Genomic DNA, 60948 nt, shown 5'->3' with positions numbered 1-60948 from the left:
TGCAGAAACAGAAAACGCACACACACACACACACACAAAGTTATACAGTTGAGGATTGTACCACAAGGTACCACGCCAGAAGGGTTCTTTTCCCAAGCCTCACAGGTATTGCGTTTTCTTGCAAAGAAAGAAAGAAGAAAACTCAGAACTGTAACCTGTAAAGATAAATCTATCATGCCAAAGTTACTCCAAATGTTGTCCCCTTAAAAAAAATCAGTTGCTCCCCGCCCCATCCAGAATTCATCCATGCTTTTCAAAGCGGGGACGGGACGCAAGGTATTGCCACACACAAACTCCCGGGGGTAGAAGAAGAAATCAATTTTAACACCTTTAAAAGAGCATTTAGAACATTTCCAACAACCACAAAGTGCCTTGAGTGTTTTGTTTCCTTTTCAAACGAAATTAAAATATTTCCTAAACATGAATGATTTTAAAACGGAACACGTAGATTGAACTCCCAGAAACTAAATTAATATGTTTTTTCACGAGCAGCAGAAGAGAATCGGGGAGGAGAAGTCAGTCTTTGGGCACCCGGAAGGCATCTTTCTCTTTCCGGATGGTTCCCATCGTCCGGATGGGGTCTGTCTCCTGGGCGTGCTGCTGAACGGTCGCCTCTCTGGAAGGCAGGGAAGAGAAAACAGACAGATGACACGAGAGTTGCCGAAATTCAAGTCACGAAGCCGACTGCAGTCAGAGCCCTTCCCATCAATACTCCCTCTAAGCTGTGGAGTCTTGTGAGCAAAAATTCTGCTTTGTGAGCTACTGGCCCGAAAGTTTTGAGCTACGGCATCAACTGGGTTGCTCCGGGGCAGTGGTGGGCAGGCTTGCTTAACGTAAGAGCCACAGAGACTAAACATCAGATGTTTGAGGGGAGGAAGGAAGGTAGATGGAGAGATGGGGGAAAGAGATGGAAATAAAGCAACTTTAACTGCATTCTCCAAGCCATCGTCTGGCTTGGCTTGCAGAAGCGATTTAAAGAGACCGATGCCTTCTCCAAGCCAGACGACAGGGTGGTGGGAGCTTCAAGAGCCACCGTTTGGCCACCCCTGCTCTGGAGCCATGTTTCCTGAGCCAAGACAAAAATGTGCGAGCCGGAGGCTAAAAACCTGTGAGCTGGCTCAGCTTAGAGTTTGCTTCCCATAACCGTCAATCAGGAGATGGTTGCGCTGGATTAGGAGTATCCATAGCCACACCCACACCTCCCCCATCAAGCTTAGTGTTTCCTGCAACCAAACGCAGAGAAGACAGATGGAAAATTCCCCGGTGTGGCTTGTTGTCTCACTGCCTTGAAAATGACAAAGTTTTACGGAATAGGAGCGATCAGTCACTGGCTGTCTGTAGTGGAAGTCCGGGGGGGGGGGGGGGGGGGCGGGGTTGAGGGAAGCCAGTACCCACTTGTGGGTTTTCTGGGAGAACCGTGGCAACCAGGAACACTCAGCTAGTCAGACTTTGCCTCTGGTTCGGCAAAGATGTAAAGATGCTTATGGATTCAAGATAAGCACCGAAACGCGGGCTCCGGGCAGCACAGAAGGCGACGATCGAAGGATGTGCCTGAACATGCGCAGAGTGTGTCTTTGCTCCATCATCAAGTCCCCGCGGCTACAATGCAGGCCTTGGACTGAGACGGAACTGAAGGGTTGGCTTTTTGCAAAGCCGCTGTTAAAAGGTGGTTTCCGTTATCTATGCTTCTGCGATACCCGAATCTACATAGAGAGGGAGAGCTCCTAAACTACAAAGCCAGGTTCTGCTTCACACATTTCATCCCATTTTTCCTCCAGGGAGTTCAGAGAAGACAGAGCATCACTGCCGCAGACAGAGTGTTCCATCTATACTCTGTGGCTCATGGCCGCTCATGCGCCTTGGCTCCAGATGTTCCTCCCATCACATTTTATTTTGTCAAAAACCACCCTGCGAGGTAGGCAGCGTTCTGGGAAAGAGAGAGCAGCTAACCCCAAGGCTGAGAGGAGATTCAAATAAGAATTTCCCTGAGGTTTGTCCAGCAACCTGCCCACGCTGGCTAGAAAGGGGCGGGGGCTCTCGGGGGTCTCCCGAGACCCTTCTCTCTTTCAAACAATTGATTGACGCGAAGGCCCACCGTTTTCCCCTCCCCATCCTCTGAGGCTCCCTGCTAGAAGGAAGGAAGGGGCCGGTTACCTCACTCTCATGAAGGGGTTGTAGGTGAACTCCTCCCCGATGGTCGACGGGATGGTGGGCTCCCCGCTATCGTACTTGGCCTGCAGACAAGACAAAAGAGGGCATCAGAGAAGTCCTTCGGTCGCCGAAAGAGGTCTGGAGGTCCTCCGTGGGTATTCCAGAACCCTCTGAATGTATGGAAAGGCACCCGCAGTAGGGTCAACTATGGAAGAACTCCACATTCCACTCCCAGGCTGAAAGCACGGTGTGACGCCTTCTAATTTTATCTCGAAATGGAGTCTTAGGTGTTAAAAAGATATTTCAACTATGGTTACAGCACAGGGTTCTGCTGTGTGATGTGTACACACACAGCCCGCCCTGGAAAACCAATCCTGCCCAAATTTATTTATTCTCTTCACTTCTACCCTTCGTCCCTTCTTAGGGAAGGGATGGTGGCTCAGTGGTAGAGCATCTGCTTGGTAAGGAGGAGGTCCCAGGTTCCATCCCCGGCATCTCCAACTAAAAAGGGTCCAGGCCAAGTAGGCGTGAAAAACCTCAGCTTGAGACCCTGGAGAGCCATGAATGGGGCTGTGGCTCAGTGGTAGAGCATCTGCTTGGTAAGTAGAAGGTCTCAGGTTCAATCCCCGGCATCTCCAACTCAAAAGGGTTCAGGCAAATAGGCGTGAAAAACCTCAGCTGAGACCCTGGAGAGCCGCTGCCAGTCTGAGTAGACAAGACTGACTTTGATGGACCAAAGAGGGCCTGATTCAGTATAAGGCAGCTTCATATGTTCATATGAAAACCTTACATATGTACCCCACCTCTATCCCCAGTAGGGACCCAAGAGGCTCGGCACCATCCTCTCCTTAGTTTTTATCCTCACAACAACCCTACGAGGTAGGTTAGGCCCAGAGACTGGTTCACCCGGCAAGCTTCCAGGGCAAAGTGGGAATTCAAAGCTGGGTGTCCCAGATGCTAGACCGACACTGAGCTGCTACACTGCCCGGGCCCTCAGAAAGAGCCTCTGAATGTCTCTCAGGCCGCTTTTTAACGGAGAAATGCAAGACAGGGACGTTTAAGTGCTGACTTGGGATACAGAGGCACGAACCAGCGCCTGCCAGAAAGGGGGCAGAGATTAGGGGGACAAAGATGACCCTCTCCCCCCACAAAAACCCCTCCCAAGAAAGCAGGACGGCTCCACTTGCCTTTGCCCAGGACAGCTTCTGCTGGATAGAGGGGTTGGTGGGTTCGACATGCCGGGCAAATTTCAAGTTGTTGATGGTATATTCGTGACCACAGTAGACTCTCTAGGAGGAAAGGGGTGGGGGAGGCAGAGAAAGAGAGAGAGAGAACGAACAAAATTACAGACCGCTGAAGTTGCAACTGTCCCAGCTTCATCCCAGGAAAGCCAGAACACCCGAGGTGAAGAGAGGGGCCGTGTGAGGCCCAAGATCTCTCCCCACCCTTAGCTAAACAACCCTTTGTGGTTCTCAGATGACACTTCTTGTCTCTCAGCGTCAACAGAGGAAAGGCCATGGCTCAGTAGCAGAGCCTCCGCTTGGCATGCAGAAGGTCCTAGAGTTCAATCCTGGGCATCTCCAGTAAAAAGGACCAGGCAGAAGGTGAGGGGAAAGACCCGATTCTCCCAGAACATGCTTAACCACTACATCAAACCGTTTCTACCAAGCAGAGGCTCTACCACTGAGCCACAGAGTCTCCTTTACTTTAGAACAGGGGTGGCCAAACTGTAGCTCTCATACACATACTGTGTGGCTCTCAAAGCACCCCCCCCCCTGTTGGCCAGCTTGGAGAATGCATTAAAAGTTAAAGTTGCTTTCTTTCCACCTCTCCCTCCCCCCATCTTCCTTTCTTCCTTCCTTCCTCTTACAGCTCTCAAACATCTGACATTCACGTCTTGCAGCTCTCAAACATCTGACGTTTATTCTATGTGGCTCTTATGTTAAGCAAGTTTGGACAACCCTGATGTAGGGTCTGCCTGCCCACCCTTAAAACAGAGAGCGGGCATGGTACCGTTTCTGGCGGGAGGCGTCCCAAGATGTCAATCAGAGCTCTGTACATTTCCTCGGGGGTCCCTTCGAAGAACTTTCCGCAGCCGGCCACGAAGAGAGTATCCCCTGGGGACGAGGCAGAGACGGAGTCAGCTTCGCACCAGGGAGAGGCTGGGCTCCTCTTGCCTGTGGCTAGACACTGGCCCAGGGTCCGAGGCGCTGCAGGATGGGCCGAATCCCACCCACCTCCTCACCTGTGAACACGGCTGGGGTCTCCGAGCTGTTGGGCTTGGTGACGAAATAGCAGATGTGTCCAGATGTGTGGCATGGAGTGGAGAGGCATTTCACGTTGAGGGAGCCCACCTAGGAGAGAGAGGAAGGCCCCGGTCATCCACAGGTGGTCGGCAGCCCAGCAATTCTCCGCTCCAAACACCCTCTGAGACAGGGAGAAGCAAAGCCCAAAGAAGCAGAAGCTGGCGCCCTGGAAGCCGATGCCTCAAGCACCCACCCTCTGGCCCTGGGCAACTCTCGGGCTGGCAGAGAGGCATGCAAACTTCCACCTGGCCTAGAATTCCTCCGTGGGCAGACTGGGAAGGTGGGCTTGGAGAGGAGGAGGGCTTTTTTTGTAGCAGGAGCTCCTCTGCATATTAGGCCATGCCCCCCTGATGTAGCCAGTCCTCCTGGAGCTGACAGCAAGCCCTGTAGAAAGAGTCCTCTAAGCTCTTGGAGAACTGGCCACATCAGGGGGATGTGGCCTGATATTAGGGCTGCTAAGACCCCAGTCCGGACAGGGGTTTTGGCCCAGTGGGGGAAACCTCCCCCAATGTCGCCAGCGCGATGATGTCACCAAAGAGTGACGTCATTGCGCCGGTGATGGCATGCACTGGCCGCTCTAGCCATTTCTGGGGAAACTCTATGGTTTTCCTGGGAGCTCTAGCAATTTGGGAGGGAAAACTCTATGGTACAAAAGATGCCATAGAGCAGGTGTGGCCAACGGTGGCCAATGGCTGGGGCTGATGGGAGTTGTAGGCAAAAAGATCTGGAGAGCTACCATTGGCCACCCCTGCCATAGAGTTTTCCCCTCCCAAAATGCTAGAGCGTCTGGGGGGAACCATAAAGTTTCCCTGGAAACACCTAGAGCGGTTGGCAGCGACATCTGCTCTAGGCATTTCCTGGGAAACTCCTGGCCGTTCTAGCAATTTGGGAGGGGAACACTCTATGGCACCTATTGTACCATAGAGTTTTCCTTCCCAAATTGCTAAAGCGCCCAGGAAAACCATAGAGTTTCCCAGAAAATGCCTAGAGCATTGGGCATAAACGCAAAAAAGCCCCTTCTGGCACTCCAGAAACTGGTCAAAACTTTTAGCGACTGAATCACACTCACTGAGGAATTGCAAGCTTCGATGGAAAGGCAGATTCACATGCGTCCAGACACACAACAGCTAATTTAAACCTCCGAAAGAGCCCCTCCAAAGATCGCTCAGGTTTGGACTCTGATGAATCTCCGAGGCAGAATTTCTCAGCTCTTCTATATGACCTGACTGTTCTCACTTACGGCACAGGGCAAAAATTTAGGATGCAAAACTGTCAGAGAAGCTAAGGAGGGGAGAGAGGGGATAGGTTTCCCTTTTAGAAAATGGCCCCATCTATTTCAAGGTTTGTGCTCTCTTTTTTCGAAGGTATTACGATACTCCCCCCACATCCCCAAAGGAAACATTCAGATGCAACTGTGGCTTGTTTGGCCATGACGAGCAATCCACCCAGTAATACCAGAACTTTTTTCAGTTATAAAAAGTCACATCATTCTTCACTGGCATATCCACAAAGCAATGAACAAGTGCTGGCAGTTGACTCTGGAGAGCAGGGATTTGCTCCCAATTCAGCAACCCAAAGGAGACCGTCTCTTGGGAAATCTGAGAGTTTGAGACTTGGTTTATTTACTTCGGTTGTTGAAGTTTTGCCTCCCTTTGACACACAGTCCTTGCACACACACACCCCCCAAGCACTGATGGTGGACAATAAAGCTGAAAAGATCTGTAGAGATCTACAGAAGTCAAAACTGAAGTAAAAGATCTGCAAATGGAGTCATTTTAAAAAAGAAGAGATGGACTTTGTTCAAGATACTACCCTGTGTATGTTGTACAGGTCGTATGTGGAGGTCAGTTAACATGGCAGCCAGTCACCGAGGCTCTACAAACGTAGGTACCAGCCCCCCCCCCTAAGAACGTAAGAAGAGCCCTGCTAGGTCAATCCAGTGAAGGTCCATCCAGTCCAGCATCCTCCTCACCAGTTCCTCTGGAGGGCCAACAACAGGGCAGAGAGGCTGAGGCCTTCCCCTGAGAAGAGCATCAGAAGAGCCCTGCTGGGTCAGACCAGGGAAGGTCCATCTAGTCCAGCCTCCTGTCTCACACAGGGGCCAACCAGTTCCTCTGGAGGACCAACAACAGGGCACAGAGGCCAAGGGCTTCCCCTGATGTTGCCTCATGAACATATGAAGCTGCCTTATACTGAATCAGACTTCCCTAGGCCCATCAAAGTCAGTATTGTCTGCTCAGACTGGCAGCAGCTCTCCAGGGTCTCAAGCTGAGTTTTTTCACGCCTGCTTGCCTGGACCCTTTTGAGTTGGAGATGCCGGGGATTGAACCTGGGACCTTCTGTTTACCAAGCAGATGCTCTACCACTGAGCCACAGCCCCATTCATGGCTCTCCAGGGTCTCAAGCTGAGGTTTTTCACGCCTACTTGCCTGGACCCTTTTCAGTTGGAGATGCCGGGGATTGAACCTGGGACCTTCTGCTTCCCAAGCAGATGCTCTGCCACTGAACCACCGTCCCTCCTGGCTCTGGGATTCAGAGGATCAGTGGAGTTTCTCTTTAGTCACCATGGCTAGGGCCCACCCATAGACCTCTGCTCCATGAATCTGTCAAATCCCCTTTTGACGCTGTGGGTACTTATGCCCATACCTTTCATCCAACTATACAGTCTCGTTTGCAGTAAAAAGCTTTGCGGCCAGAAAGAAGAAAAACAGGATCTTGGCACGTTTGTACTCTCAAGAAGACTTTTACCAAGTCTAGTGCATGATAGACATCCTACAGTAGGTACTTGCAGCCATCTCCAGATGGGGAGCAAGACACAGGAACGTCCCACTCAGAAAAGATGCCCCCCCCACCTCCCACAATCTTCCCAAACAGTTCCATATTTGTGGCAAATGGACCAGCCGACTCGTTCGATGCAAGGGGCCATTGTGGTTTGCCCCAACAAAAATGCTCTCCTCTCACACCAGCTGCTGCTTCAATGGAGGAACCACAAAGCCATTCCAACCACAAGCCAAGAGCTGCTGTTTGCAAAGCAAAACAATAACGCAAAGTGGTCGCTCGCGGGGCACTTGCGAGCCTCAGCACATGGGCAGAACGTCTGTCTCAAAGGGTCTCTGGCCACACACCATTTCCCCCTTTTTTTTTTTCCAAATTGTTACCTGAAACGACATTAGATGAGAGACTCGCTGGGTGAGGGCTCCAACCCGGCTATCTCCCCCGTACACCTGCAACCCTGGCGCCATCTTTACCAGTTTCTCATTGCCACCAGCGTGGTCCCTAGAAGGTCAAAAGGGCAGACTTTGGAGACGATGAAAGCACACAAAAGGTGGTCGCCGACAACACGCACGTCTGTCTGCTCGGTGCCCACTTTCTCTGGACTTCGAATATCCCTCGTTTTTTAATTCTAAACGTACCTTCCAGCCCGATTCTGCATTTTCCTTCGCGAGCCAAAAAAGTACGCAGAAGGGGAAAAATCCCTTTGAGAGTTTAAGCACAGCGATCAGTTAGATCTTGGAAATGTACCCTCCCAAGCTACTCTGGAAATTAAATTTAAGCTGGCTAACAACCACAATGCATCCCAAAGAATACTGCTGCGGGTGGGTGCGGTGGGGGAGAATTCTGTCTCGCAAAAGGCACGTACAGTTGCTTTATCAGAACTTCCTTCTCCTGCGTGGAATCCAATTCTCAAGCATTCCTTGGATGAATGGTGGAACACCTATGTCCCAAGGACACTTTACAAACTCAACTTCTGTTCCCAGTTGAGTTTATGGCTCATTGGAAGACGGCTAGGCGGAGCTGCCAGGGGAAAAAAGAACCAACATACAACAGGCTCAAAGCCTTCAGTTTTTTAAAAAAAATCATATAATGAAGAAAGGTTACCAGTGGTGATGAGTGGTTAGAACGGTGGTAAGCTTCACGCCGTGTTTTCTGACTGCATCCACAACCTGTAGACATAGGAAGAAATGGAATTGTTCACTTGGAAATAAATTCCTCTTAGCTCTTCCTTGGGGAAATAAGTGTAACTCATAGAGGGGCACGCACAACCATGCAAACAACACAACTAGCCACTTGGCACAGGTGTGACCCGAGATCCTCTCTCCTGAGGAATATTCCAGACAACCTTGCAGCTGGCAAGTAGGTATGGCAATCCCATGAACAGATATGAAGCTGAGTCTGTCCAAGTCAGTATTGTCTACTCAGACTGGCAGCCGCTCTCCAGGGTCTCAGACAAAGGTCTTTCCCACCACTTACAGCTTGATCCTTAACTGGAGATGACGGGGATTGACCCTGGGACTTTCTGCATGCCAAGCAGAGCTCTACCAATGTGGGGGAGAGCTGTGGCTCGGTAGCAGAGCATCTGCTTGGCATGCAGAAGGTCTCAGGTTCAATCCCCGGCATCTCTAGATAGCAAGGACTAGGTAGCAGGTGATGGGAAAGACCTTTCTCTGCCTGAGACTCTGGAGAGAGACAAGATGGACCAAAAGGTCTGAATCAGCATAAGGTAGCTTCGTGGGTTCACCCCCCCACACCAGTTAACAACACCTTCCTTGTTATTAATAACTCCCATTGTTCTGGGAAAGCTAAGTTGATTTGCACCGAAGGAAGGGGCCCCACTTTTTACCTTAAAACTAGTCACATGAGTCACTTGGAAGAAAGAAGAAGATATTGGATTTATATCCCTACCTCCACTCTGAATCTCAGAGTCTCAGAGCGGCTCACAATCTCCTTTATCTTCCTCTCCCACAACAGACACCCTGTGAGGTAGTGGGGCTGAGAGAGCTCTCCGAGAAGCTGCCCTTTCAAGGATAACTCCTACAAGAGCTATGGCTGACCCAAGGACATCCAAGTAACTGCAAGTAACTGCAAGTGGAGGAGTGGGGAATCAAACCCCGTTCTCCCAGACAAGGGTCCGCACTACACCAAACCACTACACCAAACTGGCTCTCATCAGCAAGGTGAAACATAAAGTTTTAAATATATAAACAAATATAAATTTCACAACCTTTGGCAGCATTCTAGTGGACAACTGCAATCGGAAAAAAAAACCCACCCAGAAATGGCGAGAGACAGAAGACTAGCATTCTGCAAACAGACAGCATTTGCCTACTGACACACTGGCAACTGAATGACATATTACACAAGTGAACATTTCTTAAGAGTGCTGCAGATGAACTTATCTGGCAATATTAGAGCTGTTCTGCAGCCATCGATCAGCCAGTCACAGCACGAAGTTGCCTTATGCCGAATATGGCCCTTGGTTCGTCAAGGTGAGTATTGTCTACCAAGACTGGCAGCGGCTCTCCAGGATCTCAGGCAGAGAGGTCCTTCCCATCACCTCCCACCTGATCCTTTCAACTGGGGATGCCGGAGATTGAACCTGGGACCTTCTGCATGCCAAGCAGAGGCTCTGCCCGAGCCCATACCTTCTGGGGCTGCACTGGATCCACAATCGCAGCTTGCTTGGTGTCTTCGTCGATGATGAGGTACATATAGTTGTCCGTCAGCGCTGGGAGGATCTCGACCTTCATGTTGGCCTGAGAGACCACCTTGGATGGCCTTCCTTCGAATTCCGTATGCAGGAAGCTGACCCGAAACTGTGGCAGACCTGTGGAGGGTGAATGAAAAATGGCAGCACGCTTAGTCTGGGTTGAGCGCTACAACGGCCGTCTCCATTACAGTGTCTGTGAGTCACCTTGAGTCTGTGACGGAACGTTCCTTAGCGCTAGCGATGGACAGAATTTTGGGACCAGCGACGGTTCAACTGTCAACACACAAGGCTTTCAAGGAAGCAAGAGAGTTGAAAATTTGCGCGAGGACAACTGTTTTGGGGATTCAGCGATTCGGAACAGGGCAGACCAGAAATGCTTCCACAAGCAAAGCAAACACATGCTCCTCTAGAGCACAGTTCAAGTACAGTGGGGCAACTTTAAGGCCAACAGAGTTTTATTCAAGGGACATGCTTCCATGTGCACGCACACTCCCTCAGATACATAGAAATGGAAGTCGCCAGTCCAGTTTGATTAAGCACGTGGACTCTTATCTGGGAGAACCAGGTTTGATTCCCCACTCCTCCACTTGCACCTGCTGGAATGGCCATGGGTTAGCCATAGTGGTTAAGTGTGCGGACTCTTATCTGGGAGAACCGGGTTTGATTCCCCACTCCTTCACTTGCAGCTGCTGGAATGGCCTTGGGTCAGCCATAGTGGTTAAATGTGCGGACTTTTATCTGGGAGAACCAGGTTTGATTCCCCACTCCTCCACTTGCACCTGCTGGAATGGCCATGGGTTAGCCATAGTGGTTAAGTATGCGGACTCTTATCTGGGAGAACGGGTTTGATTCCCCACTCCTTCACTTGCAGCTGCTGGAATGGCCTTGGGTCAGCCATAGTGGTTAAATGTGCGGACTTTTATCTGGGAGAACCGGGTTTGATTCCCCCACTCCTCCACTTGCACCTGCTGGAATGGCCATGGGTTAGCCATAGTGGTTAAGTATGCGGACTCTTATCTGGGGAGAACCGGGTTTGATTCCCCACTCCTTCACTTGCAGCTGCTGGAATGGCCTTGGGTCAGCCATAGTGGTTAAATGTGCGGACTTTTATCTGGGAAAACCGGGTTTGATTCCCCACTCCTCCACTTTGCACCTGCTGGAATGGCCTTGGGTTAGCCATAGTGGTTAAGTGTGCGGACTCTTATCTGGGAGAACCGGGTTTGATTCCCCACTCCTTCACTTGCAGCTGCTGGAATGGCCTTGGGTAAGCCATAGTGGTTAAGTGTGTGGACTCTTATCTGGGAGAACCGGGTTTGATTCCCCAATCCTTCACTTGCAGCTGCTGGAATGGCCTTGGGTAAGCCATAGTGGTTAAGTGTGTGGACTCTTATCTGGGAGAACCGGGTTTGATTCCCCACTCCTTCACTTGCAGCTGCTGGATTGGCCTTGGGTCAGCCATAGTGGTTAAATGTGCGGACTTTTATCTGGGAAAACCGGGTTTGATTCCCCACTCCTCCACTTGCACCTGCTGGAATGGCCTTGGGTTAGCCATAGTGGTTAAGTGTGCGGACTCTTATCTGGGAGAGACCGGGTTTGATTCCCCAATCCTTCACTTGCAGCTGCTGGAATGGCCTTGGGTAAGCCATAGTGGTTAAGTGTGCGGACTCTTATCTGGGAGAACCGGGTTTGATTCCCCAATCCTTCACTTGCAGCTGCTGGAATGGCCTTGGGTAAGCCATAGTGGTTAAGTGTGCGGACTCTAATCTGGGAGAACCGGGTTTGATTCCCCACTCCTCCACTTGCACCTGCTGGAATGGCCTTGGGTTAGCCACAGTGGTTAAGTGTGCGGCCTCTTATCTGGGAGAACCGGGTTTGATTCCCCACTCCTCCACTTGCACCTGCTGGAATGGCCTTGGGTTAGCCACAGTGGTTAAGTGTGCGGCCTCTTATCTGGGAGAACCGGGTTTGATTCCCCACTCCTTCACTTGCAGCTGCTGGAATGGCCTTGGGTCAGCCATAGTGGTTAAGTGTGCGGACTCTTATCTGGGAGAACCGGGTTTGATTCCCTACTCCTTCACTTGCAGCTGCTGGAATGGCCTTGGGTCAGCCATAGCTCTTGTAGCAGTTGTCCTTGAAAGGGCAGCTTCTGTCAGAGCTCTCTCAGCCCCACTCACCTCACAGGGTGTCTGTTTTCAGGGGGAAAGGTAAAGGAGACTGTGACCGCTCTGAGACTCTGAGATTCAGAGTATAGGGTGGGATATAAATTCAGTATCATCATCATTATCCACACAGGTCAAGGGAGAGGAGCAAATCAGTAGGCCGCATTAATAAAAGTGTTTTAACAGATGCAAGGACCGAACTGGAATGACGTTGCCTTCTATCACTCCTGTTGCATCTCATTTTGCTAGTTTTAATAAAACAAAGAAAGACTGGAAACACTCCAGACACAGTCCAAACGATACTGCAAACTCGGTTTTGTGAGTGTCCCCTGATCTTTTGAAACACTTCTGTCAGTCAACTAGGGGAATGCCATCCAAACCTTTTTGCAGGAAAGGAAAGACCTTGCCGTTTGGGCTTAACGATGCTGTGTTATGATGTCTGATGCAGGCAAGCATAAACAGCACGCTTTCTTTCCTGGCAAGCCCTACCAGACACAATGGGACTTATTGCCAAGGGATCCAGTTAGAACGGAGCTGAAGGCATCGTTCTTAGAGCAAAGGCCCTGGCAGAGAGTTCTGTCACATTTCAGTCAACTGAACGCTGTTCGAGTGACGGGATCCCAGTCCAGGAAGTCGGCCAAGGACACCCCGGTCCCATCTACGCCAAAGGCCACTCATTCATTGAGAGAGCCAGTTTGGTGTAGTGGTTAAGTGTGCGGACTCTTATCTGGGAGAACCAGGTTTGATTCCCCACTCCTCCACTTGCACCTGCTGGAATGGCCTTGGGTCAGCTATAGCTCTCGCAGGAGTTGTCCTTGAAAGGGCAGCTACTTCAAGAGCTCTCAGCCCCACCCACCTCACAAGGTGTCTGTTGTAGGGGAGGAAGGTAAAGGAGATTGTGAGCCGCTCTGAGACTCTTGAGTGGAGGGTGGAATATAAATCCAATGCCATCGTCTTCTTCTTACTTGCTGCTTATAGTTTAACTACCTTTAACAGCAGCAGGCCTCAGATTCAGTGGGAGCTCAAAGGAGCACAGCTCCTGAACCTTTCTGAGAGTTCCACCTCCTCCTGAGAGTTCCACCTCCTCCTTCTAAGAGTTCCACCTCCTTGTCCGTTGAATAGTATGTGCAGCTGCAGAACAATCCCCGGATGAGCTCCACCACCTGTTTTTCTACAAAACGACTGCTGAACGGCCGGCAGTAACAGTAGTAACAGGAAAATGCCCAGCTGGTGGAACTCCTGATGGCCCCTGGGTTTTGGTCACTGTGTGACCCAGAGCGTTGGCCTGGAGGGGCCACTGCCCAGATCCCACAGGGCTTCTTTGATGTTTGGATGTTCTGGAGTTACGCGACCACGAAAACAAGCAGCAAGGCAAAGGAGAGATCCCAGCTCTTCTGAGCCTTGACCTGAAACTGTTTCCCTAGCTTCCAAAGTCTCTTTTCCTTTTGAGAATGAGCACAAATAAATATGAAAGCAGAAGACTTTTGCATGGCATCTGTGCAGAGGATTATACTGCTGGCTGCTGCGTTGAATAGACACCCAGAAACCACAGAAAGGGGTGGGCAAGTTCTCTCTGCCCATGTGCTTATCACTGCCGGATCCTAGGAGCACTTATACAAGTAAGCACTCAGATAAGCCACAAACAGACTCCCGGGGATAAGCCCAGTTACAATTTAGCAGGGGTGGAATTCTAGCGGGAGCTCCTTTGCATATTAGGCCGCACCCCCCCTGACGTAGCCAATCCTCCAAGAGCTTACAAGGCTCTTTTCTGTAAGCTCTCAGAGGATTGGCTACGTCAGGGATGTGTGGCCTAATATGCAAAGGAGCTCCTGCTAGAATTCCACCCCTGTAACTTAGTACACATATTTTGGGCAGCTTTGGAAAAGGGAAAGCACCGGGGAAGAAAGAAGCTATTTTTGAAAAAGATGCAGGGAGCTTTTACTCCTGAAAGTATATATCTTTATAAATATTTAAGATACTACCGAATTCAAGTCTTAGCTGTTTTCTTGCAGACCACCATGGTGACCCTGTGAAATTATATGGACTGTATCTCATTTTCTGTTTGGAAGACAGAACTCTGACTTGTAATACAGCAGGTGTCATTTCAGGAGTTCCTGAAGCGTTTAGAAGACGACGACATTGGATGTATATTCCGCCCTCCACTCAGAGTGGCTCACAATCTCCTTTATCTCCCTCCCTCACAACAAACACCCTGTGAGGTGGGTGGGGCTGAGAGGGTTCTCACAGCAGCTGCCCTTTCAAGGACAACCCCTGCCAGAGCTATGGTTGACCCAAAGCCATGCTAGCAGGTGCAAGTGGAGGAGTGGGGAATCAAAACCTGTGAGGTGGGTGGGGCTGAGAGGGCTCTCACAGCAGCTGCCCTTTCAAGGACAACCTCTGCCAGAGCTATGGCTGACCCAAGGCCATTCAAGCAGATGCAAGTGGAGGAGTGGGGAATCAAAACCTGTGAGGTGGGTGGGGCTGAGAGGGCTCTCACAGCAGCTGTCCTTTCAAGGACAACCTCTGCCAGAGCTATGGTTGACCCAAAGCCAAGCTAGCAGGTGCAAGTGGAGGAGTGGGGAATCAAACCCTGTGAGGTGGGTGGGGCTGAGAGGGCTCTCACAGCAGCTGCCCTTTCAAGGACAACCTCTGCCAGAGCTATGGTTGACCCAAAGCCATGCTAGCAGGTGCAAGTGGAGGAGTGGGGAATCAAACCCTGTGAGGTGGGTGGGGCTGAGAGGGCTCTCACAGCAGCTGCCCTTTCAAGGACAACCTCTGCCAGAGCTATGGCTGACCCAAGGCCATTCAAGCAGGTGCAAGTGGAGTGGAGAATCAAACCCAGTTCTCCCAGATAAGAGTCCGCACACTTCACCACTACACCAAACTGGCTCTGTAACTTACCCATCCAGAAGCGTTTCACTGGAAGGGCGTTACTTCAGCCCGTGTGACTTACTTTCCGATGGACGGGTAAATCCGGAGAAGTGTGTCAGTCTGCACGTATTTCGTTCCATAAGCAGGTTAATTAGCAAACGCCTAAAGTTACAGGCCACTGAATCACCTTAAAATATGCAGCCTGACACAAACAGAAGAACAAAATCCCTCCAAAGAGAAAGGCCAGCAGCCCGATTTTGCGTCAGGAAGAGAGAGAGAGAGAGAGATTACTCATTAATCTGTCGCTTGCAAACACACCCCTGAATTTGTGCTCTGATGTGTACAGTAAGCTTATTTTCACAAGGTGAAACCTCGGCAAGGCACTGTGGCTGGCCAGAGTCATTAACAGGCAAGTCAGGAAAAGAAAAACACCAACAGAAGACACCGTGCAAGATTATTGTTTTGAAACAGCATTCAAATGTCTTTAAAAGCGTCCGGAATTCTGGTCACACCTCTCTCTCCTGCTCCAGCATAATGTGCTTCCCTCTTGGCTCGAGCGGGCATTAAAAACAACATGTGAGCAAAACAGAGCATTTACATATCTGATGGGAGCATCCTTACACAGGAAAGCTGGGAGATTTGGAATGGCTAAAACCTAAGAGGCAACCGCAGCTCTTTGCAGGCATTGAAATGCAAGCCATGCACGCCGTGGAGTCGCTGTGTCCCAAGAAGTCGCATTTCCCCCCCCCTCCCATGACTCAACAGCAAGAGCCTATTGATTGAATGCTGTCAAATGCTGTGTAGGAGGGGCCATTCACTTCATCCCCCCCCCAAAGGAGTAGGAAGCCCAAGGCTTCTGAATCAGTACAAAATGGGACTATAATTTCAGAGTAATCAGAGAATCAAAACTGCATATTCCAGGGGAAACCCCAGATTCTCTATGATCGCTGCTTCTCAGACCGCAGAGCCACCCCCTCCCCAACTTTGCATGCAAGAGGCAGCCCCTACACCCGAGCAGATCGCTCCGTCCTTGCTCCAAAGAACCAGAATCGGGGAATCAGACAACACTCCAGTGAGCCCCAAAAAGGTTCATGGTCGGCCCCGCTCTCCCTGATCGTTTCCCCTCACCTGTTTGGCAAGTCCCCCCTCTATAAAGCTGCTGCAGAATGAAGCAGTAACCCGGAAATGGCAGATCCAAGAATGAGGACAGCTTTAAAGGATGGAGCAGTCCCAGCCCAAAAGCAAAGAAAAGGCTGTTTGCGAAGGCAAATCAGGCGTCTGATTCCAGCAAAGTGCACTGCAGCCCAAAATGTGCTGAATCACAAAGGAGTAACCTCTTTTGGTGGCACTCCGCAGACAGGGGTGGCTCTCCAAGCCGGAGAACCTGTTTCTCACCCGAGACGCCCGCCCTCCCCATCTACCCCCCAGGGTTGCGTCTCTCATTGTGTTTAAGGATTCTCCTGGTCCATTGACAGTCTGGGGATGGAAACTTTAAATGTGTGTATGTGTGTGTGTGGGGGGGGGGAGATAACTTAGCATCCGAGTGCGTATCTCAAAGCACACTGCAGGAACACTTACGACACTCCTGAAGGGCAGACCAGTGTTGTTTTATTCAGGACCACATATGGTTAAATTCACTAGCAGTCCTGAACTGTGATTTTAAATTTTGGTCTAACTTTGTAAAATGCATGTTATATATTTTGTCTACACCGTAAGCCACCTTGAGCTCTGTAAACAGATATACAGTTACTCCCATTTTATAGGAGAGATCTGAGAGGCAGAGAAAAATAGCTTCCCGGGGAGTTTGTGAGAGAGGCAAGATTCGAACCAAGGATTTCCTAGCTCGGTTCCTACCCCCACAGTCTCACTTTGGGAAAGTGGCTCCCGTTCTCAGCTTCATGTCCCAATCTGTGTAAACGGGAAAGGCAGCAATCTACCTTGCAGGGTTGTGGTAACACATGCAACAACAACTTGCGAAACTAAAAAACCACTCTGTTAATAGTAAGCTGTAACCCTGAGCAAAGAAACCCCAAAAAGGATCTCGGCACACAGCGGTGTCCAAGCAGCTGTATCGCATAACCACTCCACATGCAGCTCACAATCTTCCCTGCCCGCACCACACAACACAACATTTCGGCTAAAAGAGTCACCTGAGAACACCACGAACCTTCAGCGACAGAGCTTCCTATTGCAACCTAAGTGGCAGAGTTGAACAGCTGTCAAACTTTGCAAACAATGCCGGCCTAAGTTATATTTCAGGTGCACAGGGTGGGCTGGGAGTTGGGAAGCCCATTTTGAGGCCTGCCGTCTCCACCATCCAGCAAGGCTGCCTCTCTGCACACTCATCTGCACGCAGGGAACAGCTGTGCCCTGGTCTACCTGGGGTTGCCAATTCCAGGCTGGAGGATTCCTGGAGAATTTGGAGGACAGAATATAACATCACAGAATCCATTCTGCAAAGCAGCCCTTTTTCTCTGGGGGAAACAGATCTCTAGTGGCCAGCAGGAATTTGGGGAAATCTCCAGGCCCCACCTGGGCATGGGCTTGCCCTAAAAATGTGACCTGTGGCGGGAAAGGTTTTGTGGTCCTCGGTTCCTGCCCTACCTGTAGGGAGAGACGGGGCGGGTGCCGCACTCTCAGCTGTCTGCCTGCGTCACAGCGGTCGTTGGCAAAGGCCAGGCAAGCAAAGCCGCAGGAAATATGAAAGTGAAAGATCCCAGAGAGTAAGGGGGAAGCAGGGAGGCGTCACTGATAGGCTGGCGCAGCTTTGGCCCTAGCAAGAAGGGGGCGAAAAGGAAAACCTACGAATGCATCCCCACTTAGAATGGGGAATCTCTTTTGCCCTTCAGAAGCAAGCGGAGTTTGCTGAGCGCGCGCGCGCGCGGCCTCCTTACCAAGAGCTGAGCAAAGCAGGCGTCCAGTGGCGCTTTTAAGACCGACCCGTTTTGGTTGTCAAGAACGGAAGCTTTCGCGTGCCCTTAAGCTGACGTTCCGAATAAAACTTCAAGGTTGGTCTTAAAGGAGCCAAGTTGACTCCTGCTTGGTTCAGCCGCTGCAGCCCAACCCGGCGGCCCGCTGGGGTCTTTCCAGAAGCGCCTCTGCCCGCATCCCGCCCCCCCCCCCCGGCGTCGGCGCATTCACACGTCTTTTGCATCCCCGTCTGGGCGCTGCCAGGCTTTGGGCTTCGGCGTGGGGCTGGGCGCGGTTGCATTTGGGCCCAGGAGCCCTCCCCGGCCGCACTACAAGTCCCAGGAGGCCCGGCGGGGAAGGGAAGCCGCTGCAGCCACGCGGGCGTCTGGGGGCTCCTCCTCCGGGCCAGGATCGGGGCCCTCCTCGCAGCGAGGCTTACCCGAGCGGAGGCCCTGGAAGAGCAGCGCGGCGGCGGCGGCTCCTCTCGCGCAGACCATGGTCCGGGGCGGCGGCTGCAGCGGCAGGCGGCGGCCCCCGGCCTTGCACAACCGCCGGGCGGGAGGAGCGCGCCGGATCCGGCCCCTCCGCCAGCCAATCGCCTCCCTCCCTCCCCGCGAGGCCCAGCTCGGCGGCCGGGGCTTGCAATGCAGAAAGCAACCGCCCGAGGGGGCCTCTGAGCGCGCGCAGACGGCGCCTGGCTGCAACCCGACGGGCCCCGGTTTCGCTGCCCGGTTCCTGAAGGCGCGCGGCGGGTCCCCCTTCCCGCTCGCGCACGCGGGGCTTCCCGGGGGCTGCAGGGACAGACAGGCATGCCAGAGCATGTGCAGAGTGCCGGGGAAGGGCTAAGGGTAGGCAGCCACCAGCAAGCAGCTCGACTTTCCCCCTGCGAGGGCTGCCAAAGTTAAGAGAGAAATGTTTAAAGGGGTCTTTTTGAGCGCAGAGGTGCGCCGTTCTTTCCCCCACTTGGGCGCAGTGCGTGGGCTCTTCTCTGGGAGAACCGGGTTTGATTCCCCACTCCTTCGCTTGCAGCCGCTGGAATGGCCTTGGGTCAGCCAGAGCTCTCGCGGGAGTTGTCCTTGAAAGGGCAGCTGCTGGGAGAGCCCTCTCAGCCCCACCCACCTCACAGGGTGCCTGTTGTGGGGGAGGAAGGGAAAGGAGATTGTGAGCAACTCTGAGACTGAGATTCAGAGTACAGGGCAGGATATCAATCCGATATCTTCTTTCCGTAGGCGCAGTGACCCCAAGCAGGCTTCCCTATGAAGAAAGGTTAAAACGCTTGGGGCTCTTTAGCTTGGAGAAACGTCGACTGCGGGGTGACATGATAGAGGTTTTCAAGATTCTGCATGGGATGGAGAAAGTAGAGAAAGAAGTCCCTTTCTCCCTTTCTCACAATACAAGAACTCGTCGGCATTCAATGAAATTGCTGAGCAGTCGGTTAAAACGGATAAAAGGAAGTCCTTCTTCACCCAAAGGGTGATTGACACCTGGAATTCACTGCCACAGGAGATGGTGGCAGCTGCAAGCATAGCCAGCTTTAAGAGGGGATTGGATAAAAATATGGAGCAGAGGTCCATCAGTGGCTATTAGCCACAGTATATATGTGTGTGAGTGTGTGTGCACACACAAACACACACATATATTGGCCACTGTGTGACACAGAGTGTTGGACTGGATGGGCCATTGGCCTGATCCAACAGGGCTTCTCTTATGTGACAGAGTGTTGGACTGGATGGGCCATTGGCCTGACCCAACATGGCTTCTCTTATGTTCTTATGTGACACAGATTGTTGGACCGGATGGGCCAGTGACCTGATCCAACATGGCTTCTCTTATGTTCTTATGTGACACAGAGTGTTGGACTGGATGGGCCATCGGCCTGATCCAACAGGGCTTCTCTTATGTTCTTATGTGACACAGAGTGTTGGACTGGAGGGGCCACTGGCCTGATCCAACAGGGCTTCTCTTATGCTCTTATGTGACACAGAGTGCTGGACTGGATGGGCCATTGGCCTGATCCAACAGGGCTTCTCTTATGTTCTTATGTGACACAGAGTGTTGGACCGGATGGGCCATCGGCCTGACCCAACAGGGCTTCTCTTATGTTCTTATGTGACACAGAGTGTTGGACTGGATGGGACATTGGCCTGACCCAACATGGCTTCTCTTAGGTTCTTATGTGTGACACAAAGTGCTGGACTGGATGGGCCATTGGCCTGGTCCAACAGGGCTTCTCTTATGTTCTATGTTCTTATGTTCCCGAAGGCTGTCTGCCCGAGGCATCTCCTTTCAAAAGTGATGCCCAGCTGAAGAATGGGTGGCCACAAGAAAGCCGGGTGCCCCCTTTTAAAGGACAGCTTTTGCCACTAGGCATTGATGAGGGCCTTGGAGGCAGGTAATCCATAATGTTGACTTACTTTACAGGGCTGTTGAAAGCAACGTCATTCCCAGAGTCGGAAACGGCTAGTGCTTACACAGGGGACCTTCCTTTTTTTTTTGTACGGACAGCATGAAAATGTTCCTGCAATGCGCAGAGCACTTATAAAGTGTTAGCTAACTATTCAGAATATAAACCAAGCCCTGTTGGATCAGGCCAGTGGCCCATCCAGTCCAGCACCGTGTTGCCCCCCCAAGCCCCAAGAAGACAGAGCATCACTCTGCCCCAAACAGAGTGTGCCATTCAGACCTTGTGGCTAATAGTCACTCACGAACCTCTGCTCCAGATGTTTCTCCAACCCCCTCTGGAAATCATCTCCGCCTACAGCTACCTCCAGTTCCTGCAATAGGGAATTCCACTTGTGAATGACTCTTTGGGTGAAGAGGTCTCCCTTTGGTATGTTCTCGGTCTACTGCTCCTTTATTTAATGAGTTATAATATGGGCATATTTCTCTGCCTTCTCTATCCTGTGCCTAATTTTTGTCATCCTCATGTCACCCCCTCAGTTGTTTCTCCAAACTAAAGAGCTCCAACCTTTAACCTTCCTTTGCAGGGAAAGTGTTCCACCCCCTTACTTCTTTTAGCTGCCCTTTTCCCAAGGCGATAATCTCTTTTTTGAGGCACAGACAGTATTCCAAATGAGGCCGCACAGTGGATTTATACAGGGGGGTTATGATACTGGCCCTCCCTTTGTTTCCAGCCACCTTCCTAATAATCTCCAGCAGATATGACCATGGCCTCCAGTTGCACGATTGCTTTGCCCCCCCCTGGAGCAATAGGCAAGGTGTGTGTGTGTGAAAATGATGGCCATCTAATCTGGTCTGAGAACTTTCCTGGGCACAGAAGCCGGAACGAAGATTCCTCCCCCACCCCCAACCACACACTGATCAGTTTCGCACAGGGGTAGGGAACGTTGGCTCGCCAGAAGTTTTTTGCCTACAACTCCCATCAGCCCCAGCCAGCATGGCCAATGGCTGGGGCTGATGGGAGTTGTAGGCAAAAAAATCTGGAGAGCCAACATTCCGTATCCCTGCGACTAGACCTTGAACCCTGCTTTCACCCTGTCCCCAAGCTGACATTCTACGCTAAAATCATAAGTCACAGAGTTGGTTTCTATGATTCTAGTATAGAATAATGCTTTTGTATTGACATATTGGCCGTTTATCTCATTACATATACTAAACCCATCTTCCACTATATTTTAATGTATTTTTTCCTAATGGCGAACTAAAAGTATGTATATATTTATGTTACATGTTAAAAAGGTAAATTAGTTGCACAGGAAAAACTTCTGGGAAAGAAATGCCTTCTTTTTGACCCAGCCAGGTTTATTAGCAATAGAAAAATTAACAGGCATTCCCACATTCTGACATGTCACTGTTTTATGGTTTCCCAGGCTAACGCAGCCCAGATCAAAGGTTTTCTGAATTCGTTAATTTTACTATTCTGCTCTTGGTATTTAACTTTGTGCCACCTGGCATTCCAAACCCCACCACCTAAATGTGGCTCTGCTTACTGTCCCTCGTTCCTCGTCTGAAGAAGTGTGCGTGCACACGAAAGCTTACGTTTTGAATAAAACTACGTTGGTCTTAAAGGTGCAATCGTCTCCTATTTTGTTCTAGTAGGGCAGAACGGCAGCTTGCGGGCGGGGCTCGACCAGGATTCAAGGTCTGGTGCGCAACTGGGCACCTTTTCGGGGCACTCGCAGGCGGGGTCCACTCTGCTGCCTTTGGGGAGGGGCCGGGGCGGGCTCTGTGCAGGCGGCCAGGCTGCAAAAGGAGCTAGAGCGCTGGCGCGGCGGCTCCGCCTTGGCTCCTTTGCTTCCGGCCGCGGCGAGGTCAGGGGGGCTGGCTTGGGGGTCAGGAGGCGGTGCCCCTCCCTCCCTCCCTCCTGCAAAAGCGCCAAGCGCAGAAGGCGGAGGGCGCGCGATGGCCGCTTGTGGCTCCAGCAGGCCGGTGGCGCGCTTCTGGGAGTGGGGCCGGACCATCGTGTGCGTGGGGCGCAATTACGCGGAGCACGCCCGGGAGATGCAGGCGGCGCTGCCCGCCGAGCCCGTCTACTTCCTGAAGGCGGCCTCGGCCTACGTGCGGGAGGGCTCGCCCATCGTGCGGCCCGCCTCCTGCCGGGAGCTGCACCACGAGGTGGAGCTGGGGGTGGTGGTGGGCAGCAGCGCGCTGGGGGTCCCCGAGGAGGCGGCCATGGCGCACGTGGCCGGCTACGCCCTCTGCCTGGACATGACGGCCCGCGACACCCAGGCGGCCTGCAAGAGGCAAGGGCTGCCCTGGACGCCGGCCAAGGCCTTCCGCACCTCCTGCCCGGTCAGCGACTTCATCCCCAAGGAGAAGGTCCCCGACCCCCACCGCCTGCACCTCTGGCTCCGCGTCAACGGGCAGCTGCGCCAGGAGGGCAGCACCGCCGACATGCTCTTCTCCGTCCCCTTCCTCCTCAGCTACATCAGCAGGACCATCGCGCTGGAGCCGGGGGACCTCCTCTTGACCGGCACCCCCAAAGGGGTGGCCTCCGTGCAGCCGGGCGACGAGATCGAAGCCGGCATCCAGGGCCTGGTGAGCATGCGCTTCACAGTGGAAGAGCAGAAGTGACCTGGCCGCCAGAGAAAGAGGATGCTGGCACAAGCTGGGCGACACAAGAGGCCGAGCACTTTGGAAGCCTGCAAGAACAGGGCCTGTTCTCCCCCACCCCAGGATGGGGAGATGAGCCCAGACTCCTCTCTCTGCCGCACCTTTCTTTGTGTAACCCAAGAAGAGAGAATGTAGGAGCGGCTGCTGCTCACCTGCCCCTGTTTGAATGAGCAAAGTTGAACAGTTTCACTGTCAATAATAATATCAAACCTCACTGTGGCCTTTCTTGAAAATACAGCCAAACAATGAAGGAAATATTACTTTCTGTCGTGTTAGCATGCACACACTTGGATGCCTTCTTAAACAGAGTATGTTTGAAAGATTACATTAAAATGTACGTAAATAAAGAATTTGATGTAGAAAACACTTTGGCCATGGTATTAAATATGATGGTATAAATGAAAACTTCCTTTTTCAGTCATAATAAAGAGTAGACTATTTATTGTATTCTTTGCTTATTGGCTTGTAAACAAACAAAACCCCACTATTTATGGTAGACAAAGCACTCCACCTGCACTGGCAGAATTATCCTCACAGTTGCAAACTAGATCAATATTATCATGTACTACAAACTGAGAAGAGTTGTGGTGGTGGAGAAGGCGACCAGCCAGAGGTCAGCCGCTGACTTCATAGCCTGATATGAGACATAAAATCAATGTTAATTCACATCAGTTACCATACTACACAAACACAAAGTTTTGTGTCCCTGCTTCTTATAGAAAACGTGACATTTAAAAAAAAATCCTTACAGAGCAAAATAACTTCTATCCATTTGCATACATTTTTCTGAAATGCCTTATTAATGAAATGCAACTTCCTTAGTTAAAGGGCTTAAAGTTAACAGAAATTTGAACACCTTGCTGTGAGGAAAGACATGAAGACAAAACAGTTTCTTAAACATATTCTTCCAGAAACAATATACATGTTAAGGGGTCAAAGCATTTCAGTATATTTCAGCCCACTGCAGTGGCAGCCAACATCCCCCCCCTTTTTTTTGAGAATTTAATTTGAACATTCTGTGAACCTGTTTAACAAAGTCCTTCTAGCTGCTTGGCAGGCATGTGGGGTATTTCTTTTCTGATCAAATTTAGGCTCGATTCTATAGGATCGGCTAGTTTGCAGGAAAGTAGACTTGTTCTCAGTCCACTCCTTGAACTGGGCGAAAGAATAACCTGGGGAAGGACATTTCAAAAAGTTAACAAATATAGTACAACAATTAAAAGATAGCCACCAGAACCCTACATTTTAAACAATCCCCAGTCTTATTTTAACAAAATGGGCTTTTACAACACCAGGGCATTCGATGAGCTGGTGAAATCTGTTCCAACTCCTATGATTAGCATCATGTGATAGAGGCAACTTTCCTCCATCACATGCTTTCTGTGAATGGCTTTTGGGGACTTTGAAGTTCTCAATTCATGGAGGTAGTTCTCCCACAAACTTTTTGTTATAAGACGACTGCCTCTGTATTATTTGCAGGAGTCCTCCAACTGCAAATGTGGAAGCCAGCTGACAGATTATTCTCTGCCTGAAGGGAGAAGTTGTGCCATAGTAATGGTGCTAACTTTGCAAAGGCCTTGCTCTTGTTGGATCCCATCTCTTGGATAGGAGGACCTCAGATTTCCCAGCAGATCTTAACTGTAAGTGGGAATGTCCTGTAGGGAAAGCTGCTCTTTTAGATATGCCCTGAGTACTTACTTTGAAATAGATTTTACTTCGCTCCAAAAGGAGTTGCCATTTTAATGCTGTCTTTTGAGCCTCTGTCAGAGCCAGGAACTCCTGAACCTAAGTGAAGAGACTGTGCTTTAATTGGTTTGAAATGAAACAGGCTTATCTAGAAGATGCATTTATTTATATCCTGCTTTTCTCCCCATTTTGAACTCAAAGTGACTTTTAGTGCACTGTTCTCTACTCTTCTGTTTTCCTGCAACAACTGTCCTGAGAGGTGATCCAGGTTGAGAGTTTGTAATAGGCCAAAACTCATTCAGTGGCAAAAGTGGAAATTTAGCCTTGGGCTGCCCACAGGGGCCTAACTAGGGTTGCCAGCCTCCAGGTGAGGCCTGGAGATCTCCCACTTTTCCAACTGATCTCCAGCTGGCTGAGATAAGCACCCTTGAAGAAAACTGAGACACCTAGAGTATCACAGTGAAAGTCTGAAACCAAGCATAAACTGAAATAATTAACAAAAAAAACTCAAAACACAATCTAATTACAAAATTTTAAGGACAAAAACTTATGAACTAAATAACAATAGCTTCAAGATATACAGCACAAGAAGTGAAACATCAAAAATTCAACCTAATCACAATAAAGTGACAACAATTCTATCAAAATTACATTAATCAATTTACTCAAGCCCTTTTAATAACAATTTCCAGCTTCTTAAAAACTCACGACGATTCATCCGTTCCAGTGTATATCTTTAAGCTATTGTTAATTTGTTCATAAGTTTTTGTCTTTAAAATTTTGTAATTAGATTGTGTTTTGAGGTTTTTTTGTTAATTATTTTGCAGTTTATGCGTGGTTTCACCCTTGAAGAAAATGGCAGCTTTGAAGGGTGGGCACTAGGGCACGCTGAGCCTCCTCCCCTCCCCAAACCACATCCTCTCCCAGATCCACCCCCAAAGTCTCCAGGTATTTTCCAACACAGACCTGGCAACCTTAGCTTAGTCTTCTGCTCTGGCTCCACTAGTGAACAGGAACCAGGGCTTTCTCTACACCACGTGACCCTCACTCTGTCTCTCAGCTTCCCAATGCAAATCCTCCAATCCTTGGAGGGTGGGGGGGGGAATGAAAAAGACTGAAGAGTGATGGAAAAGGAAATGTATTCCGCATTTATCATTAAGTCAATATCTGGCTGTGATCACACACACTAAATAATGCACTTTCAATCCACTTTCCAACTGGGTTTTGCAAGTTCACACAGTAAAATCCAGTTGTAAAGTACATCGAAAGTGCATTATTTAGTGTGTGTGATCACAACTTCTAAGTGGCCTTTTCAGTGGAAACAGAAGTGGCTCAGTCCTAGCATATATTATTTACTTGGCATAATCCCTGCTGATTTCTATACTACCAAGGGATGCCAGCCTCCAGGTGGGGCCTGGGGATCCCCCGGAATTGCAGCTTGTTGCTGACAATGGAGATCAGTTCCCCTGGAGAAAATGGCTGCTTTGGAGGAAGGACTCTGGGGGATTGTCCTCCCCAGGCTCCATCCCCAAATCTCCAGGAGTTTCCCAACCTGGAGCTGGCCCCCTACCCCCAATCCCCCACGGGCCAAGGGGGGACTAGGAACCCTAAAGCCACCCCTGTTCAGGAAAGCAGAGTTAGGAAAGCAGTAAATGCTTGTGACACGTTCATTTCAAATCCAGGTGGGTAACCCTGCTGGGCTGAAGCAATAGAACAAAGTTAAGAGTCGAATGGCACCTTTAAGACCAGCCATGTTTTATTCAGGGTAAGCTTCCGTGTGCAGGCATGCTTTGTCAGACTTTTCATAAACCAAGCTTACCCTAAATAAAACACTGTTGCTCTTGAAGGTGCCATTAGACTCTAGCATTCGTTTCAGGATGAACGTTTGTAGTCAAGAGCTTTGTCAGAAGCAATTGCAGTCACTGTTGGTTCTCACCGTGCAGCCTAAAGTTTCTTCAGCCACGGTGTCTGAGAGGCTGCAGGAAGGGAGAGTGCCTGTGTGGTCGGTCAGATCAACCAGTAGATGAAAGCTGGGGAAGGCTGGTACGTCTGAGGAGGAGGGAAAGCCACTACAGAAAGAGCACCCGTTGGTTGTTTCGTTGATCACATATTGACACCTGGCACTGCAAGAAAGAGAAGCAGCGTGGACGTCACCAGTGGCGTCACTGGGGTGGGTTGCACCCTGGGGCCAAGTGCGTGGGTTGCACCCTGGGGCCAAGTCGGTTGCACCCTGGGGCCAAGTGTGCCGGACTCGGAGGGAAGAGCAGCAGTCCTCGTGCGCTGCCCAGAGGTGCTAAATCCCTCGCGTTCGAACAAAGGAAGCCTCCGCCTGGAGAAGCCAAAAGATTTGGGGACGGTAACCGTCCCGAAACTTGAGGAGAGGCGCTGCTCGTCCTGCAAACTACTTCTTCCATCAGTCCGTCCCTCCCAAGGCGCTGGCGGCGGCGCGGGCTTGTGCAAGACCAGTTGCTAGCCGAGTGCGGCGGCTGGGGGAGCTCAGCGCACCTGGCGAGAACCAGCGAGAAAGAAGCCCGCTTCGGGTCCTCGTCGCCTGCCCCCTCCTCCCCCGCCGCCAGCAGCAGCGCCTGCGGTGCGGAGTCTTCAGCACTGGCGCTCATGCGCACTGCCGGCAATGCTCCTGCGCTACCCCTCACCCGCTCCTCCTCTTGCTGCTGCGAGCGCGGCCGATGCCGCCTGTTTTCCTCCTGCGTGAGGGACTCCCTCGCTCTCTGCCTGCCTGCCCCCTTCCCTTCCCTCCTGCGCCCCGCGCGTCTAAAGCCTCCTTTCCCTCGCTGGTTGGCTCGCAACGTCCTCCCTTCCCTGGTTTGCCTGCTCGCCCTCTGATGCCTGCCTGCGGAGAGCTGCGCTTTCCTCTTCCCTCCCGGCCTTCTCTCGCTTCGCCACTGCCTTGAAAGAGCCTCCCCGCGTCTCCCGCCAATAAAGACTGTGATTGCTTGCCGCCTGCTGCCTTCAAAGAGCCCTAGGGGGCCAATGAGAATGCTCTAGGGGGGGCCAATGGCCCCCTTGGCCCTGCCCTAGTGACGCCTCTGGACGTCACATAATTCATTATCCGTTTTGCTTTTGCTTTCTGGTCTAGCTGCCTCTTCTAAACCCACACCTTTGGTTGCTGCTCCTCCTTCTCCTTCCTTGCTTTGTAACCCACCTTGAGACTCCTCTAAGAAAAGTGAACTGTAATATATGAATCAATTCCTAAGCAGTGTTTCCTTCCTACCTATATAAAAATGAGGAGGCCCTTCTTGACAGCCTTACAATGGCACCCTGGCAGGCTATGTGCATTTATATGCCACCTGTACCATATGCCTAAGAAGCCCCATGGCGCAGAGTGGTAAAGGTGCAGTACTGCAGTCAAGCTCTCCACTCACAACGTAAAATGAGTCCCCAGCTTGCTGGGGGGTAAGTATGTAGATGAATGGGGAAGGCAATGGCAAACCAGCCCGTAAAAAAAAAGTCTGCCGGGAAAACATTGTGATGTGACGTCACCCCAGAGTCGGAAACGACTGGTGTTTGCACAGTGGACTACCTTTACCTTTTTTTTTACCATATGCCTGGCGCTTCCTGTTCCTAGCGCTAAACACCAAGACATAAACAGAGACTGAACCATAGTCTCTCTGGGCCTTGTACAGATTTGTAACCCTGATGCATTTAATACAAGACATTTCTAGGCTGGATCATATCCTTTTGCATTGTACCTATTCTTTTGATCTCCAAGCTTTGTTTTTGGAGTTATTACTGAGAGACCAAAAAAATCAACCTGATGAGAGGAAGACACTTTTTCTACTCTCTAACTGTTGTGTCAGTGAACTATGGAAACGGTTGGCCAAGAGGAGAGATTGTATTAATGTGTCGGTGATTTATTACTGCTATTTCCTTGCCTTTCTGTGACGCTGCCATATGCCGTTAAAGGTTGTTGTTATTACAAGACATTTCAGCCTTCCATTTGGAGTCTATTCCTAGAGAAAACTTTAGACGTGACCCATTTTCCTTTCCTATGGCCATTTGGAAAGTCATTCCAAGGGAAGAAATGGGTTCCAACAGGAAGTAATCCTTTCTAGCAAAGGCCCTTTGCTAGAGACGCTTGTTAGGTGAGGTTACAGCATCTCAGGAAAGGCTTCGATGCAAAAGGGGAAAGTGATGCTCAGAGGGAGGAGAGGAGGCCTTCAAAAATGGTTTTCAGCTGACTTGGAACTAGGGTTGCCAACCTCCAGCTAGCAGATGGACAGCTCCCACTATTACAACTGATCTCCTGGTGACAGAGATTGGTTCACCTGGAGAAAAGGACACTTTGAAAGGTGGGCTCTATGGCCTTATACCCAGCTGAGGTCCCTCCCTTCTCTAAACTTCGCCCTCTGCAGACTCCGCCCCCAGAATCTTCAGGTATTTCCCAACCTGGAGCTGGCGGCTCTGCTCTGAACAGGGAAGAGACTGATTAAGGTGCTTACCATCTGTTCCGTATGATTTTAGCTGTTTCGCTATCAATATTCAGCATGGAAATGTAGGCAAAAATAATGCCATAGAAAGGTTCTGGTTTCCCCTCGTCTTGTAAAGCTTTTGTCTTTAACTGCTCCACTGTGTAAACCTCAGCTATTGTCTGTACTAAGGAATAAAAGTGTAGAAAATTAAAAGACTGTCTACGAAAAAAAAAACCAAACCTCTCCCCAAATATCAAGTTTCTGACAAAGCAGTTTCTCAGTGGGACAGGCTTCCTCGAGAGGTGATGGGCTGTCCTTCCTTGGAGGTTTTAAAACAGAGGCTAGATGGCCATGCTGATTCTGTGAACTTAGGCAGGTCATGAGAGGGGGGGAGGGCAGGAAGGGTTGCAACCGTGCTTCGTTCTTGTGGCTCTTTTTCCTATGCCTACTTTGGAATCAGCAATTTTTCTCCAAGCCAGTTTGAGTCTGGGGTTTTTTCCTACCTTCTGGGCATGAAACTGGACTCTCTCTCTCTGTGTATGTGTGTGTAGGAGAAAGGTATTTCTGAACTTCCTGCATTGTGCAGAAGGTTGGACTAGATGACCCTGGAGGCCCCTTCCAACTCTATGATTCTAAGAAAGACTTGCTCTAATTTCAGTAGATTTTGGGCTTCAATTTTTTAAAAAGTTGAAATGAGAATTGGGGGGGGGGGGAGATTCTTAAAATAAGCAGAAAGCATAGTTTATTTTTATTTCATAAACCGAGCTAGAACAAATACATTTATCTTATACATTGCCTTTTGAAACTGGATATATTCAAATATTTGTCTGTAGGATAACCAGAAGTATTAATCTTTCTTGATCTGGCATTGTCTCCCAGACTGAAGTCCAGCTCTTTGCCTGCCAAGCCACAAGGGCTGAATTCAGCATCTCTAATTACAATGTATTCTCCCTGCCACTTCCTCAATTATTATTTCCCAGATGTGGTATGCAGTTTTATATTGACTACACATGAGAACCTTCAGATCACAAAATCTGACCCTGAAGTATACAGTAAAATATTTTAATCTTTGAGTGGTGTCTAAATGAGCAAACTTTTAAAAGGGAAAACACAAAAAAACATAATCATTCATCCTGTAGGTGGTTGAAAGTACACTTACAATTTACGGGCTCTCTGAACTGATCTCCTATTTCATCGTCCAGAGCTAACATTTCTGCACTCTCTCTGATGAAGCTGAGAAGAATATTTGCTTCTGGTGTATCTTGTTGGGAGGAAAGCGGTATTAATAAAGGCAGGCATGTACAATGTCCCTCCCAACTTGGTCAACCCTGTAATTTAAGACTGATATCTTTAACTTTTAAAAAAGAGTTTAGACATCTGTCTATTTGAGTTTGGTGCCATCTCCTCTCACTAGCAGTGAATCCTTCGAGGCCTCAGGCAGAATGGGTTTTATGGTTGCCAGCTCTGGTTTTGGGAATACCTGGAGATTTTGAGGGTGGTGGGTATAATACCATAGAGTCCACCCTCTAAAGCAGCCAGTTTTTCGAGGGGAACTGATCTCTGTTGCGTGGAGATGAACTGAAATCCCAGGAGATCTCCAGCCACCACCTAGAAGTTGGCAACCCTGGGTCTTTCCCTACACCAGCTACAGAGGTGTATGCAAAAACATCTATGTATTCTGATCCATCAAACAGCCTGCCCTAAAGAAATCAAATGTTATAGGCAGGGAATTCCCACTCCTCTTTGGAGTGAAACAAGTAAAACTGGTTTCATTTAAGACTCAAACCACCATTTCCATTAAAATCTGGTACAGCGTTGATCATAGGGCACCAGATGATTATAGAGCGCTGAATGAATGAACAAGATTTGAAACAATCTCTTACCAGGATTAGGAGTAATAATGGTTTTGGAGATTACAGTTGCAACCATGGAGTTCCTAAATTTGTCGAAGTTTATTTTCACATCTGCTGCAAAGATTACTGAGAAAGAGAAATATGCATTCTTGTTATTTCAAGGAAAGTTTCAAAGGTTTGTGCTAGCCTCAGCAGAAATATGCTGCGAGGAAGGTGAAAGAGGATACCTGTTTCTCGAGGCATCCAGCTCTGTGCATGCTGGATAGATTCATTGTCCCAGCTGGAAAGAAAGAGGGATTCCGTTAATGTGCACATTATTTAAAATATTAATATTATAACATGTTTTATAAATTTATATAAAGTACATACTTTTTTTTGCCAAACTTTTGGCATTTCCAGCGATGAATTACACAAAGTAACAGCATTATAAGGGGTTTTTTTTTTAAAGATCATACACAATCCTACGAATCACAGGCTCAAATCCAGCAAAGGAAGCCAGCTAACACTTGACTCTTGTGAGGAAGAAACAAAAACATTTTAGCTCGTTTAATCCTCAAAGCAACCAAGGCAAACAACTTCAAGTTACCCTAGAAAGGGAATTCCAGAGAACATGAACTACTGCTGTGAAGGCCCAGCAGTAGTGGCCAAACTGTGGCTCAGGAGCCACATGTGGCTCTTTCACACATATTGTGTGGCTTTCAAAGCCCCCACTGCCCCACCCTCTGGCTTGGAGAAAGCATTTTTCTCTTTCAATTACTTATCCAAGCTAAGCCAGCTGGCAGTTTGGCGAATGCATTTAAAGGTGCTTTCTTTCCGCCTCTCCTTCTCCATCTATTTGCTCTTTTCCCACTCTTCCTTCCTTCCTTGCAGCTCTCAAAGATCTGACATTCATGTCCTGTGGCTCTCAAACATCTGAGGTTTATTCTATGTGGCTCTTAGGTTAAGTGAGTTTGGCCACCCCTGCCCTAGAGATTATCCCTCAGTTGATGACACTATTATGGGATGGCGCTGGGAGCACAGCACCCCCTGATTCCCTTCTTGGGTGAAAAAGGGTCATACAGGGAAAGGCATTCCCCGGTGTGTGCAGGACAAATTGACTAAAGGTTCAGATGAGCACGTACATTCATTCAAAGGCTGATAAATCTATGATAATCTATGGACCAAGCAGGCGGCACGTTGCTCTGGAACACGTGAGATCACCAACGGCCAGACTGACTTAAACAGCATCTTTTCATTTCCTCATCTCCATGATGACCTTTCATAATTGATTTGCAGCTCCCCGTTTCACTCTGCTTCTCCTAAGGGGAGCATTTGTCAATAACTCAGAGAAACGGGCGATGCATTCAAGGCCCTTCTATTGGACAGCCTAGGGTGTAATATAGCTTAATGGATATTGTGGCCGTCTAACGAGCGCCGCAGCATCCTCACAATGCCTGCTCAGTTAATGGGCTTCAATTAATGACAGCGATATGCACTTACATAGGGCGTACCCAGTCCCTGAATTCTTTAATGCTCGGGTGTATTTGAATAGTGATTTAGAAGACGGCCTACCATATCATCACGAAGGAAGACTGAGTTTCGTCAAACAGCCGCACTTCGCATCTGTGACCTCTTCGCCTGTCCGAAGTGGTGAAAAACTTTGGCTCGCCGACCTTTAGTCAAGTGAGAGGGGAAAAAAAGATCTGAGTTTGCACTTCATCTTGCATTCACACTTGCCTTGTCGAATAGCAGCCGTCGGCTTCCACATTTATTGGGGCAGGATAAGAATCCTACTGCTTAAACCATGATAAGTTCAGGAAAATACAGCAGGGATCGATGTAGTTACTGGAGTTCATCCTACAAAGGGGTGGGGGAAATCTAAAGGTAGTGTTCTGAAATAACAGCAGGGCATCACTGAAAAAGAAGTGGAAGCACGGTAGAGTCAGAATTAATTCCCTCTGGGGTGTGTGTGTGTGTGTGTGTGTGTGCATGCCATCAAGTTACAGCTGACGCATGGCAACTCTGTAAGGTTTTCAAGGCAAGAGACGTTTCAGAGGTCGTTTGCCATTCTCTGCCTCTGCATAGCAACCCTGGTATTCCTTGGCGGTCTTTCATCCAAATACTAGCCAGGGGTCTCCCTCCTTAACTTCTGAGGTCTGATGAGATCAGGCAAGCCTGGTCTATCCACATCAGGGTTTACCTTTGCAAAGTAGCCTTTAAAAAAAAAAAAAAAAGCTCAAACGTCTAAGGCTGGAAATATTTGTTTCCTGCCCTATTTGGTGTAGCCAGTTTGGTGTTAAGTGCATGGACTCTAATCTGGGAGAACCAGGTTTGATTCCCCACTCCTCCTCCACTTGCACCTGCTTTGAGTGGCCTTGGATCAGTCACAGTTCTCGAAAGAACTGTTCTCTCAAGAGCAGTTCTCTCTCAGAGCTCTCTCAGCCCCACCACCCTCACAGGGTGTCTGTTGTGGGAAGAGGAAGGGAAGGAGATTGCGAGCCGCTCTGAGACTCCCAGCAGGGCCGGCCCAGCACCCCAGGCAAGCCTGCCACCTCCCGTGGCCCCCCACCGCCCTCCTGTACTGCACCCCACTGCCCACACTCTCCTACCCCCCGGAATCAGAAGGGAGGCAGAGCGAAGCCAGCTAACCAGCATGCAAGCCGGGGCATTTGCCTAGGGCGCTGCGGGTGGGGGCCCGGCTTGGCACTCTAGGCAAATGCCTACTTTGCCTAGTGGAAGGGACGTTGTTAGATAAATTCTTATATTCTCGGAAGTATATTATACAAATCACCCAACACTTTGTGTAAAACAACAAATCCAAGCTTTGCAGGAGAACTATTTTGCAGAGTGATAACTAATCTACTGCATGGCGCAGCATACAACAGAAGAAGGGCAGTTAGCTCACAACTGAAACAGAATGCTCAGAGATGCAAATTAGCACCCTCAAACTAACCAATGAACGAACAGTACTTCACCTTCACAATACCTGATATGCCGTCAATTTATAAATCCGAACAGCTGGCTGGGACTCCAAGTTAAGGGTGGGGAATAAATCCAATCTCTGCTGAGGCTTTGTCTGTTTTGTTGGTTTTTGTATGCATATTTTAGCTTGGTTTCAATTGTTTTACTTCTGTGGTTTTGTTTGGTTTTAATGTGTGTGTTTTTTTAAAATATGTACATTTTAATCTTAGCCACTTGAAGAAGAAGAATTGCAGATTTATACCCCGCCCTTCTTTCTGAATCAGAGACTCAGAGCAGCTTACAATCTCCTATATCTTCTTTCCCCACAACAGACACCCTGTGAGGTGGGGAGCGGCTTACAATCTCCTATATCTTCTTTCCCCACAACAGACACCCTGTGAGGTGGGTGACTCTCACAGCAGCTGCCCTTTCAAGGACAGGGTCTCAGAGCAGCTCACAATCTCCTCTATCTTCCCCCCCACAACAGACACCCTGTGAGGTGGGTGGGGCTGAGAGAGCTCTCACAGCAGCTGCCCTTTCAAGGACAACCTCTGCCAGAGCTCTGGCTGACCCAAGGCCATTCTAGCAGCTGCAAGTGGAGGAATGGGGAATCAAACCCGGTTCTCCCAGATAAGAGTCCACGCACTTAACCACTACACCAGACTGGCTCTCTTGGTGGCCCTGCTGAGCTCAAAAAGGCAGGGGCATGCATTTTGTAAATAAAATGAAATGTCAAATGTGGAGAAGGGCCGGTTAATTCTCCTACATGGGAGGGAGAGGCAGCTCCTTCTGGCACCCTTCATTTGCGTCACCTCAGCAGATGCAGGTTGTGGAACATGCTTTTGCAAAGATGGACAGCCCAGGCTAGCTAGATTACAGAAGCTAAGCACCCTGTCTAGTGTTTGGATGAGAGACCTCCAAGGAATACCAGGACCATGACAGGGAGGCAGGCAGTGTCCAACCATCTCTGAATGTCTCCTGCCATAAAAACCCTACGGGGTCTCCATAAGTCAGCAGTGACTTGATAGTGCTTTTCAACACCAATGTTGTTCATTGGAGAGCCAGTTTGGAGTAGTGGTTAAATGTGCGGACTCTTATCTAGGAGAACCGGGTTTGATTCCCCACTCCTCCGCATGCAGCCTTTGGAATGGCCTTGGGTCAGCCATAGCTCTGGCAGAGGTTGTCCTTGAAAGGGCAGCTTCCGTGAGAGCCCTCTCCAGCCCCACCCACCTCACAGGGTGTCTGTTGTAGGGAAAGGAGATTGTGAGCCGCTCTGAGACTCTTCGGAGTGGAGGGCGGGATATAAATCTAATATCTTCTTCTTCTTCAGCCCTCAGGTAGTCTTGGTTGGATGAGTATGGGGAGCAAGTGAGTGTGCTGACATCAAGTGACAATCACACAATAACATTAACTATAGCGGTTGACGCAGCTTGGACTGTACTTTTGCGTAGCTTCCGTTCATTTCAACAGCACTGCTGCAGGAGGATTTCCCAGTGGTAAAGAGGTTATGTTGGAGAGAGGGAGAAGCAGAGGGCAAAGGTAAGATTCGGCTAGGCGTGCGTGTTCAATCAATAAACTGATATAGCGTTAACGTGTAACCGTGTGCTTAAAAATTAATCTGTGTGTGCAACTCGAAAGACCACGAACAGGACTTTTCATGTTGTTGTGCTGTGTCAGGGTCCCATCTGGGATAGATGGACACTTGTGTGGAATCCTGTCTATAAGTGTAAGAAGAAAACCTTTCTTGAGTGTTTATCATTAACTTTCCTTAGCACTAAATCAAGTAAAGGTAAAAGATCACTCCAGTCATCTGTGACCTGATAAATCCTTATCTGTGCAAAACTCTATTAGATAGGTAGGCTTCCAAAGACAGTTTCAGATAGCTTTGACTCTCCAACCCTCATACTCTGAACATTGCGTTGGTCAGTTTGGTGTAGAGAGCACCAGTTTGGTGTAGTGGTTAAGTGTGCGGACTCTTATCTGGGAGAACCGGGTTTGATTCCCCACTCCTCCCCTTGCACCTGCTGGAATGGCCTTGGGTCAGCCAGAGCTCTCTTATCTGGGAGAACCGGGTTTGATTCCCCACTCCTCCACTTGCACCTGCTGGAATGGCCTTGGGTCAGCCAGAGCTCTCTTATCTGGGAGAACCGGGTTTGATTCCTCACTCCTCCACTTGCACCTGCTGGAATGGCCTTGGGTTAGCCATAGCTCTCATAGAGGCTGTAGTTGAAAGGGCAGCTTCTGGGGAGAGCTCTCTCAGCCCCACATATCTCACATGGTGTCTTTTGTGGGGGGAGAAGATAAAGGAGATTGTAAGCCGCTCTGAGTTTCTGATTCAGGGAGAAGGGTGGGTTATAAATCTGCAGTCTTCTTCTCTAAGGTGTTCCTGGATTCAGAAAGGACACTGCTATTATGTGTTACAGGTTTTGCCAACTTACCGACTTCACAGCAGCAAGTATGTTGATGATTCTCCCGTCCAAACTCTGCCCGTTGGCTGCAATGTCCCCCAGTGAGTAAAAATCGTGAGGTTCCTTCACAGGCACGTTCAACAGCGACAGCAGGTTGGTGTCCACTTCACAGCGAGAACAGATTTTGACCACTGAATGAGTCTCGCTAAGCAGTAGCTTGTAACAGCTGACAAGCACAAAGATGATATTTTTACCCATAATTACTCAAAAGAGAATTCATACAAACTTTCTAAATTATTATAGCTTATTGGTATGCTAATGTTGGGGGAAAACCTGCAGGGAATCCAAATTCTCTTATCTCTAGGAAACACTGTGCCATTTCAGCTGCAAAGCTACCCAGCTAGCTCAGATTTTAACAGATTAGACTGCAGACTTATACTCTACCCTTCTGTCTGAATCAGAGACTCAGAGCGGCTTACAATCTCCTATATCTTCTTCCCCACAACAGACACCCTGTGAAGTGGGTGGGGTTGAGAGGGCTCTCCCAGCAGCTGCCCTTTCAAGGACAATTTCTGCGATAACTATGGCTGACCCAAGGCCATTCCAGTAGCTGCAAGTGGAGGAGTGGGGAATCAAACCCAGTTCTCCCAGATAAGAGTCCGCACACTTAACCACCACACCAAACTGGCTTGTATTGCCATGAACAAGAATTTCTAGAGGAGGAAAATCCAAGGCTATGTTCTCAGCTCTTCCCATGAACATGTTTGCTTCTCATCAGATACATTCACATGATGCTACCTTAAACCGCCCTGTACATGAAATTCAGTTATTGGGGTAATTGTAAAATTAGCAAGAATGACAGGTGACTCTAAAGACATGAAGAATTCTGTGCTCAGCCTTCTAGTGTTGGCTCCAGCAATGTACATGGTTATATAAGCATGACAGTTGAGGATTTTGATCACAGTGATCCTGCGTAAATTTAGGGAGGTAAGACTCACAGCCCACCCATCAGCCAGTTGTGGCAACCTCTATTTAAGCTCTGTGTGCAGAACCTTCATGCACAATGCAAATCACTCTGAAGGGAATGTGGAGATGCAGAGCAAATAGATGAAGTTGAATCAGAAATTTGTTATGTCACTGTACAGCAAACTCCCCTATCACAGCAGTATTATCTGTCATGGGCAACAGCTGCATAAGGCACTCTTCTAAATATGACAGTATAAGCTACACATAACTTTGTAAAACTTGTGGTTCAAGAATTCTGCTTTGCATTTACCTTGGTGTTGAAGGGTTAAATTTTTCCTCCTTTTCTACTTCTTTTGTCTGTACTAAAGGGTTTTCAATGACGACTATGAAAAGACAGGAAAGTCACATAAAAATTAATTTGAATGATCTCTTGTAAGTACAAAAGAGAGCAATCAGGGGCTTGGAGACCAGGGCCTACCCGGAAAGGCTGAGGGACTTGGGAAGAAGATGTGGGGGTGTGTGTTATAGCTTTCTTTAAGTATTTAAAAGGCTGTCAGCTAGTGTTAAAGCTGTTAGAGTGTTAAAGCTGCAGCACTGCAGTCCTAAGCTCTGCTCACAACTTGAGTTCGATCCCCGGTGGAAGCTGGGTTTTCAGGTAGACAGCTCGAGGTTGACTCAGCTTTCCATCCTTCCAAGGTCGGTAAAATGAGTCCCCAGCTTGCTGGGAGGAAAGTGTAGACTGGGGAAGGCAATGGCAAACCACCCCATAAAAAGTCTGCCATGAAAACGTTGTGAAAGCAACATCACCCCAGAGTCAGAAACAACTGGTGCTTGCACAGGGGACCTTTCCTTTTCCAGCTAGGGCAGTGGAGGGCAGGGAGCTGTTCCTGTTGGCAGCAGAGGAGAGGACTCTCAATAATGGGTTTAAATTATGGGCGGAAAGGTACTGGCTGGATAATAGGAACATTTTTTTTTTTTACAGTAAGAGTAGTTCAGCAGGGGAGCTGACTGCCCAAAGAGGTGGCGAGCTCCCCTTCACTGGCAGGTCCCCCTCACTGGACGAACACTTGCCTGGGATGCTTTAGGCTGATGCTGCACAGAGTAAGGGGTTGGGGTAGATCAGGATTGTCAAACGCATTTGTTATGAGGGCCAGTTCTGACATAAATGAGACCTTGTTGGGCCAGGCCGTGTCAGGCTGGGCCAGGTGTGTACCTATTTAAGATTAGGTAGCAGAGATATAAACTTTTTAAGGACACAGATAAACACAACTAAAGTTGGGGGGTTTTTTTAAACACCTTAAAATAAAACATGCCTAAAACATTAGCACTTGTTGGTCTTAAAGGTGCTTTCTTTGTATTTCTCCCATGGGATCCAGGGAACTGGGCAAAGGAAGCTCTGGCTCTTTCCCTCCCTCTCCAGGGGACCAGGAGGGGGAGGAGCCTCACCCAATGGAGAAAATTGAGGTTTTGCTCTGTAGCTCCTGTGGGATTGTGCAAGCCTTGCAAAGCAAGTTGAGATGCAGAAGACAGCAAGAGAGAGGGAGAAGAAAGCAGACAAGAACCAGTTGCTCAGGGGACTGATAGGAGCCCTCCGGGGCCCTGATTCGGTCCCCAGGCCGCGTGTTTGACTCCCCTGGACTAGATTGCCTGTATGCCCCCTCCCTCCAACTCTATGATTCCAAGTGCATGCAGCACACAGCACTCGCAACTCAACACCAAGCCTTGATGTGGGAACACATATGGGGCAGTGCAAGACTCAAGTTTAGTAGCACCTTAAGATTTCCAGAGAATAAGCTTTTGAGACAAAAGCTACATGATGAAGGGAACTTTGACTCTCAGAAGCCTGGAAAACGTGTTGGTTGTGAAGGTGCTACAGGACTCAGATTTCGCTCTCATAACAAGGCTATCCAGCTGAAACTACATTAGGGACAGATGTAATGCAATACCGCACTAGGTCCAGGGGCTGAAAGTTCACAGTTTAATAAAGGTGTCAAGTCACAGGACTGTTATTCCTTTTCAGACAAAAAAAAAGAGCTTTCCCCAATGCCGCCTGTAGGAATCAAGAAAAACTCAACAATCATGATCCTTGGGGAGGGGATTCTGAGTTGCCTGCCTCCTATTCTGGCAGCTCTGGCCACTGGAGAGAAGGGCTCATTGCGGAAGCTGAGTCCAGGCACGACGAGAGGGATGCTTGCCTGCTGTCTCCCCACCCTCTAGAGTAGTGCAGGTCTGGCTAAGCCCCTCAAACAACTGGTCAAACTAGAGAGGTGCACCGATGCACCCCAGCGGCTGGGTACTCTCAGGCATCAGCAACTCAGGAGGGGACTGGCTTCACTTCCTGGGATCCTGTCAGACCAGGCCCAGGGGTGGCGTGGTGGGGAAGGTACTCCTTGCTTGGGGTGACAAAATACTGGACACTGGCCCTGTCTGGAGCTGGATCCATTGCAAGGAGATTTTTTTTTTTTTTAAAAAAAGGTAAAGGTATCCCCTATGCAAGCACCAGTCGTTTCCGACTCTGGGGTGACGTCGCATCACGACGTTTTCACGGCAGACTTTTTACAGGGTGGTTTGCCATTGCCTTCTCCAGTCATCTACACTTTACCCCCAGTAAGCTGGCTACTCATTTTACCGACCTTGGAAGGATGGAAGGTTGAGTCAACCTTGAGCTGGCTACCTGAACCCAGCTTCCACCGGGATCGAACTCAGGTAGTGAGCAGAGAGCTCGGACTGCAGTACTGCAGCTTTACCACTCTGCGCCATGGGGCTCTTCTACATTGGCACAAATGTTTAACACGGATGCTTGGAATTAGTGCCTTGGGTCCAGCTCGAACTACACAATTGCATACAGTTCTTAAGTGGCTTTGGGAAAATTCCTGAAAAGCATTGTAGATGGCAACTGAAGCAGGAGCTACTGATGTTCTTTGCACTCTGATTCCCCTCACGCACGTTCATTCTGCTTAGCTGGGGTGAGCTCAAGCGGAACATTACGCAATGCTTGCTCCAAACACTATGAGGAAACTTAGCAAAGAGGCGCTTGCCAGGGGTCTGTTTGGCACACAAAAAAATCAAGCAAAACTGTGAACATTTATTCTAAAAGTAATTCCCTTGAGAGCTCAAGCCTGTGGGCAAGGTGGTCTGGCAAACAGTTTTTATTCCAATTCACGTGGCCCGAGACTTGATCAGGGAAAGGGGTTAAGTACATGTGCGAATTCTCATTTGGTTTAGTGAAAGGGTAAATGTGCTCAACTCCAACTGGATTGTACCGTTAATTATTAATTATTATTGTATTTATTAAAGACTGTTGGATGAACAAAGCACACAATAAAACGAAGATCTGAGAGGGAGTCTGGGAAATCCAGGCCCAAGCCTTGCGATGACAGCTTTACTACTTTTGAATATAAGGGGTTTTTTTTAACTTTACTTCTTCCCTCTTCACTCAACCTAACTGGGGGGAAAAGTTGGTTCCAATTAACTAGTCCACAACTCCTCGGGGAAAACACACACCAAGGCCACAAACACATAACAGTGATTTAAAACGAGGGAGAACACATACTGAAAAACTGAAATATGTTGAGAATAAACTCCAGGCTTACCGCAGTCACCGACTCTAAAACTTTCTGAAAGCGATTTAACGTATTCCTCTCTTCCCCAAGAATTTACGTTTATGAAGTAAGATGGCGAATCACGTACAGTAAAACCAAAAGTGTATCTTTCTGCACCAATGTCTGCAGGGAGAAAAGGCATTTCTGCTGTTTAAAAGCTGGAATTCAGAGTCAAGCAGCTGTCAACACATGAGAATGTAACCTGTGATTATTGCTATGCCCTGCCAAGTCAAGGGGCCAAGGGGGCAAAGTTAACAAAGTTAAAGGGGCAAACTAGCTGCACTCCGCTCAAAGAAACCTTATTTATTTGCTTCACTTATACCCAACTTTTCTTCCCAGTGGGGACCCAAGGTGACTTAGGGAATTCCCCTCTCCTCCATTTTATTCTCACAACAACCCTGTGAGGTAGGCTAGGCTGAGAAGGTGAGGCTGACTCAAGGGCACCCGAAAAGCTTCCAGGGCAGAACCTGGGCCACTCAGATGCTAATCTGACATTGTAACTACTGCAGCACACTGGCTTGTCTTAGAGAGGCAGTCATCTGCCTCAGGGGCCCACTGCTTATGGGGACCATGGACTCAATTGCCATCTGCCTGATCCAGTTCTGTGGAATTGAGGGCTAGGAAATACCTGGAAATTTGGGGGGTGGAGCCAGAGGAGGGAGGGGTTTGGAGAGGGGAGGGACTTCAACGAGGTATAGTGCCCTAGAGTCCACCCCCCAAAGCAGCTATTTTTTCCGCAGTGGAATGTCTCAATGTAAATCACCAGATAACAATAATACCATAAGAACATAAGAGAAGCCATGTTGGATCAGGCCAACGGCCCATCCAGTCCAACACTCTGTGTCACACAGTGGCAAAAATTTTTTATATACACACATACACTGTGGCTAATAGCCACTGATGGACCTGTGCTCCATATTTTTATCTAAACCCCTCTTGAAGGTGGCTATACTTGTGGCCGCCACCACCTCCTGTGGCAGTGAATTCCACACGTTAATCACCCTTTGGGTGAAGAAGTACTTCCTTTTATCCGTTTTAACCTTTCTGCTCAGCAATTTCATCGAATGCCCACGAGTTCTTGTATTGTGAGAAAGGGAAAAAAGTACTTCTTTCTCTACTTTCTCCATCCCATGCATTATCTTGTAAACCTCTATCATGTCACCCCGCAGTCGACGTTTCTCCAAGCTAAAGAGTCCCAAGCGTTTCAACCTTTCTTCATAGGGAAAGTGCTCCAGCCCTTTAATCATTCTAGTTGCCCTTCTCTGGACTTTCTCCAATGCTATAATATCCTTTTTGAGGTGCGGCAACCAGAACTGCACACAGTACTCCAAATGAGACCACACCATCGATTTATATAGGGGCATTATGATACTGGTTGATTTGTTTTCAATTCCCTTCCTAATAATCAACTGGTTCTGATCCCAGTGAGATGCCTCAATATAAATCACCGGATAACAATAATACCTTCACACATATAGTGTGTATGCAAACTCTATTTATCAAAAATCATGTGTCGTCAATATCAAACTTCACAATTACTGGTAACCACTCAAAATTCAAAACCGGAGACTGAGAATTGTGAGTGGTGTGATGTTTGCTATTGACACGCGTTTGATACTGATGCATGATTTTTGATAAACAGAGTTTGCATACACACTATATACACACTATATGTGTGAAGGTATTATTGTTATCCGGTGATTTATATTGAGGCATCTCACTGGGATCAGAACCGGTTGATTTTTCTGCAGGGAGGCTGATCTCTGTCGCCTGGAGATCTCCAGCCACCACCTGGGGTTACGCGAACTAGTGAGTAACACGGTTGAGATGAAACCAGTAAAGCGAACCCCACCCCCCTTGTAACCAAGACTCAATGCACGTAAATTACAAAACCAGTCAAATATTCTATTACAAATTGTGCAAATGATTGAGAATAGTTAATTCCACAGTATGCACTATGTAAACAAGTGCACAGAAAAGAACACCCAGCATTCATATAATGAAGGCCAGAGAATCCATATCAGTCCAACTGATAAATCTTCTGGTCCTTGAACCCAGTCGATAAGTCATGTGGTGAATACAGGGGGGAAGATAGTCTTTAAACTTCAATCCAACCCGATCCCAGCAGCACAACACAGTACAATAACCTTGAGGAACTAGACAGATTTGTTAATGTTCCCATCTTAGAATTTATCCTGGATCATTGTCAAGCTTGGATAAAGCCTCAGCAAAGCAAGACACAGAATACTGGTTTTGCTCATTAGCTGTACTGCCAGATGTTCTTTTCTATGCGCTTGTTTATACAGAGTATATTGAGGAATCCACTATTCTCGATCATTTGCACAATTTATAATAGAATATTTGACTGGTTTTATAATTTGTGTGCATTGAGACTTGGTTACACAGATATTTTTTCGCTTTATTTTGGGGGGTTTGCAACTCTAGCAGCAGCCACGAGCACCGTCCACTGTGTTGCCATACCACTGCTCAGATTCATGTGGCACAGTGTAAGGAAAGAGGGTTGCCAACTCTTTGTTGGGAAATTCCTGGAGATTCAGGGTTCAAGAATGGAGATAAGAACATAAGAGAAGCCATGTTGGATCAGGCCAATGGCTCATCCAGTCCAACACTCTGTGTCACACAGTGGCCAAAAAACGCAGGTGCCATCAGGAGGTCCACCAGTGGGGCCAGGACACTAGAAGCCCTCCCACTGTGCCCCCCCCCCAAGCACCAAGAATACAGAGCATCACTTGCCCCAGACAGAGAGTTCCAACGATAAACTGTGGCTAATAGCCACTGAAGAACCTCTGCTTCATATGCTTTTCCAGTTATAAAATTTGGGAAGAGGAGAGGCTTTAGTGAGGTATAATGCTGCAGAGTCCACTCTCCAAGGCAGTCATTTCCTCCAGGGAAATTTATCTTTGTGGACTGGAGATCAGTCGTAATACTGAATTATCTCCAGGCCCTACCTGGAGGTCGGCAACCCTACAAGACAGGACTGGGCCTGGGCACTAGCAATGAAGCAAATGGCCAGGGAGATTAGGATGAGAGAGAAAGAGGGCTGTTGGTAAAAGGTCCAAAGTTAGGAAGAGAAGATACATTGGTTGTGTAACAAGGAACTGAGCCAGCATTGGGCAACCTTATTAAAAACCACTAGAGGTCAGCAGATTTTTAAAAAATGAACTTTGGTTCTGCATGGGAGAGAACAGAAAAGTCATTTAAAGCTGGCCCAGGCAGAGTGTTAAAGCTGCAGTGCTGCAGTCCTAAGCTCTGCTCATGACCTGAGTTCGATCCCTGGCGGAAGTTGGGTTTTCAGGAAGCTGGCTCGTGGTTGACTCAGCCTTTCATCCTTCCAAGGTTGGTCAAATGAGTACCCAGCTCACTGGGGGGGAAAGTGTAGATGACTGGGGAAGGCAATGGCAAACTACCCCGTAAAAAGTCTACCGTGAAAACGTGAAAGCAACGTCACCCCAGAGTCGGAAACGACTGGTGCTTGCACAGGGGACCTTTCCTTTCCAGGCAGAGTAGGTTGGTGCTCATCCAATTTGTTTGGCAGAGAACTTCACCTCCTGAACTAAATGGAGTTTTCTACTGTCATCAGAATCATTGGGAGAGACCATGGCTGTGTTAAGTAACTCACTTTAACTTCATCCTTTGAAAGAGGAAAATCAAAGCCAGAAATAGCTGCAAGGAACTGGGAATCCCCCCCCCCCAACTTAGTTTCCCTGTTCCCGTTCTTATTCAGCTGGGCAATCTCTGTTGAAATTTCAGTTGTAGAGAAAAGGTTCCTGCTGTTTTCCCACCCATGCTCTTGAGTTAGAGACATCACAAGACAGAAAGATAGAGGCTGAGAAACAGAGGTTTTAAAAGGAACCTTTACTTTTTCTGTCTGGAAAGCCTTTTGCATCTGTTTTCCCAATCACCACACCAATTACACTCTGGGAAGGGGAGAAAAAAAAAGATTACAGAATATAAACATTAAATACAGATGCACAGGATGGATTTGATTTCACACATTCTCTATATTCCTTCCGTAATAAAAAGCATATTTGGCTGTTGCTATTTTAAACACACTTATTCTACAGTGCCATTGATAAATTAACAGCCTTCTCCACGCACAAAATACGACCTGTGGGAAATAATATAAGATCAACGCCCCTCTGCTTGCCTTTGTGAGAAAGCACATCTGAATAGTACATAGTTTCTTTTGCTCCCTGGAAAAGAAAGCGTCCTCAGTCTGAGGAACAGGATGAGAGCATATGGGGTCCAAACCTGTTTTACCACAAGTTCCCCATTCAGCTGGATGGAAACCTTACCGTTTCTGCAAACATGCTAGATGACACAAAGGGTGCTTTTCACATGGCGACTGCTTGCAAGTGGGTTTTGCTATTCCTATACAGTAAAAATCCAGTTGCAAACTGTGTTATTTAGTGTATGGGAATGCATGCTGAGAGTAGCATAATTTCTTGTGGGTGACCCTAGTTCTCTATCCCATAAAAATAAATCATACGATATAGCAGAGGTGGCCATTGGCATAAGAGCCACACAGAATAAGCGTCATATATGCTTGAGAGCCGAAAGACATGACCATCGGATGTTTGAGAGCCTCAAGACAGGGAGGGAAGCAAATATATGGGGGAGGGAAAGGTGAGAAGAAAGCAACTTTAACTTTAAATGCATTCTACAAGCTGCTGGCGTGGCTTGGAGAAGTTATTTACCAAGAGAAATGCCTCCTCTAAGCCAGCTGACAGGGTGACGGGGCCTTCGAGAGCCACCTGTGCCATAGTTTGGCCACTCCTGCTGTGTAGGCTGCTTTCACGCATGTTGGAAAATGCACTTTAGCAACTGTTTGCAGCAGGATTTTCCTGTATGAAAACCCACTTGCAAACAATTGCTATGGTGCATTATCCAACATGTGTGAAAGCAGCATAGTCTTGTTATGCCTCCATGAATTTTAATTTCAGGCCCCATCTATACAGAGAAACGATGGCAGTGGACCTTCTGTGCTTATTTCTCCTAAACAAAATAGTTTCAGTAAGAGATTTCAAGTGCTGTTTCTCCAGACAAATTCATTGTGGCTTCCTCGCATATGTTTATGTATAATGTGTATTTAGAGCCATTGTGGAATGGATTTAATTAGAAACTCTGATAACGCAGGCTTTGCCTCATACTATGGTAGTCTTTGAAGTGCTACAAGCCCCTCTGTTATTTTGGAGGGCCTACCTTTCTTGGAATAGAGGGGTTTCTTTAATGTGTGGGATTTTTGAGGGGAAATATTCCTCAGAGGGAGGGGTGTTTGTTAATTAAACATCTCCTTGCACATTGGTATCCTGAGAGATACTGAAACTATCCACTTTGTTATGTGGAATTTCCATGAAAAGTTCAAAAAAATTTGATTTAGCGTTTTGATTTAGGGCATATTCTTTCAATATTTTCTGTCCAAAATTGCCACCTGGTTTATCCAGTCTCAACTGTGGCCCCAAAACTCTGGAACGCTCTCCCCAGAGACACTCCCTAGAGACATTAAAATAAATCGAAATCGAATTAAAACTTGTCTGTCCGCTTGCTATCTTCCACCAACTGGTAAAGTCTTTGTTTTGTTTTGTCTGGTGCTCCTTCCTTCCTGCTTTATGTTTTAAGTGTTGTTTTCATGTTCTTGCATGTGCATTTCAGCTTGGTTTTAATTAGGCGCTTTTGTTTGATTTTAATGGGTTTAAGGATGTGTTTTCATGATGTCTGTTTTTCATTTGTTAGCTGATTTGGTGGCCCTGAGGAGACCAAAAAAGGTGAGGTATAAATTTTGTAAATAAATAAATTTGAAAAAGAACAGTGTAGTGTCAAGAAGAGGGGGTGGTTGTCCTCACCCAGGAATTAAAATGAGAGATGGAAACATATTGTTCCCATCACTAACTGTAGAATGGGCAAGGGTTCACCTTCCTGTTTTGATTGCCAGATGACGAGAATTGACGATTTCCCCTGATGACTGAGAACCAGCTGCTTATACGTTAGAGTTGACAATCCCTAAGTGAGGGCAGGGGATCCCCAGGTTTGGAGGCCCTCCCCCCGCTTCAGGGTCTTCAGAAAGCGGGGGGGGGGGGGGGGAGAATGTCTGCTGGCCACTCCAGTATTCCTTATGGAGACTGATTCCCATAGGGTATAATGGAGAATTGAACTGTGGGTATCTGGGATGCTGGAGAGGCTGTTTTTTGAGGTAGAGGCACCAAATTTGCAGTATAGCATCCAGTGCCTCTCCTCAAAATACCCTCCAAGTTTCAAAAGGATTGGACCCAGGGTCCAATTCTATGAGCCCCAAAAGAAGACACCCCTATCCTTCCATTCTTTCCAACGGAGGGAAGGCATTTAAAAGGTGTGCAGTCCCTTTAAATGTGATGGCCAGAACTCACTTTGGAGTTCAATTGTGCTTGTCACACCCTTGCACCTGGCTCCACCCCAAAAATCTCCTGGCTCCACCCCCAAAGTCCCCAGATATTTCTTGAATTGGACCTGGCAACCCTATTACACATGGAAGCTTTCTTTATCCCAGGAATAAGGATCCCAAACAGAGAAGAGGAAGCTGCCTGTTTTCATTTCCAAGAATCAAGCATGAATGTTTTTACACTGTTTGTTGTTTATCAACAGAGAGGAGAGGAAGTTAGTGTTGCAGATGTAACAGCCCTGATCATCAGGAAGAATCCCGAAAGGATTTACAAGTTCACTCCAAGTTATTTGTCTGGATGCCCATGGCTGGTTTATCCAAACAGCATTGTCTGCGTTTCTTTCAGTCACTAGATGGGGCAAGACAACTATTCCTGCAGTTATCTGGATGACTTCCTTCAGAGCATGTGTGTAATGAAATATATAATTTCCCCAAGACTGCAAAAAAGCACTCTCCCCGGTGCATTCTACCAATCCACATTCAAAATGTTCCGTTTCCTAATTCACACGAACATAATTAGATTGCAGCGTATTCTGCGTATAACTCTGCTGACAATGAAGACCTAGTTTCTGGAATCCAAAACATTATTTAATGCCTTTTCTCCAGTCTTCAGTCACAACAGTATTTATTTCAAAGTCTTCTTAAAAAGTATCTTTACAAAATTATTTAATTTAGACTCCTTTAACCAAATGAAATCCCACAACCCCAAATTTAAAAGCATGAGATCTATTCCTAAACCCACTTGTAAATGTTTCTTAATTTTGAAGGATTTATTGCCAAACGAATGCCTTTGGAACGCCAACCGCACACTATTCACCTAATCAAAGGCAAAAAAGAGAAACTTCTGTGTTCCTAACATTTTCCAAGTGTGTGTTATATCAGCTTACATCAATCAGAGCTTTGGCATTCTGGTTGCTTAAAATGGTGATATAATGGATCAGTTAAATCTCTATCGTTTCTTTTTAAGCAATGCTGTAGAATTTGTTTTATTGGAGCAAGCTGTTTACTCTGAACAATATGCAAAACTATCCGCTACTAGGTTGCTTCAAGATGAATGGCTTAATGCCTGGCATTAAAGAAACCGTACTTCTTTTCCCAAACTGAAATCAAGATTTGTTTACTGAATTGCAACTTACAATAAACTAAGTTCTGGCTCAGCCTATTTTCTAATGCTTAATCCTCTCTGTGTTGCAGAAGAAACAAAACCCCAATGCCAAATAAATCCGTCTCACAAGAGGAACGTTGGAATCTTCCATGTGGTTCCAATTCTGGGTCACAGTCTCTTGAAGAAAGCTGTGGTCTTTTAGCATAGCATTCCCCTCTGGATAGCGGGAAATTGTTACTCTTGTTTTACATTAAATCAACAAACAGGTCACAATATTTGTTGTAAGGTTGCCTTAGGAAATGCATGACCTGGACTCAATTGCACCTGATATTACTGTTTAACTGTCTTATAGGCAGGGGTTGTTTTGTAGAAAAATAGGTGGTGGGGCTCATTAGCATATGCTGCCCCCCACTAGCCAAAAGCAACTGGACGCAAGAAAGGAGAGCCCCGGGTTAGCAAGGCCTGCTCGGGCTGGCTAGAGATCCAGCCACCCCAAGCAGGTCTCGCTCACCTGGGGCTCTCCTTGGCCAGCCCCCCAGTCAAAAGGCCAGCAACCCACCGTCACCCAAAAAAAGGGTGGCGTGGGCTTTTCCAGGGGTTAATGAGGGCTGCTGGGGGTGTGACAAAGCCCCTAGTGGCTGGCTGACTGGCTGCTCTCCTAAATCCAGGGATTGTTATACAGCTGCATCTACTATTCAATGGAAAATATAGATGGGGGGGGGGGGAGGAGATGGAATCCTCAAAAAGGTTCAGGAACTGTGCTCCTGTGAGCTCCTGCTGAATTCAAGGCCTGATTATAGGTAAATTTCAAAACTCTTTGTTGGAGGTCCTTCGAACTCTTGAATAATCCGAAATAAACAGGAGTCTTTGGGCACTTTCACAGGTTTTTATTCAGTCATAGGTTTTCATAAACTAGAGGCTATCTGATAAATTGAATTCTAGTCCACAACACCTTATGCTAGGATAAAGATGTGTTCGCTTTTAAGGTACCATAAGACTCCTGCTTACTTTGGCTGCCACAGATTAACCTGCAACATCTCCCTTCTCAAATCTTTAGTTTCTACTCCGACAACTACAGCTGTCCTACTTCTAATAAGAAGCAACTAGGGTTGCCAAGTCCAATTCCAGAAATATCTGGGGACTTTGAGGGTGGAGCCGGGAGCAAATATGTGACAAGCATAACTGAACTCCAAAGGGAATTCTGGCCATCGCATCTAAAGGGACGGCACACCTTTTCAATGCCTTCCTTCCATAGGAAATAATGAAGGACAGGAGCACTTTCTTGGGGGATCATAGAATTGGACCCCCTGGTCCAATCTTTTTGAAACTTGGGAGGTATCTTGGGGAGAGGCACTGGATGCTACGCTGAAAATTTGGTGCCTATACCTAAAAAAAAAAACCCTCCAGAGGCCCAGATACCTGTGGATCAATTCTCCATTATTTTTCATGGGAATAAGTCTCCATAGGGAATAATAGAGTTCCCAGCAGACATTTTCCTCCCCTTCCCCTACTTTCTGATGACCCTGAAGTGGGAGGAGGGCCTCCAAACTGGGGGATTCCCTGCCCCACCTGGGGATTGGCAACCCTAGTGTGTTATGTGCCATAAGTTAGACACAATTTATGAATTAATGACCTTTAAGAGGACCTGTCATCAGTGGCCTTGCCCAAGTCTTGCAAACCGAGGGCTGTGGCTTCCTTAACTGAGCCCATCTTGTTGGGTCTTCTTTTTTTCTTGCTGCCTTCAGCTTTTCCTAGTATTACAGTCTTTCCCAGCAACTGTTGTCTTCTCATAAGGTGACCCAAGTACAGTAGCTTCAGTTTAGCCGTGTCAGCTTCTAGGGACAGTTCAGACTTGATTTGGTCTCAAACCCACTTATTTGTCTTTGCATACACTATGAAGATTAACAGTGGTGCCCAAACTTGCCTACCGTAAGAGCCACATGGAATAAACATCAGATGTTTGAGAGCCATAAGGCACAAACATCAGATGTTGGAGGGAGGAAGGGAAGGAGGGCAAATAGATGGAGGAGGGAGTGAGAGATTGAAAGAAAGCAACTTTAACTTTAAATGCATTTTTCAAGCTGCTGGATGACTTGGCTTAGAGAAGCGTTTTAAAGAGACAAAGGCCTTCTCCAAACCAGCTGATGGGGCCGGGGGAGGTGGGCTTTGAGAGCCACACAATATGTGTGAAAGAGTCATATGTGGCTCCCGAGCTTCAGTTTGGCAACCCCAATCAAGAACTAAAGTAACAAGATGTTAAGATAGCAGCTCCACGTTTTTATTTTTTTTTTGCACAGAGCTCAGAAGGTCCTGGAGTCTTTCACTCCTACAGCACGGTTTGGACAGCTGTAAATGTTGTGGTCTGAAGTTTCTGTTTGCTTTTCGGTGGCTAATGTAGCAGGTCAGGAGCAGGCTGGTGCCTTGCAGTCCCAGCAGCGCACTCATCACAATAGAAAAGAGAAACAGGATCCAGGATTCTGGAAAGAGTAGGGTTGCCATGTCCTGCTGGCCCACAGGTGGGGGATGAGGGGTAGGGTTGCCAGCTCCAGGTTGGGGAACTCCTGGAGTTTTGAGGGTGGAGCCTGGGGAGGACAGGGATGTCAGTGGTGAATAATGCCATAATGTTCATCCTCCAAAGCAGGGGTGGGGAACCTCTGTCCCGGCCCTCGAGGTCACTTGGGGATTGCTGGGCCGAACCGAATCATGTGGCAGCCTCCCTGGGGCCTGGTTGGCCAGCGTGGCCTCCCCAGGGCCATTCAAGGATCACAGGGTCCGGATGCACTGTACGGCAGTCTCCCTGGGGCCTGGCCGGCCGGCCAGAATTGCTGCAGGGCCTGGAAAAGTTACTGTCACAGTTCAGTTTGCACTTGATTATCCCAGATGGTGTGACCTAATATGCTAATATTAGGGGATGTGGTCTAATATGCTACTGAGTCCCTGCTGCACTTTTTCTACAAAAAAGCCCTGGGCCTATGCATTTGCCTAGGGCGGTGGGCAGTGTGTGTGTGTGTGTGAGATTAGGCTCTCCCCACATGATTTCAAATATAAAAACAATTATTTGCATTAATTTTTCCAGTCTGAATCGTTGTCCCTTGGCAGAGCACTGTTTTTTAAGTTGATAATTTTTTATGGCCCACGAATGATGTTATAAAGATTCATACGGCCCTTGGCAGAAAAAAGGTTCCCCACCCCTTCTCCAAAGGATCCATTTTCTCCAGGGGAACTGATCTCTGTAGTTTGGAAATGAGCTGTAATTCTGGGGGGTTCTCAAGTTCCACCTGGAGGTTGGCATCCCTAGAAGGGAGATACAAAGTCCAGAGTTGCATTTTGAGAGGCACTGATATAGCGGAGCACAACCTTCAAGACACCAGGGTCAAGAGCTTGGGAAAGGCAAGACGTCTCCGTGTACAAAATACACAGAAAATGCACATACGTTCAGGGAGTTATTCCCCCAGTGGTAGTCTTTTCCCTAGACAGGAAGAAAAACCTTCTAGCAATGGAAAACGTTACATCAATAATATTTTTTTTAAGTTTCATGCAAAGCCAAGGAAGCCGTGCGTGAAAAAGGAAAAGTAAAGATCACAGTTTCCAATCTGGCGTCCAAAAGGATACCAGCTATACATCCCCAATGTATTGTGAGAGTGTAATGCAGTCTCTGAAGAAATTATCAACTCAACGTCTATTTAGAGGCAACACAAAGACGTCTCTGAGACTTCAGTCAATGACTTGTCCAGTTAACATCTGTGGTTGTTGTATCTACACTCTATGCTCAATGCAAGCATCAGTTTTCACTCTCTTGGGGTGCACAAAAGGAAGCGAACATACTTTGTGCCCAATAATTATGCCACAGCAGTGAGTCTAGAAAGGCAGAGCAATTACATAATTTTTGCAGTAATATAATACGCTGATATACAGTTTCACCAAGGAACAAAAAATACAAATGTCACCAAGACTTACAGGACGGGCCAGATTTGGGTGAAGATCTGCAATGGCCACAAAGCTCGATGGTGCTGAAAAGGGGTATGCCATTATTCACTCCTGAAACTGCAGGGGGGGGGGGGGGGAATGTCAGATCTTTTTTTTAAAAAGCACACCCAAATCACACACACACAAAAATCACTTTGAACATTTTACACAGAAGCTATCTCTAAAAGGTATTTAATTTAGCAAAGATGTTTTGACAGATCACACCTGTTTTCTGGGGAAATCTCCAACTTCGCAGCCAAGCGAAAGTCATGAAAGTGTTTCAAGTCTTTTGAAATAGCGCTTGTTTTCTTTTTATATTCCGATCGTGATTAAAATCGCATGCTACATTTTTTTTTTTTTTACATTTTGCTCACATTCCGTTTTTATGCATTAAAAACCGTACATTTTAAAGTCATGTTGGCATGTTCACACATCACAAAAGTGGATCAGGGTCATGAGGGAGGGGAGTCTAGGTCCCAAATCAAACCTTTAGATGCACCGAGTAAATACTAGGCAGACCAGCCCGAGACGACTGGGATTTCATATATTATTTTTCATGCATATTCTTTCAAGGACAGCAAAAGCGTGCTAATCTTTATTGTAATATCTTAAATTCTCACTGTAATAATGTCAATGATATTTGGATTCATTATCTTTCTGAGCTGTCTTGAGAATGATCATCAGCCTTAGGGTTGCCAGCCTCCAGGTGGGGCCTGGAGATCTGCTTTTACAACTGATCTCCAGCTGGCAGAGATCAGCTCCCCTGGAGAAAATGGCAGCTTGGAAGGGTGGACTCTGTGGCATTGTACCACGCTGAGGCCCCTCCCTCTCCCAGATCCACCCCCAAATTCTCCAGGTATTTTCCAACACATATCTGGTAACCCTAGACTCCAGATGGACCTGGAGATGTCCTGGAATTTAGAGGACAGCAGATGTTCTGGAATTTAGAGGACAGAGGTTATTTCCACTGGAGAAAATTGATACTTTGAAGGGTAGATTCTGTGGCAACATGTCCTATTGTGGGTCTCACCCTTCTCCAAACCCCTCCCCAGACTCTGCCCCCAAATCTCCAGGGATTTCCCAACCCAGAGCTGGTAATCCTAGACTCTTGAGCCCTTTAAAAGGAAACTCAACATACAGTTGTTCTATGTATGTGATTTGCCAACCTGGATAGCCCAGGTTAGCCCAATCCCATAAACTAAGCAGGATCAGCTGTTTAGTATCTGAATGGGAGACCACCAAAGAATCCAGGGCTGCAATGCAGAGGCATGCAATGGCAAACCACCTCTGAACACCTCTTGCTTTGAATACCCTATGGCAGGGGTATTAATGTAAGAGCCACATAGAATAAATGTCAAATGTTTGAGAGCTGCAAGACAGGAAGGAAGGAAGGAAGGAAGGAAGGAAGGAAGGAAGGAAGGAAGGAAGGAAGGAAGGAAGGAAGGAAGGAAGGAAGGGAGGGAGGGAGGGAGGGAGGGAGGGAGGGGGAAGGAAGGAAACTATAAAGATGAGGGAAAGAGAGATGGAAATAAAGCAACTTTAATTTTAAATGCATTCTCCAAGCCTCCTGCTGCCTTGCTTGGAGAAGTGATTTAAAGAGAGAAATGCCTTCTCCAAGCCATCTGACGGGGCAGTGGGGGTTTTGAGAACCACATAACATGTGTGAAAGAGCTGCAGTTTGGCCACCGCAGCCCTATGGGCCACTATAAATTGGCTGTGACTTTGCAGTAGTCTTCACCAATGTGAAATATTCTAAAATGCTGATAAAACACCTGGGATTCTACAGTTGGGTACCCTGTTGCCCCCAAATTGAGGAAATCCTAATTCTAATCCTGGAAATTTTGTAATCCTAACTCTAATCCTGGAAATTTTACAAGCAATTTAAAAAACAAAACAAACCCCTATGTTTAAGTGGGGAGGGAACCTGTTCCTATTCCAAGAACACATTAAATGACCAGGAGTAAGACTCAGTGGCCATGTTCCAAGAAACCTTGCAACTTTCACTATGTTTATCACATCCACCAAACAAACGCCCACTGCATTTTTCCCAGCCTGTTATTCTAAATGGCCAGGTTGGGTCTTAAAATATTGCTAAATGTCCATTTAACACTTTATATTTCTAATTCAGAAACGGCTGGCAGATATGCAAACAGGGAGTTTTTCTTGGGTGGTAATGGCGTTCTCTCAAGCTCATTCTAGTTGCATTTCCCATTCCCAACACAATAATAATAATAATAATAATAATAATAATAATAATAATAATAATAATAATAATAACGGATAAGGGAACAGCTGTTGGCACCAACAAGAACTGTTCTAGTTCTGAAACGAACAGCAGAAAAAGCAGTCTTTTTAGGGGTTAACAGAAGTTGGATTGTAAAAAGCCTGGCTGCAAGTCTGTTAGTGCTAAGAAGCCAAGAAAACAAAGTATTGTAGGACCTCGGAGAGTTTCTGATGTATTGTAAAATATTCCTTTTGCAAACCAGATTGTAAAGTCGAATATGTCTTTTCTGTGGGACTTTCAGAACCTCAAGACTCACAAGCAGTGGCATCCAAAAGGGAGGCACAATTAACACATTGACAGTGTGCCTAAAAGCATTTGCAGCTTCAGTGTTTTCAGTTCTTCAAAGCTATTTCCCCTGGACGGCTCCAATACTCACTGTGCAGATATCAGATTCCCCTATTACCACTTTTCATCCATCCGGCTCTCTATCTGGCAGGTCTTAGATACCTTCTGAGGGAAAATTGAATGAATGGTGTCAGCTTTGAGGAAACTGGTCTCTCAGAGGCAAGAGATAACACATGCTAAACTGAACTTCAGTTACACTGCAAAACTTGATTTAAACAAAAAAAAAACATGGAAAAAGAGCCTCATTTTGTCTTATCCTATCCAATAATTATTTCCTGAATGCATTTCCTTTTCAACAAAAGTTATCCCCCACCCCTTTAAAATTCCTTAATAATAGCTCGGCTTCCTATTTCCATATTTTAAAATTCTAACTTGGAAGGAAACAAGACAAGATATACAGCCCAATTATGCCTCCCAGGCATCCATCTATCAATAGAATATTCTTCCCTCAAATGCAGTGGTAAATAATTCATTGCCTATTGAAAACGGATTAGTGTGTTTTTTTTTCTGTTTAAAAGAGAGAATCTAAGGGCCTCAAAGATGTTTAAAGGACAATTAAAGATTTTAAATTTTTTAAAGTGTAGCTGGTAGATATGCGAAATTGCAAAATTAAAGGGCGGAAGTCACTCCAGAGAGCCGTAGATACTTCTTTCTGTGTCTCGTGACTGGACAAAATGAGATTTGAAAGAAGTTACTTGTTTGCAACCGCCCTGAAGATAATATGCCCAGCAGTGACATCCAAATCAGAGACGCCTTATCACAGATACTAATGGAGAATTCAGTATTTCCACAGGGCATGTTGTTAGTGGGGGAAATAACATTTCCCTTTTCTTCCTGTTAGTCACCTAGGAGCCTAGGTTCATACATGCAGGAGATCGAGTGCAAGAGACCTGGGTAGGGTTGCCAGTCTCCAGGTGGCACCTAAAGATCTCCTGCTATTACAGTGGATCTCCAGGATGAGTTCCCTCGGAGAAAATGACTGCATTGTAGGGTGGACTCTATGGCATTTTCCCCTGTTGAGGTCTCTGCCCTCCTCAGGTTCCACACCCCAAATCCCCAGGTATTTCCCAACCCACAGCTGGCAACCGTGCAATAGGGAGTGAGCCTGTACATAACTCTAATAGTAGCAATTCAACATTGTCAGGCAAAAGCTCGAATAAAATTAAATGGACAAAAATTTAGTGACATCATGCTTTATAGCCTTATTATGGTGCTGAATCTTATTATTAACGCCATTACTTTTCTTGGGCCACAAACTGCTGTATCTTGTGAAATGTGCCCTTCCCGCCAATAATGCGCTTTATTTCAAATACGCACTATATTTCATTTTATTATTCTATTGTTTTGGTTTTTATCGTATTGTTTTAAATTTAAATTGTAGGTTTTTATTGTTCAATATATGTTTTAATCTGCCCTGAGTCCAGTATGGGAAAGGGCGGAATATGTCAAACAAACAACTACTTCCTCCCCCAGTTTTCAATGCCTTTTTAGGCAGAACGATTTTCTCATTTCCAGTGCAAAAGGCAAGATAACAGTGTGGTACAGCGGGTGGACCGGGACTTGGGGAGATCTGGGTTCGAATCCCCACTCAGCAGCAAAAGGTAGCCTCGCTTAAGCCAATCCCACTCGCAGCCTATCTATCCCGCCTCGAAGGGTTGTTGTTAGAGAAAAAACTGGAGGATAGGAGAGCAATGTGAGCTGCCTTGGGTCCTCCATTTGAGAAAGAAGTGGGGTACAAAGGAAGTTCCTAAACTAATGCTTTAATGGTTATCACTATTAATACAGCGCCACAGTGCTGCACAAGGAAACACAACTGAGCTATTCTGCAGCACAGCTGAATAAATCTTTTCAGGCACCAGACCAAAACATTGATTTTTGTCCAAGCTTTATTGATTTATCAGCCGCTTTAAGCTTTGCCTTTGGCCCCCCGTTCTATTTGACGGCTATTTTGTAGAGAGCGGAATATTTGGTTTTAATGCCCCTTTTGTGCCCCTGGCTTGTTTTGCTTCGCGACTTGCCTTGCTAATATATTATTGTTAATTTAGGATGTTTTCAGGTTTATGTTTTTTCACTCACAAGCTGCCTGGGGCTGGACTCTGGAAAGGTGCCATTTAAATCCCCCCAAGGGGATAAAATATTTGGGAAAAGGCAAAGGCTAAGAGTTAAGCGAGAGGCTCAGCTGGGGAGTTTCTGAGGAGAATTTGAACCCCCATAAAACTATTCGGAAGCGGGCATAAAAATGCCAGCTAGAAAGAATAAATCACCCAAACAGGCTCTGAACTCTGAAACAAAAAAAATTCTTGTGCTTCTCTCTGAGGACTTTCTTCTCCTCAGGAGGCAGGGATATGTGGCCGTTTTGTGTGTTTTTTTTAATGACATTTTATTTCTGTTTTGTTTTTACGTTGCACACCGTATTATGTGGCTTTATATATGCTGAAATAAATATTTTTTTTTTAAAAAAAGGCGCGCAATTGTGAGGCACGACCTCCCCCTTCGCCTCTAAAGGAAGCTAAAAAGAGAAGCGCTCGGCCACGCCCCTCAACGGCGCTCCCGCCTTTTTCTGCCAAAACTCCAGCCAGGAGTGGTAAGCCTCCTTTCCCCACACTGCGCAGGCGCCTCAGTTCGGAAAGACTCGGAGAGAATCGGGAGAAAAGGACGGGGCTCGTTCGCCCCGCCCCTCCCCCGATTCTTAAAGGGCCAGCTGGAAGGTGCTCGTGGTTGGGGTGCGTTCGCGACGCGTGTCTATTTGAAGACGGGTGCATGCATGCACACGAAAGCTTATACCCAGGATTAAACTTTGTTGCCTTAACGGTGCCACTGGACTCAAAGTGTGTTATATTTGTGTGTCTATCAGTAGAAAAGAGCAAGAGATCAGGAGCACCTTAAAGACTAACGACGTTTGTGGCAAGGGTAGAAGCTTTTGTGAGTCACTCCTCACTTCTTCAGATACTCTCTTTGTGTTTCTTTGATTTCATAGACTCAGAATCATAGAGTTGGAAGGGACCTCCAGGGTCATCTAGTCCAACCCCCTGCACAATGCAGGAAACTCACAAAGACCTCCCCCTAAATTCACAGGATCCGCATTGCTGTCAGATGGCCATCTAGCCTCTGTTTAAACACCTCCCAGGAAGGAGAGCCCACCACCTCCTGAGGAGGAAGCCTGTTCCACTGAGGAACCGCTCTAACAGTCAGGAAGTTCTTCCTAATGTCGAGCCGGAAACTCTTTTGATTTAATTTCAACCCATTGGTTCTGGTCCTACCTGGAGGTTGGCAACCCTATCATGCTAAGAAGAAGCAGGTTGTCCGTTATGTAATCTATTGTTTTAATACAGGGGTGGCAAGGGTAGCTCTCCAGATGTTTTTTGCCTACAACTCCCATCAGCCCCAGCCATTGGCTGTGCTGGCTGGGACTGATGGGAGTTGGAGGCAAAAAAACATCTGGAGAGCTACCGTTGGCCACCCCTGTTTAATCTATTCTTAAGCACTTGCGTGGTGTAGTGGTTGAAGTAGTTGGACAACTAGTAAGGTACATGGAATGCATTTATCATTTATTGATTGATTCTATTTATTTATGTGCTTGATACATGAGGCTTCCTGATACTCAGGAAGGAACTAATTTGCATATTAGACCACACTCCCTGATGCCAAGCCAGCCAGAACTGTGTTCCTGTGCGTTCCTGCTCAAAGAAAAGCCCTGCAATACTCTTGGCCCATCAAAGTCAGTCTTGTCTACTCAGATCGGCCGTGGCTCTCCAGGGTCTCAGGTCTTTCCCATCACCTCCTGCCTGGTCCCTTTAGCTCAGGGGTGTCAAACATGTGGCTCAAGGGCTGAATCAGGCCCCCGGAGGGCTCCTATCAGGTCCATGAGCAACTCACTGTCGTCTGCTTCCTTTCCCCTTTCTTGCTTCCTTCTGCATCACAGCTTGCCTTTTCAGGCATGCTCAATCACACAGGAACTACAGAGCAAAGTTCTTCCCCTGGGGAGGAAGTGGGGAAAGCAGAGTTTGCTTAGCCAGCCTCTCTCAATTGCACAGCAGAACTACTGAGCCAAACCTCTCTTCCTTCTGTTGGCTGAGGCTCAACAAGTCAGTGGGGTGGATTAGGCTGAGTGCGGGTGTCTGTGTTCTTTATAACGTTTATATCTCCCCTATCTGGCATTATATTTTATGACACACGTGACCTGGTGCAACAAGGTGACAATCTGGCCCTCATAACAAATGAGTTTGACACCCATGCTTTTGCTGAAGATGCCAGGAACTGAACCGAGTTGGAATCCTCAGTCCACCATGGAATATAGTTGCCAAGTCCAATTCAAGAAATATCTGGGGACTTTGGGGGTGGAGCCAGGAGACTTTGGGGGTGGAGCCAGGAGCAAGGTTGTGATAAGCATAATTGAACTCCAAAGGGAGTTCTGGCCATCACATTTAAAGGGACCGCACACCTTTTAAATGCCTCCCTTCCATAGGAAATAATGAAGGATAGGGGCACCTTCTCTGGGGGCACATAGAATTGGACCCCCTGGTCCAATCTTTTTGAAACTTGGGGGGTATTTTGGGGAGAGGCACCAGATGCTTCACTGCAAATTTGGTGCCTCTACCTCAAAAGACAGCCCTCTCAGAGCCCCAGATACCCGCGGATCAATTCTCCATTATTTCCTATGGGAATATGTCTCAATAGGGAACAACAGAGTTCCCAGCAGACATTTTCCTCCCCTCCCCTCTGCTTTCTGATGACCCTGAAGCGGGGGGGAGGGAGGGCCTCCAAACCAGGGGATCCCCTGTCTCCACCTGGGGATTGGCAACCCTACCACGGAAGCTGGCTGGGTGACTGGACTAGTCACTTCTTCGCAGCCTAACCTACCTTGCAGGATTGTTCTGAAGATAAAACAGAGGAGAGGAAAACAATGGAAGCCACTTTGAGTCCTCCTTGGCCAAAAAGGTTGGGTGTAAAAGAATTAAATAAATAAAGCAATCATATTTTTATTTATTATATGTGTGGTGGACAGAAGATGGTCACCAGCTGCGTTCCTTTGGCATCAAACAGTTTTGGAAGGACCGGATTTGGGAGGGGGGTGCTCTGTCTTGATTTCTGCCAGCCTGAGGGCGGAAACGCTCCTCTTTGCTGGCTACTTACGACTTCGGTGTGGTTTTTATTTGAATAAATGAATTTCTGTTGAAAAGCCAGCGCGAGAAGGCCGACACTTCATCATAACTGACGCTTTTAGAAAACCCATTCTGCTTCACCGCGCATCACGCTTGGCTCCACACAACAGCCGCACGGCAAAGAGAGGCTTTGCCCTCTCCATCACAAAAACAGCATCTCTGACACGCTGAGAAAATGGTTCGTGCCACTGTCTTTTTAAAACACCAGTGCCTGCCTGTGAGACAATGGCGTGTAAGTCATTTCCTCCCTCCCCGCAAGCCTTCCTCAACAATAGCTTTGACATGTCAAGACTATCAGCCCCTGATGAATATGGACAGCGACAGAGACGATGGCACCCACGCCACTCCTGCACTTGATAAAGAAGTCAAGGGTGAACGCGCGAAGGTCACGGCTGGAGTGATCCAGGAGGCAGAGAGCAAGAGAAACAATTTTGGGGAACATCTGACTCTTCCCCGCAACGTGCGCCAGGTGTCAAACGATCAGTGCTCGACATGGGACACCAAACTCTCTGGCACAGGTTAACATTTCAGATGTTTATAAATGCGTGTCTCGCAATGCCAGAACCGAGAGAACAGAACAGTGTCACAGTCAGGGATCGGCTTGAACAAAAGCAAATGGGTTATTCAAGAGAAGATGTACACAGTTTTGGCTGGGGTGGGAAGAAGGAGGAGGAGGAGGAGAAGAAATTAGATTTATACCCTGCCCTTCACTCTGAGTGGCTTACAATCTCCTTACCTTCCTCCCCCACCACAGACAGTCTGTGGGGTAGGTGGGGCTGAGAGAGCTCTGACAGAAGCTGCCCTTTC

The 60948-nt window shown here is 47.7% G+C and overlaps 3 protein-coding genes across 3 annotated transcripts; 1 reads left to right on the top strand and 2 right to left on the bottom strand.

Annotated features, from left to right (window-relative positions):
• Positions 1 to 303: 303 nt before the first annotated feature.
• On the bottom strand, positions 304 to 18398 carry LOC132588203 (hydroxyacylglutathione hydrolase, mitochondrial-like). The gene is made up of 9 exons (XM_060260552.1): positions 18325 to 18398; positions 9881 to 10062; positions 8337 to 8401; positions 7616 to 7733; positions 4397 to 4505; positions 4165 to 4268; positions 3339 to 3440; positions 2155 to 2234; positions 304 to 616 (listed from the first exon to the last, which is right to left on the bottom strand). Exons 1-9 carry the CDS (start codon positions 18380 to 18382, stop codon positions 517 to 519), a joined length of 918 nt encoding a protein of 305 aa, XP_060116535.1. The 5' UTR covers positions 18383 to 18398; the 3' UTR covers positions 304 to 516.
• A 3830-nt stretch (positions 18399 to 22228) lies between these two features.
• On the top strand, positions 22229 to 23398 carry FAHD1 (fumarylacetoacetate hydrolase domain containing 1). The gene has a single exon (XM_060260596.1). The coding sequence runs from the start codon at positions 22248 to 22250 to the stop codon at positions 22917 to 22919; it is 672 nt and encodes a 223-aa protein (XP_060116579.1). The 5' UTR covers positions 22229 to 22247; the 3' UTR covers positions 22920 to 23398.
• Positions 22965 to 52434, bottom strand: MEIOB (meiosis specific with OB-fold). The gene is made up of 13 exons (XM_060260595.1): positions 52342 to 52434; positions 44724 to 44781; positions 40835 to 40966; positions 37552 to 37624; positions 36306 to 36501; positions 32479 to 32579; positions 31155 to 31207; positions 30958 to 31053; positions 30234 to 30335; positions 29105 to 29258; positions 26581 to 26767; positions 24657 to 24743; positions 22965 to 24130 (listed from the first exon to the last, which is right to left on the bottom strand). Exons 1-13 carry the CDS (start codon positions 52411 to 52413, stop codon positions 23987 to 23989), a joined length of 1455 nt encoding a protein of 484 aa, XP_060116578.1. The 5' UTR covers positions 52414 to 52434; the 3' UTR covers positions 22965 to 23986.
• Between the last annotated feature and the right edge of the window lie 8514 nt (positions 52435 to 60948).

This window comes from Heteronotia binoei, chromosome 20, assembly GCF_032191835.1.
Source record: "Heteronotia binoei isolate CCM8104 ecotype False Entrance Well chromosome 20, APGP_CSIRO_Hbin_v1, whole genome shotgun sequence".
In the NCBI taxonomy this organism is placed as follows: Eukaryota; Metazoa; Chordata; class Lepidosauria; order Squamata; family Gekkonidae; genus Heteronotia; species Heteronotia binoei.
The sequence above is the reverse complement of the archived record's forward strand: the minus strand, read 5'-3'. Positions and strand labels throughout refer to the sequence as shown.

Excerpts from the sequence above, each read along its gene's own strand:
- LOC132588203 (XM_060260552.1), bottom strand. The coding sequence starts at position 18,382 with ATGGTCTGCGCGAGAGGAGCCGCCGCCGCCGCGCTGCTCTTCCAGGGC. Across the intron at positions 2,235-3,338 it reads AGAAGCTGTCCTGGGCAAAG|GCCAAGTACGATAGCGGGGA; the intron begins GCAAGTGGAGCC and ends TCTTGTCTGCAG. Across the intron at positions 617-2,154 it reads AACCCCTTCATGAGAGTGAG|AGAGGCGACCGTTCAGCAGC; the intron begins GTAACCGGCCCC and ends CCTGCCTTCCAG.
- FAHD1 (XM_060260596.1), top strand. The coding sequence starts at position 22,248 with ATGGCCGCTTGTGGCTCCAGCAGGCCGGTGGCGCGCTTCTGGGAGTGG.
- MEIOB (XM_060260595.1), bottom strand. The coding sequence starts at position 52,413 with ATGGCATACCCCTTTTCAGCACCATCGAGCTTTGTGGCCATTGCAGAT. Across the intron at positions 36,502-37,551 it reads TTTAACCCTTCAACACCAAG|CTGTTACAAGCTACTGCTTA; the intron begins GTAAATGCAAAG and ends TGTGCTTGTCAG. Across the intron at positions 24,744-26,580 it reads AAGAAACTTTAGGCTGCACG|GTTCAGGAGTTCCTGGCTCT; the intron begins GTGAGAACCAAC and ends CTCTTCACTTAG.